Below are 72,089 nucleotides of genomic sequence, written 5' to 3'. Positions count from 1 at the left end.
ACCTTGTTTTCACATTAAACAGACTTCCACATGAGAAAGCAGCAAGGATGCAGTGGCGTTAATGTTTCCTGGTGTCAACCTGTATTATTTCAGTAGATATTGAAATGAGGATGCATCTTGCTGCCTTTCCAATGAAGCAAGTTTAATTTAGTAATAGGTGAAAAACCATCACTACAAATATGTTAATCAGATACTTGGCTTTGTGGACACTTTTCAGAGAACAAATTAGTTAGCATAAAAATAAAGCCAGAAAATGAAGAGCTGTTTAATCACTCAATTGGATTTTTCTGCCAGCATATTTCTTTTTCTCTGCAACCCACTGCTAAATTGTGCTTCCTAGCTGTTTTTATAAAATCACTGAATCAAATCTAACTCTGATTACATCAGAGAAGGCCAGGTACCCTACACCATAACAGGGGGTTTGAAATTTTGACTTGTCTACTTAAAGATCACCAAAATCTGATAACAAGGTCAATTAAGTCCCTGGGTGGGATTGAACCACCAACCTTTTGGTTAATAGCCTTACACACTAACTGATTGCGCCACAGCGACACTTTGCAAAACTATATACTGACAAAGGCTAATAAGCATTCATCTAGAACGATTCCTAGAAACATTTTAAAAAGTCAATAATGTGGAGAGTTTTTGTAAGATGTTTCTTCCATCAACCAATGAAGAAACACATTGGTACTTTCCCATGATGAGTGAGTGCTTCAGGATCTCTTGCACTTACATGTGCAGCAGAGTACTGTAATGGAAGCATGCTGGGTCCATAACCCAGAGGTAGGCAGATTGAAACTATCCTCTGCTATATGCATTTTTTTTGTTAATTAAAGTAATCCAAAACTGGGATTGATATTTTTGCTCTTTTATTTTTACTTAAAGTACAATAACTTTTACCATTTTAATTTGTTTTAATAGTATATTGACAGTATTGTTTTCTTTCAAAAATCCAATTAATTTTCTTTACCCGATTATTAAAATGGTAATTGACAAAAACAAACTACATTGTCACCAGAAGAGCAATACAAAATGTACAAGTGATATATTAAAATCATCTTTCCAGCTTGAATTTCAATGATGCATTGGGGCAACGATTTTGTGAGAAACATCTTCACCCTTAAATAAAGATTTTCTTAATTCCTTACCTGTGTGCTAATTAGATATCACCTTGTTTTCACATTAAACAGACTTCCACATGAGAAAACAGCAAAGATGCAGTGGCGTTAATGTTTCCTGGTGTCAACCTGTATTATTTCCGTAGATATTGAAATGAGGATGCATCTTGCTGCCTTTCCAATGAAGCAAGTTTAATTTAGTAATAGGTGAAAAACCATCCCTACAAAGATGTTAATCAGATACTTGGCTTTGTGGACACTTTTCAGAGAACAAATTTGTTATCATAAAATTAAAGCCAGAAAATGAAGAGCTGTTTAATCACTCAATTGGATTTTTCTGCCAGCATTTTTCTTTTTCTCTGCAACCCACTGCTAAATTGTGCTTCCTAGCTGATTTTTTATAAAATCACTTAAACAAATCTAACTCTGATTACATCAGAGAAGGCCAGGTACCCTACACCATAAGAGGGGGTTTGCAATTTTGACTTGTCTACTTAAATATCACCAAAATCTGATAACAAGGTCAATTACGTCCCTGGGTGGGATTGAACCACCAACCTTTTGACTAATAGCTGAACACACTAACCGATTGCGCCACAGAGACACTTTGCAAAAAGTCCATACTGACAAAGACTAATAAGCATTCATCTAGAACGTTTCCTAGAAAAACTTTAAAAAGTCAATAATCTGGAGAGTTTTTGTAAGATGTTTCTTCCAGCAACCAATGAAGAAACACATTGGTACTTTCCCATGATGAGTGAGTGCTTCAGGATCTCTTGCACTTACATGTGCAGCAGAGTACTGTAATGGAAGCATGCTGGGTCCATAACCCAGAGGTAGGCAGATTGAAACTATCCTCTGCTATATGCATTTTTTTTTTGTTAATTAAAGTAATCCAAAACTGGGATTGATATTTTTGCTCTTTTATTTTTACTTAAAGTACAATAACTTTTACCATTTTAATTTGTTTTAATAGTATATTGACAGTATTGTTTTCTTTCAAAAATCCAATTAATTTTCTTTACCCGATTATTAAAATGGTAATTGACAAAAACAAACTACATTGTCACCAGAAGAGCAATACAAAATGTACAAGTGATATATTAAAATCATCTTTCCAGCTTGAATTTCAATGATGCATTGGGGCAACGATTTTGTGAGAAACATCTTCACCCTTAAATAAAGATTTTCTTAATTCCTTACCTGTGTGCTAATTAGATATCACCTTGTTTTCACATTAAACAGACTTCCACATGAGAAAGCAGCAAGGATGCAGTGGCGTTAATGTTTCCTGGTGTCAACCTGTATTATTTCAGTAGATATTGAAATGAGGATGCATCTTGCTGCCTTTCCAATGAAGCAAGTTTAATTTAGTAATAGGTGAAAAACCATCCCTACAAAGATGTTAATCAGATACTTGGCTTTGTGGACACTTTTCAGAGAACAAATTTGTTAGCATAAAAATAAAGCCAGAAAATGAAGAGCTGTTTAATCAGTCAATTGGATTTTTTTGCCAGCATATTTCTTTTACTCTGCAACCCACTGCTAAATTGTGCTTCCTAGCTGTTTTTATAAAATCACTGAATCAAATCTAACTCTGATTACATCAGAGAAGGCCAGGTACCCTACACCATAACAGGGGTTTTCGAAATTTTGACTTGTCTACTTAAATATCACCAAAATCTGATCACAAGGTCAATTACGTCCCTGGGTGGGATTGAACCACCAACCTTTTGATTAATAGCTGAACACACTAACCGATTGCGCCACAGAGACACTTTGCAAAAAGTACATACTGACAAAGACTAATAAGCATTCATCTAGAACGTTTCCTAGAAAAACTTTAAAAAGTCAATAATCTGGAGAGTTTTTGTAAGATGTTTCTTCCAGCAACCAATGAAGAAACACATTGGTACTTTCGCATGATGAGTGAGTGCTTCAGGATCTCTTGCACTTACATGTGCAGCAGAGTACTGCACTGGAAGCATGCTGGGCCCATAACCCAGAGGTAGGCAGATTGAAACTATCCTTTGCTATATGCATTTTTTTTTTGTTCATTAAAGTAATCCAAAACTGGGATTGATATTTTAGCTTTTATTTTTACTTAAAGTACAATAACTTTTACCATTTTAATTTGTTTTAATAGTATATTGACAGTATTGTTTTCTTTCAAAAATCCAATTAATTTTCTTTACCCGATTATTAAAATGGTAATTGACAAAAACAAACTACATTGTCACCAGAAGAGCAATACAAAATGTACAAGTGATATATTAAAATCATCTTTCCAGCTTGAATTTCAATGATGCATTGGGGCAACGATTTTGTGAGAAACATCTTCACCCTTAAATAAAGATTTTCTTAATTCCTTACCTGTGTGCTAATTAGATATCACCTTGTTTTCACATTAAACAGACTTCCACATGAGAAAGCAGCAAGGATGCAGTGGCGTTAATGTTTCCTGGTGTCAACCTGTATTATTTCAGTAGATATTGAAATGAGGATGCATCTTGCTGCCTTTCCAATGAAGCAAGTTTAATTTAGTAATAGGTGAAAAACCATCACTACAAATATGTTAATCAGATACTTGGCTTTGTGGACACTTTTCAGAGAACAAATTAGTTAGCATAAAAATAAAGCCAGAAAATGAAGAGCTGTTTAATCACTCAATTGGATTTTTCTGCCAGCATATTTCTTTTTCTCTGCAACCCACTGCTAAATTGTGCTTCCTAGCTGTTTTTATAAAATCACTGAATCAAATCTAACTCTGATTACATCAGAGAAGGCCAGGTACCCTACACCATAACAGGGGGTTTGAAATTTTGACTTGTCTACTTAAATATCACCAAAATCTGATAACAAGGTCAATTAAGTCCCTGGGTAGGATTGAACCACCAACCTTTTGGTTAATAGCCTTACACACTAACTGATTGCGCCACAGCGACACTTTGCAAAAGTACATACTGACAAAGGCTAATAAGCATTCATCTAGAACGATTCCTAGAAACATTTTAAAAAGTCAATAATGTGGAGAGTTTTTGTATGATGTTTCTTCCATCAACCAATGAAGAAACACATTGGTACTTTCCCATGATGAGTGAGTGCTTCAGGATCTCTTGCACTTACATGTGCAGCAGAGTACTGTAATGGAAGCATGCTGGGTCCATAACCCAGAGGTAGGCAGATTGAAACTATCCTCTGCTATATGCATTTTTTTTTGTTAATTAAAGTAATCCAAAACTGGGATTGATATTTTTGCTCTTTTATTTTTACTTAAAGTACAATAACTTTTACCATTTTAATTTGTTTTAATAGTATATTGACAGTATTGTTTTCTTTCAAAAATCCAATTAATTTTCTTTACCCGATTATTAAAATGGTAATTGACAAAAGCAAACTACATTGTCACCAGAAGAGCAATACAAAATGTACAAGTGATATATTAAAATCATCTTTCCAGCTTGAATTTCAATGATGCATTGGGGCAACGATTTTGTGAGAAACATCTTCACCCTTAAATAAAGATTTTCTTAATTCCTTACCTGTGTGCTAATTAGATATCACCTTGTTTTCACATTAAACAGACTTCCACATGAGAAAGCAGCAAGGATGCAGTGGCGTTAATGTTTCCTGGTGTCAACCTGTATTATTTCAGTAGATATTGAAATGAGGATGCATCTTGCTGCCTTTCCAATGAAGCAAGTTTAATTTAGTAATAGGTGAAAAACCATCCCTACAAAGATGTTAATCAGATACTTGGCTTTGTGGACACTTTTCAGAGAACAAATTTGTTAGCATAAAAATAAAGCCAGAAAATGAAGAGCTGTTTAATCAGTCAATTGGATTTTTTTGCCAGCATATTTCTTTTTCTCTGCAACCCACTGCTAAATTGTGCTTCCTAGCTGTTTTTATAAAATCACTGAATCAAATCTAACTCTGATTACATCAGAGAAGGCCAGGTACCCTACACCATAACAGGGGTTTTCGAAATTTTGACTTGTCTACTTAAATATCACCAAAATCTGATCACAAGGTCAATTACGTCCCTGGGTGGGATTGAACCACCAACCTTTTGACTAATAGCTGAACACACTAACCGATTGCGCCACAGAGACACTTTGCAAAAAGTCCATACTGACAAAGACTAATAAGCATTCATCTAGAACGTTTCCTAGAAAAACTTTAAAAAGTCAATAATCTGGAGAGTTTTTGTAAGATGTTTCTTCCAGCAACCAATGAAGAAACACATTGGTACTTTCGCATGATGAGTGAGTGCTTCAGGATCTCTTGCACTTACATGTGCAGCAGAGTACTGCAATGGAAGCATGCTGGGCCCATAACCCAGAGGTAGGCAGATTGAAACTATCCTTTGCTATATGCATTTTTTTTTTGTTCATTAAAGTAATCCAAAACTGGGATTGATATTTTAGCTTTTATTTTTACTTAAAGTACAATAACTTTTACCATTTTAATTTGTTTTAATAGTATATTGACAGTATTGTTTTCTTTCAAAAATCCACTTAATTTTCTTTACCCTATTATTAAAATGGTAATTGACAAAAACAAACTACATTGTCACCAGAAGAGCAATACAAAATGTACAAGTGATATATTAAAATCATCTTTCCAGCTTGAATTTCAATGATGCATTGGGGCAACGATTTTGTGAGAAACATCTTCACCCTTAAATAAAGATTTTCTTAATTCCTTACCTGTGTGCTAATTAGATATCACCTTGTTTTCACATTAAACAGACTTCCACATGAGAAAGCAGCAAGGATGCAGTGGCGTTAATGTTTCCTGGTGTCAACCTGTATTATTTCAGTAGATATTGAAATGAGGATGCATCTTGCTGCCTTTCCAATGAAGCAAGTTTAATTTAGTAATAGGTGAAAAACCATCCCTACAAATATGTTAATCAGATACTTGGCTTTGTGGACACTTTTCAGAGAACAAATTAGTTAGCATAAAAATAAAGCCAGAAAATGAAGAGCTGTTTAATCACTCAATTGGATTTTTTTGCCAGCATATTTCTTTTTCTCTGCAACCCACTGCTAAATTGTGCTTCCTAGCTGTTTTTATAAAATCACTGAATCAAATCTAACTCTGATTACATCAGAGAAGGCCAGGTACCCTACACCATAACAGGGGGTTTGAAATTTTGACTTGTCTACTTAAAGATCACCAAAATCTGATAACAAGGTCAATTAAGTCCCTGGGTGGGATTGAACCACCAACCTTTTGGTTAATAGCCTTACACACTAACTGATTGCGCCACAGCGACACTTTGCAAAAGTACATACTGACAAAGGCTAATTAGCATTCATCTAGAACGATTCCTAGAAACATTTTAAAAAGTCAATAATGTGGAGAGTTTTTGTAAGATGTTTCTTCCATCAACCAATGAAGAAACACATTGGTACTTTCCCATGACGAGTGAGTGCTTCAGGATCTCTTGCACTTACATGTGCAGCAGAGTACTGTAATGGAAGCATGCTGGGTCCATAACCCAGAGGTAGGCAGATTGAAACTATCCTCTGCTATATGCATTTTGTTTTGTTAATTAAATTAATCCAAAACTGGGATTGATATTTTTGCTCTTTTATTTTTACTTAAAGTACAATAACTTTTACCATTTTAATTTGTTTTAATAGTATATTGACAGTATTGTTTTCTTTCAAAAATCCAATTAATTTTCTTTACCCGATTATTAAAATGGTAATTGACAAAAACAAACTACATTGTCACCAGAAGAGCAATACAAAATGTACAAGTGATATATTAAAATCATCTTTCCAGCTTGAATTTCAATGATGCATTGGGGCAACGATTTTGTGAGAAACATCTTCACCCTTAAATAAAGATTTTCTTAATTCCTTACCTGTGTGCTAATTAGATATCACCTTGTTTTCACATTAAACAGACTTCCACATGAGAAAACAGCAAAGATGCAGTGGCGTTAATGTTTCCTGGTGTCAACCTGTATTATTTCCGTAGATATTGAAATGAGGATGCATCTTGCTGCCTTTCCAATGAAGCAAGTTTAATTTAGTAATAGGTGAAAAAACATCCCTACAAAGATGTTAATCAGATACTTGGCTTTGTGGACACTTTTCAGAGAACAAATTTGTTATCATAAAAATAAACCCAGAAAATGAAGAGCTGTTTAATCACTCAATTGGATTTTTCTGCCAGCATTTTTCTTTTTCTCTGCAACCCACTGCTAAATTGTGCTTCCTAGCTGTTTTTTTTATAAAATCACTTAATCAAATCTAACTCTGATTACATCAGAGAAGGCCAGGTACCCTACACCATAAGAGGGGGTTTGCAATTTTGACTTGTCTACTTAAATATCACCAAAATCTGATTACAAGGTCAATTACGTCCCTGGGTGGGATTGAACCACCAACCTTTTGATTAATAGCTGAACACACTAACCGATTGCGCCACAGAGACACTTTGCAAAAAGTACATACTGACAAAGATTAATAAGCATTCATCTAGAACGTTTCCTAGAAAAACTTTAAAAAGTCAATAATCTGGAGAGTTTTTGTAAGATGTTTCTTCCAGCAACCAATGAAGAAACACATTGGTACTTTCGCATGATGAGTGAGTGCTTCAGGATCTCTTGCACTTACATGTGCAGCAGAGTACTGCAATGGAAGCATGCTGGGCCCATAACCCAGAGGTAGGCAGATTGAAACTATCCTTTGCTATATGCATTTTTTTTTTGTTCATTAAAGTAATCCAAAACTGGGATTGATATTTTAGCTTTTATTTTTACTTAAAGTACAATAACTTTTACCATTTTAATTTGTTTTAGTGCAAAAGGCATATCAGCAGTCAGCACTAACTGGTGACATGCCATTTGTACAAGTAAGCCATGTGTGACTAATATATAAACATACTTTATTAAATAACACCTCAAACTATCATACCCTGGATTCAAACCTATAACCTGTTGAATTCTAATCAAACACCCTACCCATGGAGCTACTTGATCCTGCATCTTTTCTAACCTCCAAAAACAGATTCAGTTGCATTTTCCAGCGTGTTTTGTTTGCGCCTTTGCAAATGTCTTACATCGACAAACTTATTTAGTACTATTTTGCAAATAGGGTTACATTGTCGCAACATTGTGTTCCCTAATTGCTTGATTTTTTAAATGCAACAATTGATAAAGACACCTGATAATTGCTCTGTGGAGTCTTATTTTGTGTTTTGTGTTTAGTCTTTAGATCTGAATTTGAATGTACTTGTGAACTAACTTAATTTCCTACTTCTAAATTCATTCCTAAATTCACTACTTACATGAATCCTGTAGTTGGGCATTTTGGGACTTCGATTGTGGGCATTGTTTTGTGTCCAGACCAGCAGCAGGTGGTGTGCATTTGCTGGAAAGGCATCGAAGACCTCCGATATGCTGCATCTCCTGATGTGTGTCTCCCTCAAGTGGCTGTCAGCAAATGCCTGCTAGACACCCCATTCCAAGCTGATTGTGACATCATGGAACATGCATCATAGAACAGGCATGCTAAAACATGGGTCTTCAACCTGCGACCCTCCAGCTGCTGTGGAACTACACATCCCAGCATGCCCTGCCTCAGTTTTAGCATACCTTAATAGCAAAACTGTGGCAGGGCATGCTGGGATGTGTAGTTTCACAGCAGCTGGAGGGCCACAGGACGAAGACCCATGTGCTAGAGCCAAGCCGCAGGTACATTGAATGCTAGCAAGCTGAATATTTAAATCCTTTTTGTTCCGCAGCATTCCAATGCGGAAGATTCCATGGAACCAGAGATCCTTCCATTGAGAAGGACATGCTGCCTGGATGACTACACTGTGCAAATTAAATCACGGAGCCAGTTGGCTTGTGGGTGGCTCTGGTGACTGGGTGGTTGGGTGGGTGGTGTGTCGGAAGTGGAGCGCATGCAAATGATTGTGTATCATCCAGCTAGTGAGAGAGAAAACTCATGCAGGAGTGTGCCTGCTTGTCAGTGGGTTATGCACCTTGCCAGACGTTAAATCTACATAGAGCAGCTGGAGGGGACAAGAGCAGGTTTGCAAAATATAGATAGAAGAGCATATATGCTGGCGCATTCTCCATGATTGTGTCAGCTTATGTTTTGGTGCACTGCACTTTCCTCCACTAAGTTTTAGCCATTTTTGTTAAGCTCAAGTGTAGTTGCTTCTCGGCCTTTTGGCTGTGATCTTGTATCGTGGTTGAAGGGTCTGCTGGAGGGAGGGATTGTTTTCTTCATTGGCGAAAGACCAAAGATATTCCAGGATGGAAGGCTTGGGAACACTATCTGTTTTTCAGTTGTGGAAGAGCACAGAGGTCGGATTGGACTACATTCTATAGTAAAGGATATCTTTCTATTTATTGACCCTCCCCTTATATGTGTCTGTGTTACAATAAAGCTTCGGTTTTGTGAATCCCTCACCCTCTTACACTCCACACCCATAGCCTTATTAACTGTTCTATTATTGTATAGTTTAAATGTATAGTGCAGTTCATGATTTATAGTGTAGGCTGGCCTGTGCTGTAGTTCTGGAACTGTACTATACCGTCAGCATTTGTATTGTGTTTTGGCTGTGCTGCAACACTGTACTTATGTGTGTAATGTTTATGTATGTTTTTTTAATGTCAATAAAAACTGCTTTTTCAAGCCAATATCTGAAAACAATCAATGTTTATCTTTGATGGCAATAAAAGTGGTATGATATTTGATGCTTTTGAAAGGCAATATCTGATATGTCCCCTATCTGGGAACCATATATTAAATGGCTTTTCAGAAAAGGGAGATGGGAGAAGAGCTTTCAGTACTTGTAGGACCGATGCACATAAAGAAGCAAAAAAACATACATAAACATTACACACATAAGTACCGCGTTGCGGCAATGCCAAAACACAATAGAAATGCTGACGGTATAGTACAGTTCAAGAACTACAGCACAGGCCAGCCTACACTATAAATCATGAACTGCACTATACATTTAAACTGTACAATAATACAACAGTTAATAAGGCTATGGGTGTGGAGTGTAAGAGGGTGAGGGAATCACAAGCCCGAAGCTTTATTGAAAGACTGACACATATAAGGGGAGGATTAATAAATAGAAAGACATCCTTTACTATAGAATGTAGTCCAATCCGGTCTTTCAACTCTTCCACAATTGAAAAAGGAATAGTGTTCCCAAGCCTTCCATCCTGGAATATCTTTGGTCTTTCGCCAATGAAGAAAGCAATCCCTCCCTCCAGCAGACCCTTCAACCACAATACAAGATCACAGCCAAAAGGCCGAGAAGCAACTACACTTGAGCTTAACAAAAATGGCTAAAACTTAGTGGAGGAAAGTGCAGTGCACCAAAACATAAGCTGACACAATCATGGAGAATGCGCCAGCATATATGCTCTTCTATCTATATTTTGCAAACCTGCTCTTGTCCCCTCCAGCTGCTCTATGTAGATTTAACGTCTGGCAAGGTGCATAACCCACTGACAAGCAGGCACACTCCTGCATGAGTTTTCACTCTCACTAGCTGGATGATACACAATCATTTGCATGTGCTCCACCTCCGACACACCACCCACCCAACCACCCAGTCACCAGAGCCACCCACAAACCAACTGGCTCCGTGATTTAATTTGCACAGTGTAGTCATCCAGGCAGCATGTCCTTCTCAATGGAAGGATCTCTGGTTCCATGGAATCTTCCGCATTGGAATGCTGCGGAACAAAAAGGATTTAAATATTCAGCTTGCTAGCATTCAATGTACCTGCGGCTTGGCTCTAGCACATGGGTCTTCATCCTGTGGCCCTCCAGCTGCTGTGAAACTACACATCCCAGCATGCCCTGCCACAGTTTTGCTATAAGGTATGCTAAAACTGAGGCAGGGCATGCTGGGATGTGTAGTTCCACAGCAGCTGGAGGGTCGCAGGTTGAAGACCCATGTTTTAGCATGCCTGTTCTATGATGCATGTTCCGTGATGTCACAATCAGCTTGGAATGGGGTGTCTAGCAGGCATTTGCTGACAGCCACTTGAGGGAGACACACATCAGGAGATGCAGCATATCGGAGGTCTTCGATGCCTTTCCAGCAAATGCACACCACCTGCTGCTGGTCTGGACACAAAACAATGCCCACAATCGAAGTCCCAAAATGCCCAACTACAGGATTCATGTAAGTAGTGAATTTAGGAATGAATTTAGAAGTAGGAAATTAAGTTAGTTCACAAGTACATTCAAATTCAGATCTAAAGTCTAGGTAGGCCTCACGTCCTGGCAGCCGCCAGCATTTAAAAATGCCTTGATTAGAGGTACGGAATTAAATGTAGATAAGAAGTAGACACAAAATAAGACTCCGCAGAGCAGTTATCAGGTGTTTTTATCAATTGTTGCATTTAAAAAATCAAGCAATTAGGGAACACAATGTTGCAACAATGTAACCCTATTTGCAAAATAGTACTAAATAAGTTTGTCGATGTAAGACATTTGCAAAGGCGCATCCAAAACACGCTGGAAAATGCAACTGAATCTGTTTTTGGAGGCTAGAATAGGAAATGTGCATCGGTCCTACAAGTACTGAAAGCTCTTCTCCCATCTCCCTTTTCTGAAAAGCCATTTAATATATGGTTACCAGATAGGGGACATATCAGATATTGCCTTTCAAAAGCAGCAAATATCATACCACTTCTATTGCCATCAAAGATAAACATTGATTGTTTTCAGATATTGGATTGAAAAAGCAGTCTTTATTGACATAAAGAAGCAAAAAAACATACATAAACATTACACACATAAGTACTGTGTTGCAGCACAGCCAAAACACAATACAAATGCTGTCGGTATAGTACAGTTCAAGAACTACAGCACAGGTCAGCCTACACTATAAATCATGAACTGCACTATACATTTAAACAATACAATAGTTAATAAGGCTATGGGTGTGGAGTGTAAGAGGGTGACGGAATCACAAGCCCAAAGCTTTATTGAAAGACAGACACATATAAAGGGAGGATTAATAAATACAAAGATACCCTTTACTATAGAATGTAGTCCAATCCGGTCTTTCAACTCTTCCACAACTGAAAAACGGATAGTGTTCCCAAGCCTTCCATCCTGGAATATCTTCAGTCTCTCGCCAATGAAGAAAACAATCCCTCCAGCAGACTCTTCAACCACAATACAATATCACAGCCAAAAGAGCGAGAAGCAACTACACTTGCGTTTAAACAAAATGGCTAAAACTTAGTGGAGGAAAGTGCAGTGCACCAAAACATAAGCTGACACAATCATGGAGAATGCGCCAGCATATATGCTCTTCTGTCTATATTTTCCAAACCTGCTCTTGTCCCCTCCAGTTGCTCCATGTAGATTTGACGTCTGGCAAGGTGCATAACTCACTGACAAGCAGGCACACTCCTACATGAGTTTTCTCTCTCACTAGCTGGATGATACACATTCATTTGCATGTGCTCCACCTCCGACACACCGCCCACCCAACCACCCAGTCACCAGAGCCACCCACAAGCCAACTGGCTCCGTGATTTAATTTGCACAGTGCAGTCATCCAGGCAGCATGTCCTTCTCAATGGAATAATCTCTGGTTCCATGGAATCTTCCGCATTGGAATGCTGCGGAACAAAAAGGATTTAAACATTCAGCTTGCTAGCATTCAATGTACCTGCGGTTTGGTTCTAGCACATGGGTCTTCATCCTGTGGCCCTCCAGCTGCTGTGAAACTACACATCCCAGCATGCCCTGCCACAGTTTTGCTTTTAAGGTATGCTAAAACTGAGGCAGGGCATGCTGGGATATGTAGTTCCACAGCAGCTGGAGGGTCGCAGGTTGAAGACCCATGTTCTAGCATGCCTGTTCTATGATGCATGTTCCGTGATGTCACAATCAGCTTGGAATGGGGTGTCTAGCATGCATTTGCTGACAGCCACTTGAGGCAGACACACATCAGGAGATGCAGCATATCGGAGGTCTTCGATGCCTTTCCAGCAAATGCACACCACCAGCTGCTGGTCTGGACACAAAACAATGCCCACAATTGAAGGCTCAAAATGCCCAACTACAGGATTAATGTAAGTAGTGAATTTAGGAATGAATTTAGAAGTAGGAAATTAAGTTAGTTCACAAGTACATTCAAATTCAGATCTAAAGACTAGGTAGGCCTCACGTCCTGGCAGCACCCAGCATTTAAAAATGCCTTGATTATAGGTAGGGAATTAAATGTAGATAAGAAGTAGACACAAAAGAAGACTCCACAGAGCAATTATCAGGTGTCTTTATCAATTTTTGCATTTAAAAAATCAAGCAATTAGGGAACACAATGTTGCGACAATGTAACCCTATTTGCAAAATAGTACTAAATAAGTTTGTCGATGTAAGACATTTGCAAAGGCGCAAACAAAACACGCTGGAAAATGCAACTGAATCTGTTTTTGGAGGTTAGAATAGATGCAGGATCAAGTAGCTCAATGGGTAGGGTGTTTGATTAGAATTTAACAGGTTTTAGGTTTGAATCCTGGGTATGATAGTTTGAGGTGTTATTTAATAAAGTATGTTTATATATTAGTCACACATGGCTTACTTGTACAAATGGCATGTCACCAGTTAGTGCTGACTGCTGATATGCCATTTACACAAACATGCCATGTGTGACTGTATATGCATTTAAGGAGGGCACCCCTGCAATACCACAAACCATTGAGTGTCAAGTATACTAGATATATCTTCATATCTCATGTGCTTTCTCTGAGACCAATCTTGTTATGCCCCTTCCCCACAAGGCATGCGCCTTTTGTCCATATTGCAAAAATGGGGGGGAGGGCATATAATTCTCTGTCACAGGGCACCAAAAAGTCTAGTTATGGCTCTGGTATGCATTATGTAATCTGGCAGACCATCTCTCCAACACTGGCTGGTTGGAATAGAAATCCGGTTATCTATGTGAGCAAATGACCATCAACGATTTACTCTCAAACACTAAAAAATGGACAAAAATGGTCCCCTAAACAAATTGGTTAAATTTTGGGTTTAACCAATTTGTGTAATGACCATTTTTGACCACTTTTCTAGTGTTTGGGAGCAAATGGTTAATTGACATTTGCTCCTATACATTACCAGATTTTCATTCCAACCATCCAGACTGGATAGATAGCCTGACAGATAATTGTGTAGTGTACGCCCAGGATAACTGTTAGTCATGCTTTATTTTATGGCGGCACATAAATGGGTGGACAGATCCAGGGCAAGCACTGCCCACTCATGCATAGTTGTCAACTGATGTGAAGTTCCAGGGGGCAATCTCAGTTATAAAGGGAAGTATCTGGAAATTGTCCCTAGTTAAAAAAAAAAAAAAAATTTGATCAACTCCATTTATTTAGTATGATATCCCAGGTGATAGGATGCCGGCAGTCAGAACAACATACTTTATTAAATAACACATCTCAAACTACCATACCCAGGATTCAAACCTATAACCTGTTGAATTCTAATCAAACACCCTACCTATTGAGCTATTTGATCCTGCATAAAAATTGTGAACATTATATGAAGCTATTGGTACTTTGCAAAAAAAAAGAATCAGCATTACAACGCAGCAGATCCATGCAGTTTGCAGCCACACACTACATGTATCTGCTCAGCCACAATGCTGATTATTTCTTCACAAAGTACAAGGTGAGCTCCAAACAGAATTCTCTAGCTTAGAATTATACCTTTCTTTGCCAAACCTAGAAGTCGGGCCCCCCACCCTGGGATCCCCCAGAGGGAGGCCTGCACCGTCATGCGGCAGGCTTGTCCGTTTTGGAAGCAGGCTGATGGGCAGCCCAGGATTGCTTCAGTCTGGGCTTGGCAGGTCTGGAAACATGAGCTTGCTTTGGGTATGCCTGACCTTGGGTACGCTTTACCTGGAGGATGAAAGGGCCAAGAAAAGTACTTTTAGCCTTCTGCGTGGTAGGAGTCATACTAGGTAGGCAAGCTGTTTTAGCAGTAGCCAGATCAGCTACAATCTTATTGAGGTCTTCTCCAAAAGGAGATTCAACTGAGGCAGCACAAGGGAACTCTCATCTGGGGACAACAACTGCAGGGAGAACACATATTTTCAGATGAACATGGTAGGGCAGAAGGCTGCCTAATACTGAAGCACCCCCAAACAACAAATCAAATGCAACTTACTTGACAGAGATGTGCCTGAGCAACGGCCCTCCCCAGCCCTATCCCAAATCATACTTATTTTGCATAGGAGATACCATGGTCATGAAGATTGTTCTCCCAGGGTTAGGTTCATTCATTGCATTCTGGGTATGCTGACCCCTGTGATTTCCCCAAATGTGGGAAACTCGACTGCATTATTTGTGGTAGTGGGGGACTGTATTTGTGCTTTCCTCTGGTCAGCTCTGGTAAAATTCAGATTTCTTTGTCTCAGATCTTCCTCTAGCCTTGTTCTTCTTTCGAGAGTTCCCTTGTGCTGCCTCAGTTGGATCTCCTTCACTTGACAGGGGGGTGCCCGAGCAGCGACCCTCCCCAGCTCTAGCCCAACTCCTACTTACCTGCCAGGTGAGATACTATGATCATGAAGTTGCTTCTCCCAGGGCAAGGCTCACCCATTGCACTCTGGGTGTGCTGCCCCTGCGATTTCCCCAAATGTGGGAAACTTGACTGCATAATTTGAGTTTTCCCTGGTCGGCTCTCATGTAATTCAGATCTCTTTGTCTCAGGTCTCTCTCCAGCCTAGTTTGCTGTCTGGTTCCACTTCTTTTTTCTTGAGCCCCTCCCTTCTATACCCTTGTGCACTATCCTGACTTCTCCTCCCGTCTGCTTACTTTGTGCCTCCCAATGCACAATGCAAACTACGGGTAGTGCTGCAGGGCCCACACCCTTTTACTTGCTTTACAGAGCAGCTCTGGAGCTGTTACAGTGCCCAGCTGCTGCAAGAAATCAGCTTGAATGCTTCAGGGGCTGGGGAATGGCCAACATGAGCCCCACACCGAAGGAGGGTGGGGGTGCTTAATGCGAACTAGGGGTCATCCAAGCACCACAAAAGGCCTCCATGCCCTGCACGCTCCTTTTCTCTTTTCATATGCAGACAAGGGTTGAAGCCAACTTTGACCCACTGCTTGGATGACATCACCATATTCAAATCCATCTGCTGCAGGCCATCCCCCAGGAATGCTTGCACTAGTTGTTGCATTTGGTTTGTTGTTTGGGGGTGCTTCAGTATTAGGCAGCCTTCTGCCACCCCATGTTCATCTGAAAATATGTGTTCTCCCTGCAGTTGTTGTCCCCAGATGAGAGTTCCCTTGTGCTGCCTCAGTTGAATCTCCTTTACTTGACAGAGATGTGCCTGAGCAGCGGCCCTCCCCAGCCCTATCCCAAATCATACTTATTTTGCATAGGAGATACTATTGTCATGAAGATTGTTTTCCCAGGGTGAGGTTCATTCATTGCATTCTGGGTATGCTGACCCCTGTGATTTCCCCAAATGTGGGAAACTCGACTGCATTATTTGTGGTAGTGGTGGACTGTGTTTGTGCTTTCCTCTGGTCAGCTCTGGTAAAGTCAGATTTCTTTGTCTCAGATCTTCCTCTAGCCTTGTTCTTCTTTTGAGAGTTCCCTTGTGCTGCCTCAGTTGGATCTCCTTCACTTGAAAGGTAGTGCCCGAGCAGCGACCCTCCCCAGCTCTAGCCCAACTCCTACTAACCTGCCAGGTGAGATACTACGATCATGAAGGTGCTTCTCCCAGGGCAAGGCTCACCCATTGCACTCTGGGTGTGCTGCCCCTTGCGATTTCCCCAAATGTGGGAAACTTGACTGCATAATTTGTGTTTCCCCTGGACGGCTCTCGTATAATTCAGATCTCTTTGTCTCAGGTCTCTCTCCAGCCTAGTATGCTGTCTGTTTCCACTTCTCTTTTCTTGAGCCCCTCCCTTCTATAACCTTGTGCACTATCCTGACTTCTCCTCCCGTCTGCTTACTTTGTGCCTTCCAATGCACAATGCAAACTACAGGTAGTGCTGCAGGGCCCACACCCTTTTACTTGCCTTACAGAGCAGCTCTGGAGCTGTTACAGTACCCAGCTGCTGCAAGAAATCAGCTTGAATGCTTCAGGGGCTGGGGCATGGCCAAAATGAGCCCCACACCGAAGGAGGGTGGGGGTGTTTAATGCGAACTAGGGGTCATCCAAGCGTCGCAAAAGGCCGCCATGCCCTGCATATCCCTTTTCTCTTTTCATAAGCAGACGAGGGTTGAAGCCAACTTTGACCCACTGCTTGGATGACATCACTTGCTGCCTTTCCAATGAAGCAAGTTTAATTTAGTAATAGGTGAAAAACCATCCCTACAAAGGTGTTAATCAGATACTTGGCTTTGTGGACACTTTTCAGAGAACAAATTAGTTAGCATAAAAATAAAGCCAGAAAATGAAGAGCTGTTTAATCACTCAATTGGATTTTTCTGCAAGCGTATTTCTTTTTCTCTGCAACCCACTGCTAAGTTGTGCTTCCTAGCTGTTCTTTTATAAAATCACTTAATCAAATCTAACTCTGATTACATCAGAGAAGGCCAGGTACCCTACACCATAAGAGGGGGTTTGAAATTTTGACTTGTCTACTTAAAGATCACCAAAATCTGATGACAAGGTCAATAACATCCCTGGGTGGGATTGAACCACCAACCCTTTGGTTAATAACCAAACACACTAACCGATTGCACCACCGAGACACTTTGCAAAAGTACATACTGACAAAGGTTAATAAGCATTCATCTAGAACGTTTCCTAGAAAACTTTAAAAAGTCAATAATCTGGAGAGTTTTTGTAAGATGTTTCTTCCATCAACCAATGAAGAAACGCATTGGTACTTTCCCATGATGAGTGAGTGCTTCAGGAACTCTTGCACTTACATGTGCAGCAGAGTACTGCAATGGAAGCATGCTGGGCCCCTTAACCCAGAGGTAGGCAGATTGAAACTATCCTCTGCTATATGCATTTTTTTTTGTTAATTAAAGTAATCCAAAACTGGGATTGATATTTTTGCTCTTTTATTTTTACTTAAAGTACAATAACTTTTACCATTTTAATTTGTTTTAATAGTATATTGACAGTATTGTTTTCTTTCAAAAATCCACTTAATTTTCTTTACCCTATTATTAAAATGGTAATTGACAAAAACAAACTACATTGTCACCAGAAGAGCAATACAAAATGTACAAGTGATATATTAAAATCATCTTTCCAGCTTGAATTTCAATGATGCATTGGGGCAACGATTTTGTGAGAAACATCTTCACCCTTAAATAAAGATTTTCTTAATTCCTTACCTGTGTGCTAATTAGATATCACCTTGTTTTCACATTAAACAGACTTCCACATGAGAAAGCAGCAAGGATGCAGTGGCGTTAATGTTTCCTGGTGTCAACCTGTATTATTTCAGTAGATATTGAAATGAGGATGCATCTTGCTGCCTTTCCAATGAAGCAAGTTTAATTTAGTAATAGGTGAAAAACCATCCCTACAAAGATGTTAATCAGATACTTGGCTTTGTGGACACTTTTCAGAGAACAAATTTGTTAGCATAAAAATAAAGCCAGAAAATGAAGAGCTGTTTAATCACTCAATTTGATTTTTTTGCCAGCATATTTCTTTTTCTCTGCAAACCACTGCTAAATTGTGCTTCCTAGCTGTTTTTATAAAATCACTGAATCAAATCTAACTCTGATTACATCAGAGAAGGCCAGGTACCCTACACCATAACAGGGGTTTTTGAAATTTTGACTTGTCTACTTAAAGATCACCAAAATCTGATAACAAGGTCAATTACATCCCTGGGTGGGATTGAACCACCAACCTTTTGGTTAATAGCTGTACACACTAACTGATTGCGCCACAGCGACACTTTGCAAAAGTACATACTGACAAAGGCTAATAAGCATTCATCTAGAACGTTTCCTAGAAAAACTTTAAATAGTCAATAATCTGGAGAGTTTTTGTAAGATGTTTCTTCCATCAACCAATGAAGAAACACATTGGTACTTTCCCATGATGAGTGAGTGCTTCAGGATCTCTTGCAATTACATGTGCAGCAGAGTACTGTAATGGAAGCATGCTGGGTCCATAGCCCAGAGGTAGGCAGATTGAAACTATCCTCTGCTATATGCGTTTTTTTTTTGTTAATTAAAGTAATCCAAAACTGGGATTGATATTTTTGCTCTTTTATTTTTACTTAAAGTACAATAACTTTTACCATTTTCATTTGTTTTAATAGTATATTGACAGTATTGTTTTCTTTCAAAAATCCACTTAATTTTCTTTACCCGATTATTAAAATGGTAATTGACAAAAACAAACTACATTGTCACCAGAAGAGCAATACAAAATGTACAAGTGATATATTAAAATCATCTTTCCAGCTTGAATTTCAATGATGCATTGGGGCAACGATTTTGTGAGAAACATCTTCACCCTTAAATAAATATTTTCTTAATTCCTTACCTGTGTGCTAATTAGATATCACCTTGTTTTCACATTAAACAGACTTCCACATGAGAAAGCACAAAGGATGCAGTGGCGTTAATGTTTCCTGGTGTCAACCTGTATTATTTCAGTAGATATTGAAATGAGGATGCATCTTGCTGCCTTTCCAATGAAGCAAGTTTAATTTAGTAATAGGTTAAAAACCATCCCTACAAATGTGTTAATCAGAAACTTGGCTTTGTGGACACTTTTCAGAGAACAAATTTGTTAGCATAAAAATAAAGCCAGAAAATGAAAAGCTGTTTAATCACTCAATTGGATTTTTTTGCCAGCATATTTCTTTTTCTCTGCAACCCACTGCTAAATTGTGCTTCCTAGCTGTTTTTATAAAATCACTGAATCAAATCTAACTCTGATTACATCAGAGAAGGCCAGGTACCCTACACCATAAGAGGGGGTTTGAAATTTTCACTTGTCTACATAAAGATCACCAAAATCTGATAACAAGGTCAATTACGTCCCTGGGTGGGATTGAACCACCAACCTTTTGGTTAATAGCCTTACACAGTAACTGATTGCGCCACAGCAACACTTTGTAAAAGTCTATACTGACAAAGGCTAATAAGCATTCATCTAGAACGATTCCTAGAAACATTTTAAAAAGTCAATAATGTGGAGAGTTTTTGTAAGATGTTTCTTCCATCAACCAATGAAGAAACACATTGGTACTTTCCCATGATGAGTGAGTGCTTCAGGATCTCTTGCACTTACATGTGCAGCAGAGTACTGTAATGGAAGCATGCTGGGTCCATAACCCAGAGGTAGGCAGATTGAAACTATCCTTTGCTATATGCATTTTTTTTTTGTTCATTAAAGTAATCCAAAACTGGGATTGATATTTTAGCTTTTATTTTTACTTAAAGTACAATAACTTTTACCATTTTAATTTGTTTTAGTGCAAATGGCATATCAGCAGTCAGCACTAACTGGTGACATGCCATTTGTACAAGTAAGCCATGTGTGACTAATATATAAACATGCTTTATTAAATAACACCTCAAACTATCATACCCAGGATTCAAACCTATAACCTGTTGAATTCTAATCAAACACCCTACCCATGGAGCTACTTGATCCTGCATCTTTTCTAACCTCCAAAAACAGATTCAGTTGCATTTTCCAGCGTGTTTTGTTTGCGCCTTTGCAAATGTCTTACATCGACAAACTTATTTAGTACTATTTTGCAAATAGGGTTACATTGTCGCAACATTGTGCTCCCTAATTGCTTGATTTTTTAAATGCAACAATTGATAAAGACACCTGATAATTGCTCTGTGGAGTCTTATTTTGTGTTTTGTGTTTAGTCTTTAGATCTGAATTTGAATGTACTTGTGAACTAACTTAATTTCCTACTTCTAAATTCATTCCTAAATTCACTACTTACATGAATCCTGTAGTTGGGCATTTTGGGACTTCGATTGTGGGCATTGTTTTGTGTCCAGACCAGCAGCAGGTGGTGTGCATTTGCTGGAAAGGCATCGAAGACCTCCGATATGCTGCATCTCCTGATGTGTGTCTCCCTCAAGTGGCTGTCAGCAAATGCCTGCTAGACACCCCATTCCAAGCTGATTGTGACATCATGGAACATGCATCATAGAACAGGCATGCTAAAACATGGGTCTTCAACCTGCGACCCTCCAGCTGCTGTGGAACTACACATCCCAGCATGCCCTGCCTCAGTTTTAGCATACCTTAATAGCAAAACTGTGGCAGGGCATGCTGGGATGTGTAGTTTCACAGCAGCTGGAGGGCCACAGGATGAAGACCCATGTGCTAGAGCCAAGCCGCAGGTACATTGAATGCTAGCAAGCTGAATATTTAAATCCTTTTTGTTCCGCAGCATTCCAATGCGGAAGATTCCATGGAACCAGAGATCCTTCCATTGAGAAGGACATGCTGCCTGGATGACTACACTGTGCAAATTAAATCACGGAGCCAGTTGGCTTGTGGGTGGCTCTGGTGACTGGGTGGTTGGGTGGGTGGTGTGTCGGAAGTGGAGCGCATGCAAATGATTGTGTATCATCCAGCTAGTGAGAGAGAAAACTCATGCAGGAGTGTTCCTGCTTGTCAGTGGGTTATGCACCTTGCCAGACGTTAAATCTACATAGAGCAGCTGGAGGGGACAAGAGCAGGTTTGCAAAATATAGATAGAAGAGCATATATGCTGGCGCATTCTCCATGATTGTGTCAGCTTATGTTTTGGTGCACTGCACTTTCCTCCACTAAGTTTTAGCCATTTTTGTTAAGCTCAAGTGTAGTTGCTTCTCGGCCTTTTGGCTGTGATCTTGTATCGTGGTTGAAGGGTCTGCTGGAGGGAGGGATTGTTTTCTTCATTGGCGAAAGACCAAAGATATTCCAGGATGGAAGGCTTGGGAACACTATCTGTTTTTCAGTTGTGGAAGAGCACAGAGGTCGGATTGGACTACATTCTATAGTAAAGGATATCTTTCTATTTATTGACCCTCCCCTTATATGTGTCTGTGTTACAATAAAGCTTCGGTTTTGTGAATCCCTCACCCTCTTACACTCCACACCCATAGCCTTATTAACTGTTGTATTATTGTATACTTTAAATGTATAGTGCAGTTCATGATTTATAGTGTAGACTGGCCTGTGCTGTAGTTCTTGAACTGTACTATACCGTCAGCATTTGTATTGTGTTTTGGCTGTGCTGCAACACTGTATTTATGTGTGCAATGTTTATGTATGTTTTTTTTTTATGTCAATAAAGACTGCTTTTTCAAGCCAATATCTGAAAACAATCAATGTTTATCTTTGATGGCAATAAAAGTGGTATGATATTTGATGCTTTTGAAATCCAATATCTGATATGTCCCCTATCTGGGAACCATATATTAAATGGCTTTTCAGAAAAGGGAGATGGGAGAAGAGCTTTCATTACTTGTAGGACCGATGCACATAAAGAAGCAAAAAAACATACATAAACATTACACACATAAGTACCGCGTTGCGGCACAGCCAAAACACAATAGAAATGCTGATGGTATAGTACAGTTCAAGAACTACAGCACAGGCCAGCCTACACTATAAATCATGAACTGCACTATACATTTAAACTGTACAATAATACAACAGTTAATAAGGCTATGGGTGTGGAGTGTAAGAGGGTGAGGGAATCACAAGCCCAAAGCTTTATTGAAAGACTGACACATATAAGGGGAGGTTTAATAAATAGAAAGACATCCTTTACTATAGAATGTAGTCCAATCCGACCTCTGTGCTCTTCCACAACTGAAAAACAGATAGTGTTCCCAAGCCTTCCATCCTGGAATATCTTTGGTCTTTCGCCAATGAAGAAAGCAATCCCTCCCTCCAGCAGACCCTTCAACCACAATACAAGATCACAGCCAAAAGGCCGAGAAGCAACTACACTTGAGCTTAACAAAAATGGCTAAAACTTAGTGGAGGAAAGTGCAGTGCACCAAAACATAAGCTGACACAATCATGGAGAATGCGCCAGCATATATGCTCTTCTATCTATATTTTGCAAACATGCTCTTGTCCCCTCCAGCTGCTCTATGTAGATTTAACGTCTGGCAAGGTGCATAACCCACTGACAAGCAGGCACACTCCTGCATGAGTTTTCACTCTCACTAGCTGGATGATACACAATCATTTGCATGTGCTCCACCTCCGACACACCACCCACCCAACCACCCAGTCACCAGAGCCACCCACAAACCAACTGGCTCCGTGATTTAATTTGCACAGTGTAGTCATCCAGGCAGCATGTCCTTCTCAATGGAAGGATCTCTGGTTCCATGGAATCTTCCGCATTGGAATGCTGCGGAACAAAAAGGATTTAAATATTCAGCTTGCTAGCATTCAATGTACCTGCGGCTTGGCTCTAGCACATGGGTCTTCATCCTGTGGCCCTCCAGCTGCTGTGAAACTACACATCCCAGCACGCCCTGCCACAGTTTTGCTATAAGGTATGCTAAAACTGAGGCAGGGCATGCTGGGATGTGTAGTTCCACAGCAGCTGGAGGGTCGCAGGTTGAAGACCCATGTTTTAGCATGCCTGTTCTATGATGCATGTTCCGTGATGTCACAATCAGCTTGGAATGGGGTGTCTAGCAGGCATTTGCTGACAGCCACTTGAGGGAGACACACATCAGGAGATGCAGCATATCGGAGGTCTTTGATGCCTTTCCAGCAAATGCACACCACCTGCTGCTGGTCTGGACACAAAACAATGCCCACAATCGAAGTCCCAAAATGCCCAACTACAGGATTCATGTAAGTAGTGAATTTAGGAATGAATTTAGAAGTAGGAAATTAAGTTAGTTCACAAGTACATTCAAATTCAGATCTAAAGTCTAGGTAGGCCTCACGTCCTGGCAGCCGCCAGCATTTAAAAATGCCTTGATTAGAGGTACGGAATTAAATGTAGATAAGAAGTAGACACAAAATAAGACTCCGCAGAGCAGTTATCAGGTGTTTTTATCAATTGTTGCATTTAAAAAATCAAGCAATTAGGGAACACAATGTTGCAACAATGTAACCCTATTTGCAAAATAGTACTAAATAAGTTTGTCGATGTAAGACATTTGCAAAGGCGCATCCAAAACACGCTGGAAAATGCAACTGAATCTGTTTTTGGAGGCTAGAATAGGAAATGTGCATCGGTCCTACAAGTACTGAAAGCTCTTCTCCCATCTCCCTTTTCTGAAAAGCCATTTAATATATGGTTCCCAGATAGGGGACATATCAGATATTGCCTTTCAAAAGCAGCAAATATCATACCACTTCTATTGCCATCAAAGATAAACATTGATTGTTTTCAGATATTGGATTGAAAAAGCAGTCTTTATTGACATAAAGAAGCAAAAAAACATACATAAACATTACACACATAAGTACTGTGTTGCAGCACAGCCAAAACACAATACAAATGCTGTCGGTATAGTACAGTTCAAGAACTACAGTACAGGTCAGCCTACACTATAAATCATGAACTGCACTATACATTTAAACAATACAATAGTTAATAAGGCTATGGGTGTGGAGTGTAAGAGGGTGACGGAATCACAAGCCCAAAGCTTTATTGAAAGACAGACACATATAAAGGGAGGATTAATAAATACAAAGATACCCTTTACTATAGAATGTAGTCCAATCCGGTCTTTCAACTCTTCCACAACTGAAAAACGGATAGTGTTCCCAAGCCTTCCATCCTGGAATATCTTCAGTCTCTCGCCAATGAAGAAAACAATCCCTCCAGCAGACTCTTCAACCACAATACAATATCACAGCCAAAAGAGCGAGAAGCAACTACACTTGCGTTTAAACAAAATGGCTAAAACTTAGTGGAGGAAAGTGCAGTGCACCAAAACATAAGCTGACACAATCATGGAGAATGCGCCAGCATATATGCTCTTCTGTGTATATTTTCCAAACCTGCTCTTGTCCCCTCCAGTTGCTCCATGTAGATTTGACGTCTGGCAAGGTGCATAACTCACTGACAAGCAGGCACACTCCTGCATGAGTTTTCTCTCTCACTAGCTGGATGATACACATTCATTTGCATGTGCTCCACCTCCGACACACCGCCCACCCAACCACCCAGTCACCAGAGCCACCCACAAGCCAACTGGCTCCGTGATTTAATTTGCACAGTGCAGTCATCCAGGCAGCATGTCCTTCTCAATGGAATAATCTCTGGTTCCATGGAATCTTCCGCATTGGAATGCTGCGGAACAAAAAGGATTTAAACATTCAGCTTGCTAGCATTCAATGTACCTGCGGTTTGGTTCTAGCACATGGGTCTTCATCCTGTGGCCCTCCAGCTGCTGTGAAACTACACATCCCAGCATGCCCTGCCACAGTTTTGCTATTAAGGTATGCTAAAACTGAGGCAGGGCATGCTGGGATATGTAGTTCCACAGCAGCTGGAGGGTCGCAGGTTGAAGACCCATGTTCTAGCATGCCTGTTCTATGATGCATGTTCCGTGATGTCACAATCAGCTTGGAATGGGGTGTCTAGCATGCATTTGCTGACAGCCACTTGAGGCAGACACACATCAGGAGATGCAGCATATCGGAGGTCTTCGATGCCTTTCCAGCAAATGCACACCACCAGCTGCTGGTCTGGACACAAAACAATGCCCACAATTGAAGGCTCAAAATGCCCAACTACAGGATTAATGTAAGTAGTGAATTTAGGAATGAGTTTAGAAGTAGGAAATTAAGTTAGTTCACAAGTACATTCAAATTCAGATCTAAAGACTAGGTAGGCCTCACGTCCTGGCAGCACCCAGCATTTAAAAATGCCTTGATTATAGGTAGGGAATTAAATGTAGATAAGAAGTAGACACAAAAGAAGACTCCACAGAGCAATTATCAGGTGTCTTTATCAATTTTTGCATTTAAAAAATCAAGCAATTAGGGAACACAATGTTGCGACAATGTAACCCTATTTGCAAAATAGTACTAAATAAGTTTGTCGATGTAAGACATTTGCAAAGGCGCAAACAAAACACGCTGGAAAATGCAACTGAATCTGTTTTTGGAGGTTAGAATAGATGCAGGATCAAGTAGCTCAATGGGTAGGGTGTTTGATTAGAATTTAACAGGTTATAGGTTTGAATCCTGGGTATGATAGTTTGAGGTGTTATTTAATAAAGTATGTTTTTATATTAGTCACACATGGCTTACTTGTACAAATGGCATGTCACCAGTTAGTGCTGACTGCTGATATGCCATTTACACAAACATGCCATGTGTGACTGTATATGCATTTAAGGAGGGCACCCCTGCAATACCACAAACCATTGAGTGTCAAGTATACTAGATATATCTTCATATCTCATGTGCTTTCTCTGAGACCAATCTTGTTATGCCCCTTCCCCACAAGGCATGCGCCTTTTGTCCATATTGCAAAAATGGGGGGGAGGGCATATAATTCTCTGTCACAGGGCACCAAAAAGTCTAGTTATGGCTCTGGTATGCATTATGTAATCTGGCAGACCATCTCTCCAACACTGGCTGGTTGGAATAGAAATCCGGTTATCTATGTGAGCAAATGACCATCAACGATTTACTCTCAAACACTAAAAAATGGACAAAAATGGTCCCCTAAACAAATTGGTTAAATTTTGGGTTTAACCAATTTGTGTAATGACCATTTTTGACCACTTTTCTAGTGTTTGGGAGCAAATGGTTAATTGACATTTGCTCCTATACATTACCAGATTTTCATTCCATCCATCCAGACTGGATAGATAGCCTGACAGATAATTGTGTAGTGTACGCCCAGGATAACTGTTAGTCATGCTTTATTTTATGGCGGCACATAAATGGGTGGACAGATCCAGGGCAAGCACTGCCCACTCATGCATAGTTGTCAACTGATGTGAAGTTCCAGGGGGCAATCTCAGTTATAAAGAGAAGTATCTGGAAATTGTCCCTAGTTAAAAAAAAAAAAAAAAAAATTTGATCAACTCCATTTATTTAGTATGATATCCCAGGTGATAGGATGCCGGCAGTCAGAACAACATACTTTATTAAATAACACATCTCAAACTACCATACCCAGGATTCAAACCTATAACCTGTTGAATTCTAATCAAACACCCTACCTATTGAGCTATTTGATCCTGCATAAAAATTGTGAACATTATATGAAGCTATTGGTACTTTGCAAAAAAAAAGAATCAGCATTACAACGCAGCAGATCCATGCAGTTTGCAGCCACACACTACATGTATCTGCTCAGCCACAATGCTGATTATTTCTTCACAAAGTACAAGGTGAGCTCCAAACAGAATTCTCTAGCTTAGAATTATACCTTTCTTTGCCAAACCTAGAAGTCGGGCCCCCCACCCTGGGATCCCCCAGAGGGAGGCCTGCACCGTCATGCGGCAGGCTTGTCCGTTTTGGAAGCAGGCTGATGGGCAGCCCAGGATTGCTTCAGTCTGGGCTTGGCAGGTCTGGAAACATGAGCTTGCTTTGGGTATGCCTGACCTTGGGTACGCTTTACCTGGAGGATGAAAGGGCCAAGAAAAGTACTTTTAGCCTTCTGCGTGGTAGGAGTCATACTAGGTAGGCAAGCTGTTTTAGCAGTAGCCAGATCAGCTACAATCTTATTGAGGTCTTCTCCAAAAGGAGATTCAACTGAGGCAGCACAAGGGAACTCTCATCTGGGGACAACAACTGCAGGGAGAACACATATTTTCAGATGAACATGGTAGGGCAGAAGGCTGCCTAATACTAAAGCACCCCCAAACAACAAATCAAATGCAACTTACTTGACAGAGATGTGCCTGAGCAACGGCCCTCCCCAGCCCTATCCCAAATCATACTTATTTTGCATAGGAGATACCATGGTCATGAAGATTGTTCTCCCAGGGTTAGGTTCATTCATTGCATTCTGGGTATGCTGACCCCTGTGATTTCCCCAAATGTGGGAAACTCGACTGCATTATTTGTGGTAGTGGGGGACTGTGTTTGTGCTTTCCTCTGGTCAGCTCTGGTAAAAGTCAGATTTCTTTGTCTCAGATCTTCCTCTAGCCTTTGTCTTCTTTCGAGAGTTCCCTTGTGCTGCCTCAGTTGGATCTCCTTCACTTGACAGGGGGGTGCCCGAGCAGCGACCCTCCCCAGCTCTAGCCCAACTCCTACTTACCTGCCAGGTGAGATACTATGATCATGAAGTTGCTTCTCCCAGGGCAAGGCTCACCCATTGCACTCTGGGTGTGCTGCCCCTGCGATTTCCCCAAATGTGGGAAACTTGACTGCATAATTTGAGTTTTCCCTGGTCGGCTCTCATGTAATTCAGATCTCTTTGTCTCAGGTCTCTCTCCAGCCTAGTTTGCTGTCTGGTTCCACTTCTTTTTTCTTGAGCCCCTCCCTTCTATACCCTTGTGCACTATCCTGACTTCTCCTCCCGTCTGCTTACTTTGTGCCTCCCAATGCACAATGCAAACTACGGGTAGTGCTGCAGGGCCCACACCCTTTTACTTGCTTTACAGAGCAGCTCTGGAGCTGTTACAGTGCCCAGCTGCTGCAAGAAATCAGCTTGAATGCTTCAGGGGCTGGGGAATGGCCAACATGAGCCCCACACCGAAGGAGGGTGGGGGTGCTTAATGCGAACTAGGGGTCATCCAAGCACCACAAAAGGCCTCCATGCCCTGCACGCTCCTTTTCTCTTTTCATATGCAGACGAGGGTTGAAGCCAACTTTGACCCACTGCTTGGAAGACATCACCATATTCAAATCCATCTGCTGCAGGCCATCCCCCAGGAATGCTTGCACTAGTTGTTGCATTTGGTTTGTTGTTTGGGGGTGCTTCAGTATTAGGCAGCCTTCTGCCACCCCATGTTCATCTGAAAATATGTGTTCTCCCTGCAGTTGTTGTCCCCAGATGAGAGTTCCCTTGTGCTGCCTCAGTTGAATCTCCTTTACTTGACAGAGATGTGCCTGAGCAACGGCCCTCCCCAGCCCTATCCCAAATCATACTTATTTTGCATAGGAGATACTATTGTCATGAAGATTGTTCTCCCAGGGTGAGGTTCATTCATTGCATTCTGGGTATGCTGACCCCTGTGATTTCCCCAAATGTGGGAAACTCGACTGCATTATTTGTGGTAGTGGTGGACTGTGTTTGTGCTTTCCTCTGGTCAGCTCTGGTAAAAGTCAGATTTCTTTGTCTCAGATCTTCCTCTAGCCTTGTTCTTCTTTTGAGAGTTCCCTTGTGCTGCCTCAGTTGGATCTCCTTCACTTGAAAGGTAGTGCCCGAGCAGCGACCCTCCCCAGCTCTAGCCCAACTCCTACTAACCTGCCAGGTGAGATACTATGATCATGAAGGTGCTTCTCCCAGGGCAAGGCTCACCCATTGCACTCTGGGTGTGCTGCCCCTTGCGATTTCCCCAAATGTGGGAAACTTGACTGCATAATTTGTGTTTCCCCTGGACGGCTCTCGTATAATTCAGATCTCTTTGTCTCAGGTCTCTCTCCAGCCTAGTATGCTGTCTGTTTCCACTTCTCTTTTCTTGAGCCCATCCCTTCTATAACCTTGTGCACTATCCTGACTTCTCCTCCCGTCTGCTTACTTTGTGCCTTCCAATGCACAATGCAAACTACAGGTAGTGCTGCAGGGCCCACACCCTTTTACTTGCCTTACAGAGCAGCTCTGGAGCTGTTACAGTACCCAGCTGCTGCAAGAAATCAGCTTGAATGCTTTAGGGGCTGGGGCATGGCCAACATGAGCCCCACACCGAAGGAGGGTGGGGGTGTTTAATGCGAACTAGGGGTCATCCAAGCGTCGCAAAAGGCCGCCATGCCCTGCATATCCCTTTTCTCTTTTCATAAGCAGACGAGGGATGAAGCCAACTTTGACCCACTGCTTGGATGACATCACTTGCTGCCTTTCCAATGAAGCAAGTTTAATTTAGTAATAAGTGAAAAACCATCCCTACAAAGGTGTTAATCAGATACTTGGCTTTGTGGACACTTTTCAGAGAACAAATTTGTTAGCATAAAAATAAAGCCAGAAAATGAAGAGCTGTTTAATCACTCAATTGGATTTTTCTGCAAGCGTATTTCTTTTTCTCTGCAACCCACTGCTAAGTTGTGCTTCCTAGCTGTTCTTTTATAAAATCACTTAATCAAATCTAACTCTGATTACATCAGAGAAGGCCAGGTACCCTACACCATAAGAGGGGGTTTGAAATTTTGACTTGTCTACTTAAAGATCACCAAAATCTGATAACAAGGAAAATTACGTCCCTGGGTAGGATTGAACCACCAACCTTTTGGTTAATAACCGAACACGCTAACTGATTGCGCCACAGAGACACATTGCAAAAGTATATACTGACAAAGGCTAATAAGCATTCATCTAGAACGTTTCCTAGAAAAACTTTAAAAAGTCAATAATCTGGAGAGTTTTTGTAAGATGTTTCTTCCATCAACCAATGAAGAAACACATTGGTACTTTCCCATGATGAGTGAGTGCTTCAGGATCTCTTGCACTTACATGTGCAGCAGAGTACTGCAATGGAAGCATGCTGGGCCCATAACCCAGAGGTAGGCAGATTGAAACTATCCTCTGCTATATGCATTTTTTTTTTGTTAATTAAAGTAATCCAAAACTGGGATTGATATTTTTGCTCTTTTATTTTTACTTAAAGTACAATAACTTTTATTATTTTAATTTGTTTTAATAGTATATTGACAGTATTGTTTTCTTTCAAAAATCCACTTAATTTTCTTTACCCTATTATTCAAATGGTAATTGACAAAAACAAACTACATTGTCACCAGAAGAGCAATACAAAATGTACAAGTGATATATTAAAATCATCTTTCCAGCTTGAATTTCAATGATGCATTGGGGCAACGATTTTGTGAGAAACCTCTTCACCCTTAAATAAAGATTTTCTTAATTCCTTACCTGTGTGCTAATTAGATATCACCTTGTTTTCACATTAAACAGACTTCCACATGAGAAAGCAGCAAGGATGCAGTGGCGTTAATGTTTCCTGGTGTCAACCTGTATTATTTCAGTAGATATTGAAATGAGGATGCATATTGCTGCCTTTCCAATGAAGCATGTTTAATTTAGTAATAGGTGAAAAACCATCCCTACAAAGGTGTTAATCAGATACTTGGCTTTGTGGACTCTTTTCAGAGAACAAATTTGTTAGCATAAAAATAAAGCCAGAAAATGAAGAGCTGTTTAATCACTCAATTGGATTTTTCTGCCAGCATATTTCTTTTTCTCTGCAACCCACTGCTAAATTGTGCTTCCTAGCTGTTTTTTTTCATAAAATCACTTAATCAAATCTAACTGATTACATCAGAGTAGGCCAGGTACCCTACACCATAAGAGAGGGTTTGAAATTTTGACTTGTCTACTTAAATATCACCAAAATCTGATCACAAGGTCAATTACGTCCCTGGGTGGGATTGAACCACCAACTTTTTGGTTAATAGCCGTACACACTAACTGATTGCGCTACAGCGACACTTTGTGAAAGTACATACTGACAAAGGCTAATAAGCATTCATCTAGAACGTTTCCTAGAAAAACTTTAAATAGTCAATAATCTGGAGAGTTTTTGTAAGATGTTTCTTCCATCAACCAATGAAGAAACACATTGGTACTTTCCCATGATGAGTGAGTGCTTCAGGATCTCTTGCACTTACATGTGCAGCAGAGTACTGTAATGGAAGCATGCTGGGTCCATAACCCAGAGGTAGGCAGATTGAAATTATCCTCTGCTATATGCATTTTTTTTGTTAATTAAAGTAATCCAAAACTGGGATTGATATTTTTGCTCTTTTTATTTTACTTAAAGTACAATAACTTTTACCTTTTTAATTTGTTTTAATAGTATATAGACAGTATTGTTTTCTTTCAAAAATCCACTTAATTTTCTTTACCCGATTATTAAAATGGTAATTGACAAAAACAAACTACATTGTCACCAGAAGAGCAATACAAAATGTACAAGTGATATATTAAAATCATCTTTCCAGCTTGAATTTCAATGATGCATTGGGGCAACGATTTTGTGAGAAACATCTTACCCTTAAATAAAGATTTTCTTAATTCCTTACCTGTGTGCTAATTAGATATCACCTTGTTTTCACATTAAACAGACTTCCACATGAGAAAGCAGCAAGGATGCAGTGGCGTTAATGTTTCCTGGTGTCAACCTGTATTATTTCAGTAGATATTGAAATGAGGATGCATCTTGCTGCCTTTCCAATGAAGCAAGTTTAATTTAGTAATAGGTGAAAAACCATCCCTACAAAGATGTTAATCCGATACTTGGCTTTGTGGACACTTTTCAGAGAACAAATTAGTTAGCATAAAAATAAAGCCAGAAAATGAAGAGCTGTTTAATCACTCAATTGGATTTTTCTGCCAGCATATTTCATTTTCTCTGCAAACCACTGCTAAATTGTGCTTCCTAGCTGTTTTTTGATAAAATCACTTAATCAAATCTAACTCTGATTACATCAGAGTAGGCCAGGTACCCTACACCATAAGAGGGGGTTTGAAATTTTGACTTGTCTACTTAAAGATCACCAAAATCTGATGACAAGGTCAATAACATCCCTGGGTGGGATTGAACCACCAACCCTTTGGTTAATAACCAAACACACTAACCGATTACACCACAGAGACACTTTGCAAAAGTACATACTGACAAAGGCTAATAAGCATTCATCTAGAACGTTTCCTAGAAAACTTTAAAAAGTCAATAATCTGGAGAGTTTTTGTAAGATGTTTCTTCCATCAACCAATGAAGAAACGCATTGGTACTTTCCCATGATGAGTGAGTGCTTCAGGATCTCTTGCACTTACATGTGCAGCAGAGTACTGCAATGGAAGCATGCTGGGCCCCTTAACCCAGAGGTAGGCAGATTGAAACTATCCTCTGCTATATGCATTTTTTTTTTGTTAATTAAAGTAATCCAAAACTGGGATTGATATTTTTGCTCTTTTATTTTTACTTAAAGTACAATAACTTTTACCATTTTAATTTGTTTTAATAGTATATTGACAGTATTGTTTTCTTTCAAAAATCCACTTAATTTTCTTTACCCTATTATTAAAATGGTAATTGACAAAAACAAACTACATTGTCACCAGAAGAGCAATACAAAATGTACAAGTGATATATTAAAATCATCTTTCCAGCTTGAATTTCAATGGTGCATTGGGGCAACGATTTTGTGAGAAACATCTTCACCCTTAAATAAAGATTTTCTTAATTCCTTACCTGTGTGCTAATTAGATATCACCTTGTTTTCACATTAAACAGACTTCCACATGAGAAAGCAGCAAGGATGCAGTGGCGTTAATGTTTCCTGGTGTCAACCTGTATTATTTCAGTAGATATTGAAATGAGGATGCATCTTGCTGCCTTTCCAATGAAGCAAGTTTAATTTAGTAATAGGTGAAAAACCATCCCTACAAAGATGTTAATCAGATACTTGGCTTTGTGGACACTTTTCAGAGAACAAATTTGTTAGCATAAAAATAAAGCCAGAAAATGAAGAGCTGTTTAATCACTCAATTGGATTTTTTTGCCAGCATATTTCTTTTTCTCTGCAAACCACTGCTAAATTGTGCTTCCTAGCTGTTTTTATAAAATCACTGAATCAAATCTAACTCTGATTACATCAGAGAAGGCCAGGTACCCTACACCATAACAGGGGTTTTTGAAATTTTGACTTGTCTACTTAAAGATCACCAAAATCTGATAACAAGGTCAATTACATCCCTGGGTGGGATTGAACCACCAACCTTTTGGTTAATAGCCGTACACACTAACTGATTGCGCCACAGCGACACTTTGCAAAAGTACATACTGACAAAGGCTAATAAGCATTCATCTAGAACGTTTCCTAGAAAAACTTTAAATAGTCAATAATCTGGAGAGTTTTTGTAAGATGTTTCTTCCATCAACCAATGAAGAAACACATTGGTACTTTCCCATGATGAGTGAGTACTTCAGGATCTCTTGCAATTACATGTGCAGCAGAGTACTGTAATGGAAGCATGCTGGGTCCATAGCCCAGAGGTAGGCAGATTGAAACTATCCTCTGCTATATGCGTTTTTTTTTGTTAATTAAAGTAATCCAAAACTGGGATTGATATTTTTGCTCTTTTATTTTTACTTAAAGTACAATAACTTTTACCATTTTCATTTGTTTTAATAGTATATTGACAGTATTGTTTTCTTTCAAAAATCCACTTAATTTTCTTTACCCGATTATTAAAATGGTAATTGACAAAAACAAACTACATTGTCACCAGAAGAGCAATACAAAATGTACAAGTGATATATTAAAATCATCTTTCCAGCTTGAATTTCAATGATGCATTGGGGCAACGATTTTGTGAGAAACATCTTCACCCTTAAATAAAGATTTTCTTAATTCCTTACCTGTGTGCTAATTAGATATCACCTTGTTTTCACATTAAACAGACTTCCACATGAGAAAGCAGCAAGGATGCAGTGGCGTTAATGTTTCCTGGTGTCAACCTGTATTATTTCAGTAGATATTCAAATGAGGATGCATCTTGCTGCCTTTCCAATGAAGCAAGTTTAATTTAGTAATAGGTGAAAAACCATCCCTACAAAGGTGTTAATCAGAAACTTGGCTTTGTGGACACTTTTCAGAGAACAAATTTGTTAGCATAAAAATAAAGCCAGAAAATGAAGAGCTGTTTAATCACTCAATTGGATTTTTTTGCCAGCATATTTCTTTTTCTATGCAACCCACTGCTAAATTGTGCTTCCTAGCTGTTTTTATAAAATCACTGAATCAAATCTAACTCTGATTACATCAGAGAAGGCCAGGTACCCTACACCATAAGAGGGGGTTTGAAATTTTGACTTGTCTACATAAAGATCACCAAAATCTGATAACAAGGTCAATTACGTCCCTGGGTGGGATTGAACCACCAACCTTTTGGTTAATAGCCTTACACAGTAACTGATTGCGCCACAGCAACACTTTGCAAAAGTCCTTACTGACAAAGGCTAATAAGCATTCATCTAGAACGATTCCTAGAAACATTTTAAAAAGTCAATAATGTGGAGAGATTTTGTAAGATGTTTCTTCCATCAACCAATGAAGAAACACATTGGTACTTTCCCATGATGAGTGAGTGCTTCAGGATCTCTTGCACTTACATGTGCAGCAGAGTACTGTAATGGAAGCATGCTGGGTCCATAACCCAGAGGTAGGCAGATTGAAACTATCCTCTGCTATATGCATTTTTTTTTGTTAATTAAAGTAATCCAAAACTGGGATTGATATTTTTGCTCTTTTATTTTTACTTAAAGTACAATAACTTTTACCATTTTAATTTGTTTTAATAGTATATTGACAGTATTGTTTTCTTTCAAAAATCCAATTAATTTTCTTTACCCGATTATTAAAATGGTAATTGACAAAAACAAACTACATTGTCACCAGAAGAGCAATACAAAATGTACAAATGATATATTAAAATCATCTTTCCAGCTTGAATTTCAATGATGCATTGGGGCAACGATTTTGTGAGAAACATCTTCACCCTTAAATAAAGATTTTCTTAATTCCTTACCTGTGTGCTAATTAGATATCACCTTGTTTTCACATTAAACAGACTTCCACATGAGAAAGCAGCAAGGATGCAGTGGCGTTAATGTTTCCTGGTGTCAACCTGTATTATTTCAGTAGATATTGAAATGAGGATGCATCTTGCTGCCTTTCCAATGAAGCAAGTTTAATTTAGTAATAGGTGAAAAACCATCCCTACAAAGATGTTAATCAGATACTTGGCTTTGTGGACACTTTTCAGAGAACAAATTTGTTAGCATAAAAATAAAGCCAGAAAATGAAGAGCTATTTAATCACTCAATTGGATTTTTTTGCCAGCATATTTCTTTTTCTCTGCAACCCACTGCTAAATTGTGCTTCCTAGCTGTTTTTATAAAATCACTGAATCAAATCTAACTCTGATTACATCAGAGAAGGCCAGGTACCCTACACCATAACAGGGGTTTTCGAAATTTTGACTTGTCTACATAAAGATCACCAAAATCGGATAACAAGGTCAATTACATCCCTGGGTGGGATTGAACCACCAACATTTTGGTTAATAGCCTTACACAGTAACTGATTGCGCCACAGCAACACTTTGCAAAAGTCCATACTGACAAAGGCTAATAAGCATTCATCTAGAACGATTCCTAGAAACATTTTAAAAAGTCAATAATGTGGAGAGTTTTTGTAAGATGTTTCTTCCATCAACCAATGAAGAAACACATTGGTACTTTCCCATGATGAGTGAGTGCTTCAGGATCTCTTGCACTTACATGTGCAGCAGAGGACTGTAATGGAAGCATGCTGGGTCCATAACCCAGAGGTAGGCAGATTGAAACTATCCTCTGCTATATGCATTTTTTTTTTGTTTATTAAAGTAATCCAAAACTGGTATTGATATTTTTGCTCTTTTATTTTTACTTAAAGTACAATAACTTTTACCATTTTAATTTGTTTTAATAGTATATTGACATTATTGTTTTCTTTCAAAAATCCACTTAATTTTCTTTACCCGATTATTAAAATGGTAATTGACAAAAACAAACTACATTGTCACCAGAAGAGCAATACAAAATGTACAAGTGATATATTAAAATCATCTTTCCAGCTTGAATTTCAATGATGCATTGGGGCAACGATTTTGTGAGAAACATCTTACCCTTAAATAAAGATTTTCTTAATTCCTTACCTGTGTGCTAATTAGATATCACCTTGTTTTCACATTAAACAGACTTCCACATGAGAAAGCAGCAAGGATGCAGTGGCGTTAATGTTTCCTGGTGTCAACCTGTATTATTTCAGTAGATATTGAAATGAGGATGCATCTTGCTGCCTTTCCAATGAAGCAAGTTTAATTTAGTAATAGGTGAAAAACCATCCCTACAAAGATGTTAATCAGATACTTGGCTTTGTGGACACTTTTCAGAGAACAAATTTGTTAGCATAAAAATAAAGCCAGAAAATGAAGAGCTGTTTTATCACTCAATTGGATTTTTTTGCCAGCATATTTCTTTTTCTCTGCAAACCACTGCTAAATTGTGCTTCCTAGCTGTTTTTATAAAATCACTGAATCAAATCTAACTCTGATTACATCAGAGAAGGCCAGGTACCCTACACCATAACAGGGGTTTTTGAAATTTTGACTTGTCTACTTAAAGATCACCAAAATCTGATAACAAGGTCAATTACATCCCTGGGTGGGATTGAACCACCAACCTTTTGGTTAATAGCCGTACACACTAACTGATTGCGCCACAGCGACACTTTGCAAAAGTACATACTGACAAAGGCTAATAAGCATTCATCTAGAACGTTTCCTAGAAAAACTTTAAATAGTCAATAATCTGGAGAGTTTTTGTAAGATGTTTCTTCCATCAACCAATGAAGAAACACATTGGTACTTTCCCATGATGAGTAAGTACTTCAGGATCTCTTGCAATTACATGTGCAGCAGAGTACTGTAATGGAAGCATGCTGGGTCCATAGCCCAGAGGTAGGCAGATTGAAACTATCCTCTGCTATATGCGTTTTTTTTTTTTAATTAAAGTAATCCAAAACTGGGATTGATATTTTTGCTCTTTTATTTTTACTTAAAGTACAATAACTTTTACCATTTTCATTTGTTTTAATAGTATATTGACAGTATTGTTTTCTTTCAAAAATCCACTTAATTTTCTTTACCCGATTATTAAAATGGTAATTGACAAAAACAAACTACATTGTCACCAGAAGAGCAATACAAAATGTACAAGTGTTATATTAAAATCATCTTTCCAGCTTGAATTTCAATGATGCATTGGGGCAACGATTTTGTGAGAAACATCTTCACCCTTAAATAAAGATTTTCTTAATTCCTTACCTGTGTGCTAATTAGATATCACCTTGTTTTCACATTAAACAGACTTCCACATGAGAAAGCAGCAAGGATGCAGTGGCGTTAATGTTTCCTGGTGTCAACCTGTATTATTTCAGTAGATATTCAAATGAGGATGCATCTTGCTGCCTTTCCAATGAAGCAAGTTTAATTTAGTAATAGGTGAAAAACCATCCCTACAAAGGTGTTAATCAGAAACTTGGCTTTGTGGACACTTTTCAGAGAACAAATTTGTTAGCATAAAAATAAAGCCAGAAAATGAAGAGCTGTTTAATCACTCAATTGGATTTTTCTGCCAGCATATTTCATTTTCTCTGCAAACCACTGCTAAATTGTGCTTCCTAGCTGTTTTTCGATAAAATCACTTAATCAAATCTAACTCTGATTACATCAGAGTAGGCCAGGTACCCTACACCATAAGAGGGGGTTTGAAATTTTGACTTGTCTACTTAAAGATCACCAAAATCTGATGACAAGGTCAATAACATCCCTGGGTGGGATTGAACCACCAACCCTTTGGTTAATAACCAAACACACTAACCGATTGCACCACAGAGACACTTTGCAAAAGTACATACTGACAAAGGCTAATAAGCATTCATCTAGAACGTTTCCTAGAAAACTTTAAAAAGTCAATAATCTGGAGAGTTTTTGTAAGATGTTTCTTCCATCAACCAATGAAGAAACGCATTGGTACTTTCCCATGATGAGTGAGTGCTTCAGGATCTCTTGCACTTACATGTGCAGCAGAGTACTGCAATGGAAGCATGCTGGGCCCCTTAACCCAGAGGTAGGCAGATTGAAACTATCCTCTGCTATATGCATTTTTTTTTTGTTAATTAAAGTAATCCAAAACTGGGATTGATATTTTTGCTCTTTTATTTTTACTTAAAGTACAATAACTTTTACCATTTTAATTTGTTTTAATAGTATATTGACAGTATTGTTTTCTTTCAAAAATCCACTTAATTTTCTTTACCCTATTATTAAAATGGTAATTGACAAAAACAAACTACATTGTCACCAGAAGAGCAATACAAAATGTACAAGTGATATATTAAAATCATCTTTCCAGCTTGAATTTCAATGATGCATTGGGGCAACGATTTTGTGAGAAACATCTTACCCTTAAATAAAGATTTTCTTAATTCCTTACCTGTGTGCTAATTAGATATCACCTTGTTTTCACATTAAACAGACTTCCACATGAGAAAGCAGCAAGGATGCAGTGGCGTTAATGTTTCCTGGTGTCAACCTGTATTATTTCAGTAGATATTGAAATGAGGATGCATCTTGCTGCCTTTCCAATGAAGCAAGTTTAATTTAGTAATAGGTGAAAAACCATCCCTACAAAGATGTTAATCAGATACTTGGCTTTGTGGACACTTTTCAGAGAACAAATTTGTTAGCATAAAAATAAAGCCAGAAAATGAAGAGCTGTTTAATCACTCAATTGGATTTTTTTGCCAGCATATTTCTTTTTCTCTGCAAACCACTGCTAAATTGTGCTTCCTAGCTGTTTTTATAAAATCACTGAATCAAATCTAACTCTGATTACATCAGAGAAGGCCAGGTACCCTACACCATAACAGGGTTTTTGAAATTTTGACTTGTCTACTTAAAGATCACCAAAATCTGATAACAAGGTCAATTACATCCCTGGGTGGGATTGAACCACCAACCTTTTGGTTAATAGCCTTACACAGTAACTGATTGCGCCACAGCAACACTTTGCAAAAGTCCATACTGACAAAGGCTAATAAGCATTCATCTAGAACGATTCCTAGAAACATTTTAAAAAGTCAATAATGTGGAGAGTTTTTGTAAGATGTTTCTTCCATCAACCAATGAAGAAACACATTGATACTTTCCCATGATGAGTGAGTGCTTCAGGATCTCTTGCACTTACATGTGCAGCAGAGTACTGTAATGGAAGCATGCTGGGTCCATAACCCAGAGGTAGGCAGATTGAAACTATCCTCTGCTATATGCATTTTTTTTTTGTTAATTAAAGTAATCCAAAACTGGGATTGATATTTTTGCTCTTTTATTTTTACTTAAAGTACAATAACTTTTACCATTTTAATTTGTTTTAATAGTATATTGACAGTATTGTTTTCTTTCAAAAATCCAATTAATTTTCTTTACCCGATTATTAAAATGGTAATTGACAAAAACAAACTACATTGTCACCAGAAGAGCAATACAAAATGTACAAATGATATATTAAAATCATCTTTCCAGCTTGAATTTCAATGATGCATTGGGGCAACGATTTTGTGAGAAACATCTTACCCTTAAATAAAGATTTTCTTAATTCCTTACCTGTGTGCTAATTAGATATCACCTTGTTTTCACATTAAACAGACTTCCACATGAGAAAGCAGCAAGGATGCAGTGGCGTTAATGTTTCCTGGTGTCAACCTGTATTATTTCAGTAGATATTGAAATGAGGATGCATCTTGCTGCCTTTCCAATGAAGCAAGTTTAATTTAGTAATAGGTGAAAAACCATCCCTACAAAGATGTTAATCCGATACTTGGCTTTGTGGACACTTTTCAGAGAACAAATTAGTTAGCATAAAAATAAAGCCAGAAAATGAAGAGCTGTTTAATCACTCAATTGGATTTTTCTGCCAGCATATTTCATTTTCTCTGCAAACCACTGCTAAATTGTGCTTCCTAGCTGTTTTTTGATAAAATCACTTAATCAAATCTAACTCTGATTACATCAGAGTAGGCCAGGTACCCTACACCATAAGAGGGGGTTTGAAATTTTGACTTGTCTACTTAAAGATCACCAAAATCTGATGACAAGGTCAATAACATCCCTGGGTGGGATTGAACCACCAACCCTTTGGTTAATAACCAAACACACTAATCGATTGCACCACAGAGACACTTTGCAAAAGTACATACTGACAAAGGCTAATAAGCATTCATCTAGAACGTTTCCTAGAAAACTTTAAAAAGTCAATAATCTGGAGAGTTTTTGTAAGATGTTTCTTCCATCAACCAATGAAGAAACGCATTGGTACTTTCCCATGATGAGTGAGTGCTTCAGGTTCTCTTGCACTTACATGTGCAGCAGAGTACTGCAATGGAAGCATGCTGGGCCCCTTAACCCAGAGGTAGGCAGATTGAAACTATCCTCTGCTATATGCATTTTTTTTTGTTAATTAAAGTAATCCAAAACTGGGATTGATATTTTTGCTCTTTTATTTTTACTTAAAGTACAATAACTTTTACCATTTTAATTTGTTTTAATAGTATATTGACAGTATTGTTTTCTTTCAAAAATCCACTTAATTTTCTTTACCCTATTATTAAAATGGTAATTGACAAAAACAAACTACATTGTCACCAGAAGAGCAATACAAAATGTACAAGTGATATATTAAAATCATCTTTCCAGCTTGAATTTCAATGATGCATTGGGGCAACGATTTTGTGAGAAACATCTTCACCCTTAAATAAAGATTTTCTTAATTCCTTACCTGTGTGCTAATTAGATATCACCTTGTTTTCACATTAAACAGACTTCCACATGAGAAAGCAGCAAGGATGCAGTGGCGTTAATGTTTCCTGGTGTCAACCTGTATTATTTCAGTAGATATTGAAATGAGGATGCATCTTGCTGCCTTTCCAATGAAGCAAGTTTAATTTAGTAATAGGTGAAAAACCATCCCTACAAAGATGTTAATCAGATACTTGGCTTTGTGGACACTTTTCAGAGAACAAATTTGTTAGCATAAAAATAAAGCCAGAAAATGAAGAGCTGTTTAATCACTCAATTGGATTTTTTTGCCAGCATATTTCTTTTTCTCTGCAAACCACTGCTAAATTGTGCTTCCTAGCTGTTTTTATAAAATCACTGAATCAAATCTAACTCTGATTACATCAGAGAAGGCCAGGTACCCTACACCATAACAGGGGTTTTTGAAATTTTGACTTGTCTACTTAAAGATCACCAAAATCTGATAACAAGGTCAATTACATCCCTGGGTGGGATTGAACCACCAACCTTTTGGTTAATAGCCGTACACACTAACTGATTGCGCCACAGCGACACTTTGCAAAAGTACATACTGACAAAGGCTAATAAGCATTCATCTAGAACGTTTCCTAGAAAAACTTTAAGTAGTCAATAATCTGGAGAGTTTTTGTAAGATGTTTCTTCCATCAACCAATGAAGAAACACATTGGTACTTTCCCATGATGAGTGAGTACTTCAGGATCTCTTGCAATTACATGTGCAGCAGAGTACTGTAATGGAAGCATGCTGGGTCCATAGCCCAGAGGTAGGCAGATTGAAACTATCCTCTGCTATATGCGTTTTTTTTTGTTAATTAAAGTAATCCAAAACTGGGATTGATATTTTTGCTCTTTTATTTTTACTTAAAGTACAATAACTTTTACCATTTTCATTTGTTTTAATAGTATATTGACAGTATTGTTTTCTTTCAAAAATCCACTTAATTTTCTTTACCCGATTATTAAAATGGTAATTGACAAAAACAAACTACATTGTCACCAGAAGAGCAATACAAAATGTACAAGTGATATATTAAAATCATCTTTCCAGCTTGAATTTCAATGACGCATTGGGGCAACGATTTTGTGAGAAACATCTTCACCCTTAAATAAAGATTTTCTTAATTCCTTACCTGTGTGCTAATTAGATATCACCTTGTTTTCACATTAAACAGACTTCCACATGAGAAAGCAGCAAGGATGCAGTGGCGTTAATGTTTCCTGGTGTCAACCTGTATTATTTCAGTAGATATTCAAATGAGGATGCATCTTGCTGCCTTTCCAATGAAGCAAGTTTAATTTAGTAATAGGTGAAAAACCATCCCTACAAAGGTGTTAATCAGAAACTTGGCTTTGTGGACACTTTTCAGAGAACAAATTTGTTAGCATAAAAATAAAGCCAGAAAATGAAGAGCTGTTTAATCACTCAATTGGATTTTTTTGCCAGCATATTTCTTTTTCTCTGCAACCCACTGCTAAATTGTGCTTCCTAGCTGTTTTTATAAAATCACTGAATCAAATCTAACTCTGATTACATCAGAGAAGGCCAGGTACCCTACACCATAAGAGGGGGTTTGAAATTTTGACTTGTCTACATAAAGATCACCAAAATCTGATAACAAGGTCAATTACGTCCCTGGGTGGGATTGAACCACCAACCTTTTGGTTAATAGCCTTACACAGTAACTGATTGCGCCACAGCAACACTTTGCAAAAGTCCATACTGACAAAGGCTAATAAGCATTCATCTAGAACGATTCCTAGAAACATTTTAAAAAGTCAATAATGTGGAGAGTTTTTGTAAGATGTTTCTTCCATCAACCAATGAAGAAACACATTGGTACTTTCCCATGATGAGTGAGTGCTTCAGGATCTCTTGCACTTACATGTGCAGCAGAGTACTGTAATGGAAGCATGCTGGGTCCATAACCCAGAGGTAGGCAGATTGAAACTATCCTCTGCTATATGCATTTTTTTTTGTTAATTAAAGTAATCCAAAACTGGGATTGATATTTTTGCTCTTTTATTTTTACTTAAAGTACAATAACTTTTACCATTTTAATTTGTTTTAATAGTATATTGACAGTATTGTTTTCTTTCAAAAATCCAATTAATTTTCTTTACCCGATTATTAAAATGGTAATTGACAAAAACAAACTACATTGTCACCAGAAGAGCAATACAAAATGTACAAATGATATATTAAAATCATCTTTCCAGCTTGAATTTCAATGATGCATTGGGGCAACGATTTTGTGAGAAACATCTTACCCTTAAATAAAGATTTTCTTAATTCCTTACCTGTGTGCTAATTAGATATCACCTTGTTTTCACATTAAACAGACTTCCACATGAGAAAGCAGCAAGGATGCAGTGGCGTTAATGTTTCCTGGTGTCAACCTGTATTATTTCAGTAGATATTGAAATGAGGATGCATCTTGCTGCCTTTCCAATGAAGCAAGTTTAATTTAGTAATAGGTGAAAAACCATCCCTACAAAGATGTTAATCCGATACTTGGCTTTGTGGACACTTTTCAGAGAACAAATTAGTTAGCATAAAAATAAAGCCAGAAAATGAAGAGCTGTTTAATCACTCAATTGGATTTTTCTGCCAGCATATTTCATTTTCTCTGCAAACCACTGCTAAATTGTGCTTCCTAGCTGTTTTTTGATAAAATCACTTAATCAAATCTAACTCTGATTACATCAGAGTAGGCCAGGTACCCTACACCATAAGAGGGGGTTTGAAATTTTGACTTGTCTACTTAAAGATCACCAAAATCTGATGACAAGGTCAATAACATCCCTGGGTGGGATTGAACCACCAACCCTTTGGTTAATAACCAAACACACTAATCGATTGCACCACAGAGACACTTTGCAAAAGTACATACTGACAAAGGCTAATAAGCATTCATCTAGAACGTTTCCTAGAAAACTTTAAAAAGTCAATAATCTGGAGAGTTTTTGTAAGATGTTTCTTCCATCAACCAATGAAGAAACGCATTGGTACTTTCCCATGATGAGTGAGTGCTTCAGGTTCTCTTGCACTTACATGTGCAGCAGAGTACTGCAATGGAAGCATGCTGGGCCCCTTAACCCAGAGGTAGGCAGATTGAAACTATCCTCTGCTATATGCATTTTTTTTTGTTAATTAAAGTAATCCAAAACTGGGATTGATATTTTTGCTCTTTTATTTTTACTTAAAGTACAATAACTTTTACCATTTTAATTTGTTTTAATAGTATATTGACAGTATTGTTTTCTTTCAAAAATCCACTTAATTTTCTTTACCCTATTATTAAAATGGTAATTGACAAAAACAAACTACATTGTCACCAGAAGAGCAATACAAAATGTACAAGTGATATATTAAAATCATCTTTCCAGCTTGAATTTCAATGATGCATTGGGGCAACGATTTTGTGAGAAACATCTTCACCCTTAAATAAAGATTTTCTTAATTCCTTACCTGTGTGCTAATTAGATATCACCTTGTTTTCACATTAAACAGACTTCCACATGAGAAAGCAGCAAGGATGCAGTGGCGTTAATGTTTCCTGGTGTCAACCTGTATTATTTCAGTAGATATTGAAATGAGGATGCATCTTGCTGCCTTTCCAATGAAGCAAGTTTAATTTAGTAATAGGTGAAAAACCATCCCTACAAAGATGTTAATCAGATACTTGGCTTTGTGGACACTTTTCAGAGAACAAATTTGTTAGCATAAAAATAAAGCCAGAAAATGAAGAGCTGTTTAATCACTCAATTGGATTTTTTTGCCAGCATATTTCTTTTTCTCTGCAAACCACTGCTAAATTGTGCTTCCTAGCTGTTTTTATAAAATCACTGAATCAAATCTAACTCTGATTACATCAGAGAAGGCCAGGTACCCTACACCATAACAGGGGTTTTTGAAATTTTGACTTGTCTACTTAAAGATCACCAAAATCTGATAACAAGGTCAATTACATCCCTGGGTGGGATTGAACCACCAACCTTTTGGTTAATAGCCGTACACAGTAACTGATTGTGCCACAGCGACACTTTGCAAAAGTACATACTGACAAAGGCTAATAAGCATTCATCTAGAACGTTTCCTAGAAAAACTTTAAGTAGTCAATAATCTGGAGAGTTTTTGTAAGATGTTTCTTCCATCAACCAATGAAGAAACACATTGGTACTTTCCCATGATGAGTGAGTACTTCAGGATCTCTTGCAATTACATGTGCAGCAGAGTACTGTAATGGAAGCATGCTGGGTCCATAGCCCAGAGGTAGGCAGATTGAAACTATCCTCTGCTATATGCGTTTTTTTTTGTTAATTAAAGTAATCCAAAACTGGGATTGATATTTTTGCTCTTTTATTTTTACTTAAAGTACAATAACTTTTACCATTTTCATTTGTTTTAATAGTATATTGACAGTATTGTTTTCTTTCAAAAATCCACTTAATTTTCTTTACCCGATTATTAAAATGGTAATTGACAAAAACAAACTACATTGTCACCAGAAGAGCAATACAAAATGTACAAGTGATATATTAAAATCATCTTTCCAGCTTGAATTTCAATGATGCATTGGGGCAACGATTTTGTGAGAAACATCTTCACCCTTAAATAAAGATTTTCTTAATTCCTTACCTGTGTGCTAATTAGATATCACCTTGTTTTCACATTAAACAGACTTCCACATGAGAAAGCAGCAAGGATGCAGTGGCGTTAATGTTTCCTGGTGTCAACCTGTATTATTTCAGTAGATATTCAAATGAGGATGCATCTTGCTGCCTTTCCAATGAAGCAAGTTTAATTTAGTAATAGGTGAAAAACCATCCCTACAAAGGTGTTAATCAGAAACTTGGCTTTGTGGACACTTTTCAGAGAACAAATTTGTTAGCATAAAAATAAAGCCAGAAAATGAAGAGCTGTTTAATCACTCAATTGGATTTTTTTGCCAGCATATTTCTTTTTCTCTGCAAACCACTGCTAAATTGTGCTTCCTAGCTGTTTTTATAAAATCACTGAATCAAATCTAACTCTGATTACATCAGAGAAGGCCAGGTACCCTACACCATAACAGGGGTTTTTGAAATTTTGACTTGTCTACTTAAAGATCACCAAAATCTGATAACAAGGTCAATTACATCCCTGGGTGGGATTGAACCACCAACCTTTTGGTTAATAGCCGTACACACTAACTGATTGCGCCACAGCGACACTTTGCAAAAGTACATACTGACAAAGGCTAATAAGCATTCATCTAGAACGTTTCCTAGAAAAACTTTAAGTAGTCAATAATCTGGAGAGTTTTTGTAAGATGTTTCTTCCATCAACCAATGAAGAAACACATTGGTACTTTCCCATGATGAGTGAGTACTTCAGGATCTCTTGCAATTACATGTGCAGCAGAGTACTGTAATGGAAGCATGCTGGGTCCATAGCCCAGAGGTAGGCAGATTGAAACTATCCTCTGCTATATGCGTTTTTTTTTGTTAATTAAAGTAATCCAAAACTGGGATTGATATTTTTGCTCTTTTATTTTTACTTAAAGTACAATAACTTTTACCATTTTCATTTGTTTTAATAGTATATTGACAGTATTGTTTTCTTTCAAAAATCCACTTAATTTTCTTTACCCGATTATTAAAATGGTAATTGACAAAAACAAACTACATTGTCACCAGAAGAGCAATACAAAATGTACAAGTGATATATTAAAATCATCTTTCCAGCTTGAATTTCAATGACGCATTGGGGCAACGATTTTGTGAGAAACATCTTCACCCTTAAATAAAGATTTTCTTAATTCCTTACCTGTGTGCTAATTAGATATCACCTTGTTTTCACATTAAACAGACTTCCACATGAGAAAGCAGCAAGGATGCAGTGGCGTTAATGTTTCCTGGTGTCAACCTGTATTATTTCAGTAGATATTCAAATGAGGATGCATCTTGCTGCCTTTCCAATGAAGCAAGTTTAATTTAGTAATAGGTGAAAAACCATCCCTACAAAGGTGTTAATCAGAAACTTGGCTTTGTGGACACTTTTCAGAGAACAAATTTGTTAGCATAAAAATAAAGCCAGAAAATGAAGAGCTGTTTAATCACTCAATTGGATTTTTTTGCCAGCATATTTCTTTTTCTCTGCAACCCACTGCTAAATTGTGCTTCCTAGCTGTTTTTATAAAATCACTGAATCAAATCTAACTCTGATTACATCAGAGAAGGCCAGGTACCCTACACCATAAGAGGGGGTTTGAAATTTTGACTTGTCTACATAAAGATCACCAAAATCTGATAACAAGGTCAATTACGTCCCTGGGTGGGATTGAACCACCAACCTTTTGGTTAATAGCCTTACACAGTAACTGATTGCGCCACAGCAACACTTTGCAAAAGTCCATACTGACAAAGGCTAATAAGCATTCATCTAGAACGATTCCTAGAAACATTTTAAAAAGTCAATAATGTGGAGAGTTTTTGTAAGATGTTTCTTCCATCAACCAATGAAGAAACACATTGGTACTTTCCCATGATGAGTGAGTGCTTCAGGATCTCTTGCACTTACATGTGCAGCAGAGTACTGTAATGGAAGCATGCTGGGTCCATAACCCAGAGGTAGGCAGATTGAAACTATCCTCTGCTATATGCATTTTTTTTTGTTAATTAAAGTAATCCAAAACTGGGATTGATATTTTTGCTCTTTTATTTTTACTTAAAGTACAATAACTTTTACCATTTTAATTTGTTTTAATAGTATATTGACAGTATTGTTTTCTTTCAAAAATCCAATTAATTTTCTTTACCCGATTATTAAAATGGTAATTGACAAAAACAAACTACATTGTCACCAGAAGAGCAATACAAAATGTACAAATGATATATTAAAATCATCTTTCCAGCTTGAATTTCAATGATGCATTGGGGCAACGATTTTGTGAGAAACATCTTACCCTTAAATAAAGATTTTCTTAATTCCTTACCTGTGTGCTAATTAGATATCACCTTGTTTTCACATTAAACAGACTTCCACATGAGAAAGCAGCAAGGATGCAGTGGCGTTAATGTTTCCTGGTGTCAACCTGTATTATTTCAGTAGATATTGAAATGAGGATGCATCTTGCTGCCTTTCCAATGAAGCAAGTTTAATTTAGTAATAGGTGAAAAACCATCCCTACAAAGATGTTAATCCGATACTTGGCTTTGTGGACACTTTTCAGAGAACAAATTAGTTAGCATAAAAATAAAGCCAGAAAATGAAGAGCTGTTTAATCACTCAATTGGATTTTTCTGCCAGCATATTTCATTTTCTCTGCAAACCACTGCTAAATTGTGCTTCCTAGCTGTTTTTTGATAAAATCACTTAATCAAATCTAACTCTGATTACATCAGAGTAGGCCAGGTACCCTACACCATAAGAGGGGGTTTGAAATTTTGACTTGTCTACTTAAAGATCACCAAAATCTGATGACAAGGTCAATAACATCCCTGGGTGGGATTGAACCACCAACCCTTTGGTTAATAACCAAACACACTAATCGATTGCACCACAGAGACACTTTGCAAAAGTACATACTGACAAAGGCTAATAAGCATTCATCTAGAACGTTTCCTAGAAAACTTTAAAAAGTCAATAATCTGGAGAGTTTTTGTAAGATGTTTCTTCCATCAACCAATGAAGAAACGCATTGGTACTTTCCCATGATGAGTGAGTGCTTCAGGTTCTCTTGCACTTACATGTGCAGCAGAGTACTGCAATGGAAGCATGCTGGGCCCCTTAACCCAGAGGTAGGCAGATTGAAACTATCCTCTGCTATATGCATTTTTTTTTGTTAATTAAAGTAATCCAAAACTGGGATTGATATTTTTGCTCTTTTATTTTTACTTAAAGTACAATAACTTTTACCATTTTAATTTGTTTTAATAGTATATTGACAGTATTGTTTTCTTTCAAAAATCCACTTAATTTTCTTTACCCTATTATTAAAATGGTAATTGACAAAAACAAACTACATTGTCACCAGAAGAGCAATACAAAATGTACAAGTGATATATTAAAATCATCTTTCCAGCTTGAATTTCAATGATGCATTGGGGCAACGATTTTGTGAGAAACATCTTCACCCTTAAATAAAGATTTTCTTAATTCCTTACCTGTGTGCTAATTAGATATCACCTTGTTTTCACATTAAACAGACTTCCACATGAGAAAGCAGCAAGGATGCAGTGGCGTTAATGTTTCCTGGTGTCAACCTGTATTATTTCAGTAGATATTGAAATGAGGATGCATCTTGCTGCCTTTCCAATGAAGCAAGTTTAATTTAGTAATAGGTGAAAAACCATCCCTACAAAGATGTTAATCAGATACTTGGCTTTGTGGACACTTTTCAGAGAACAAATTTGTTAGCATAAAAATAAAGCCAGAAAATGAAGAGCTGTTTAATCACTCAATTGGATTTTTTTGCCAGCATATTTCTTTTTCTCTGCAAACCACTGCTAAATTGTGCTTCCTAGCTGTTTTTATAAAATCACTGAATCAAATCTAACTCTGATTACATCAGAGAAGGCCAGGTACCCTACACCATAACAGGGGTTTTTGAAATTTTGACTTGTCTACTTAAAGATCACCAAAATCTGATAACAAGGTCAATTACATCCCTGGGTGGGATTGAACCACCAACCTTTTGGTTAATAGCCGTACACAGTAACTGATTGTGCCACAGCGACACTTTGCAAAAGTACATACTGACAAAGGCTAATAAGCATTCATCTAGAACGTTTCCTAGAAAAACTTTAAGTAGTCAATAATCTGGAGAGTTTTTGTAAGATGTTTCTTCCATCAACCAATGAAGAAACACATTGGTACTTTCCCATGATGAGTGAGTACTTCAGGATCTCTTGCAATTACATGTGCAGCAGAGTACTGTAATGGAAGCATGCTGGGTCCATAGCCCAGAGGTAGGCAGATTGAAACTATCCTCTGCTATATGCGTTTTTTTTTGTTAATTAAAGTAATCCAAAACTGGGATTGATATTTTTGCTCTTTTATTTTTACTTAAAGTACAATAACTTTTACCATTTTCATTTGTTTTAATAGTATATTGACAGTATTGTTTTCTTTCAAAAATCCACTTAATTTTCTTTACCCGATTATTAAAATGGTAATTGACAAAAACAAACTACATTGTCACCAGAAGAGCAATACAAAATGTACAAGTGATATATTAAAATCATCTTTCCAGCTTGAATTTCAATGATGCATTGGGGCAACGATTTTGTGAGAAACATCTTCACCCTTAAATAAAGATTTTCTTAATTCCTTACCTGTGTGCTAATTAGATATCACCTTGTTTTCACATTAAACAGACTTCCACATGAGAAAGCAGCAAGGATGCAGTGGCGTTAATGTTTCCTGGTGTCAACCTGTATTATTTCAGTAGATATTCAAATGAGGATGCATCTTGCTGCCTTTCCAATGAAGCAAGTTTAATTTAGTAATAGGTGAAAAACCATCCCTACAAAGGTGTTAATCAGAAACTTGGCTTTGTGGACACTTTTCAGAGAACAAATTTGTTAGCATAAAAATAAAGCCAGAAAATGAAGAGCTGTTTAATCACTCAATTGGATTTTTTTGCCAGCATATTTCTTTTTCTCTGCAACCCACTGCTAAATTGTGCTTCCTAGCTGTTTTTATAAAATCACTGAATCAAATCTAACTCTGATTACATCAGAGAAGGCCAGGTACCCTACACCATAAGAGGGGGTTTGAAATTTTGACTTGTCTACATAAAGATCACCAAAATCTGATAACAAGGTCAATTACGTCCCTGGGTGGGATTGAACCACCAACCTTTTGGTTAATAGCCTTACACAGTAACTGATTGCGCCACAGCAACACTTTGCAAAAGTCCATACTGACAAAGGCTAATAAGCATTCATCTAGAACGATTCCTAGAAACATTTTAAAAAGTCAATAATGTGGAGAGTTTTTGTAAGATGTTTCTTCCATCAACCAATGAAGAAACACATTGATACTTTCCCATGATGAGTGAGTGCTTCAGGATCTCTTGCACTTACATGTGCAGCAGAGTACTGTAATGGAAGCATGCTGGGTCCATAACCCAGAGGTAGGCAGATTGAAACTATCCTCTGCTATATGCATTTTTTTTTGTTAATTAAAGTAATCCAAAACTGGGATTGATATTTTTGCTCTTTTATTTTTACTTAAAGTACAATAACTTTTACCATTTTAATTTGTTTTAATAGTATATTGACAGTATTGTTTTCTTTCAAAAATCCAATTAATTTTCTTTACCCGATTATTAAAATGGTAATTGACAAAAACAAACTACATTGTCACCAGAAGAGCAATACAAAATGTACAAATGATATATTAAAATCATCTTTCCAGCTTGAATTTCAATGATGCATTGGGGCAACGATTTTGTGAGAAACATCTTACCCTTAAATAAAGATTTTCTTAATTCCTTACCTGTGTGCTAATTAGATATCACCTTGTTTTCACATTAAACAGACTTCCACATGAGAAAGCAGCAAGGATGCAGTGGCGTTAATGTTTCCTGGTGTCAACCTGTATTATTTCAGTAGATATTGAAATGAGGATGCATCTTGCTGCCTTTCCAATGAAGCAAGTTTAATTTAGTAATAGGTGAAAAACCATCCCTACAAAGATGTTAATCCGATACTTGGCTTTGTGGACACTTTTCAGAGAACAAATTAGTTAGCATAAAAATAAAGCCAGAAAATGAAGAGCTGTTTAATCACTCAATTGGATTTTTCTGCCAGCATATTTCATTTTCTCTGCAAACCACTGCTAAATTGTGCTTCCTAGCTGTTTTTTGATAAAATCACTTAATCAAATCTAACTCTGATTACATCAGAGTAGGCCAGGTACCCTACACCATAAGAGGGGGTTTGAAATTTTGACTTGTCTACTTAAAGATCACCAAAATCTGATGACAAGGTCAATAACAACCCTGGGTGGGATTGAACCACCAACCCTTTGGTTAATAACCAAACACACTAATCGATTGCACCACAGAGACACTTTGCAAAAGTACATACTGACAAAGGCTAATAAGCATTCATCTAGAACGTTTCCTAGAAAACTTTAAAAAGTCAATAATCTGGAGAGTTTTTGTAAGATGTTTCTTCCATCAACCAATGAAGAAACGCATTGGTACTTTCCCATGATGAGTGAGTGCTTCAGGTTCTCTTGCACTTACATGTGCAGCAGAGTACTGCAATGGAAGCATGCTGGGCCCCTTAACCCAGAGGTAGGCAGATTGAAACTATCCTCTGCTATATGCATTTTTTTTTGTTAATTAAAGTAATCCAAAACTGGGATTGATATTTTTGCTCTTTTATTTTTACTTAAAGTACAATAACTTTTACCATTTTAATTTGTTTTAATAGTATATTGACAGTATTGTTTTCTTTCAAAAATCCACTTAATTTTCTTTACCCTATTATTAAAATGGTAATTGACAAAAACAAACTACATTGTCACCAGAAGAGCAATACAAAATGTACAAGTGATATATTAAAATCATCTTTCCAGCTTGAATTTCAATGATGCATTGGGGCAACGATTTTGTGAGAAACATCTTCACCCTTAAATAAAGATTTTCTTAATTCCTTACCTGTGTGCTAATTAGATATCACCTTGTTTTCACATTAAACAGACTTCCACATGAGAAAGCAGCAAGGATGCAGTGGCGTTAATGTTTCCTGGTGTCAACCTGTATTATTTCAGTAGATATTGAAATGAGGATGCATCTTGCTGCCTTTCCAATGAAGCAAGTTTAATTTAGTAATAGGTGAAAAACCATCCCTACAAAGATGTTAATCAGATACTTGGCTTTGTGGACACTTTTCAGAGAACAAATTTGTTAGCATAAAAATAAAGCCAGAAAATGAAGAGCTGTTTAATCACTCAATTGGATTTTTTTGCCAGCATATTTCTTTTTCTCTGCAAACCACTGCTAAATTGTGCTTCCTAGCTGTTTTTATAAAATCACTGAATCAAATCTAACTCTGATTACATCAGAGAAGGCCAGGTACCCTACACCATAACAGGGGTTTTTGAAATTTTGACTTGTCTACTTAAAGATCACCAAAATCTGATAACAAGGTCAATTACATCCCTGGGTGGGATTGAACCACCAACCTTTTGGTTAATAGCCGTACACACTAACTGATTGCGCCACAGCGACACTTTGCAAAAGTACATACTGACAAAGGCTAATAAGCATTCATCTAGAACGTTTCCTAGAAAAACTTTAAGTAGTCAATAATCTGGAGAGTTTTTGTAAGATGTTTCTTCCATCAACCAATGAAGAAACACATTGGTACTTTCCCATGATGAGTGAGTACTTCAGGATCTCTTGCAATTACATGTGCAGCAGAGTACTGTAATGGAAGCATGCTGGGTCCATAGCCCAGAGGTAGGCAGATTGAAACTATCCTCTGCTATATGCGTTTTTTTTTGTTAATTAAAGTAATCCAAAACTGGGATTGATATTTTTGCTCTTTTATTTTTACTTAAAGTACAATAACTTTTACCATTTTCATTTGTTTTAATAGTATATTGACAGTATTGTTTTCTTTCAAAAATCCACTTAATTTTCTTTACCCGATTATTAAAATGGTAATTGACAAAAACAAACTACATTGTCACCAGAAGAGCAATACAAAATGTACAAGTGATATATTAAAATCATCTTTCCAGCTTGAATTTCAATGATGCATTGGGGCAACGATTTTGTGAGAAACATCTTCACCCTTAAATAAAGATTTTCTTAATTCCTTACCTGTGTGCTAATTAGATATCACCTTGTTTTCACATTAAACAGACTTCCACATGAGAAAGCAGCAAGGATGCAGTGGCGTTAATGTTTCCTGGTGTCAACCTGTATTATTTCAGTAGATATTCAAATGAGGATGCATCTTGCTGCCTTTCCAATGAAGCAAGTTTAATTTAGTAATAGGTGAAAAACCATCCCTACAAAGGTGTTAATCAGAAACTTGGCTTTGTGGACACTTTTCAGAGAACAAATTTGTTAGCATAAAAATAAAGCCAGAAAATGAAGAGCTGTTTAATCACTCAATTGGATTTTTTTGCCAGCATATTTCTTTTTCTCTGCAACCCACTGCTAAATTGTGCTTCCTAGCTGTTTTTATAAAATCACTGAATCAAATCTAACTCTGATTACATCAGAGAAGGCCAGGTACCCTACACCATAAGAGGGGGTTTGAAATTTTGACTTGTCTACATAAAGATCACCAAAATCTGATAACAAGGTCAATTACGTCCCTGGGTGGGATTGAACCACCAACCTTTTGGTTAATAGCCTTACACAGTAACTGATTGCGCCACAGCAACACTTTGCAAAAGTCCATACTGACAAAGGCTAATAAGCATTCATCTAGAACGATTCCTAGAAACATTTTAAAAAGTCAATAATGTGGAGAGTTTTTGTAAGATGTTTCTTCCATCAACCAATGAAGAAACACATTGGTACTTTCCCATGATGAGTGAGTGCTTCAGGATCTCTTGCACTTACATGTGCAGCAGAGTACTGTAATGGAAGCATGCTGGGTCCATAACCCAGAGGTAGGCAGATTGAAACTATCCTCTGCTATATGCATTTTTTTTTGTTAATTAAAGTAATCCAAAACTGGGATTGATATTTTTGCTCTTTTATTTTTACTTAAAGTACAATAACTTTTACCATTTTAATTTGTTTTAATAGTATATTGACAGTATTGTTTTCTTTCAAAAATCCAATTAATTTTCTTTACCCGATTATTAAAATGGTAATTGACAAAAACAAACTACATTGTCACCAGAAGAGCAATACAAAATGTACAAATGATATATTAAAATCATCTTTCCAGCTTGAATTTCAATGATGCATTGGGGCAACGATTTTGTGAGAAACATCTTACCCTTAAATAAAGATTTTCTTAATTCCTTACCTGTGTGCTAATTAGATATCACCTTGTTTTCACATTAAACAGACTTCCACATGAGAAAGCAGCAAGGATGCAGTGGCGTTAATGTTTCCTGGTGTCAACCTGTATTATTTCAGTAGATATTGAAATGAGGATGCATCTTGCTGCCTTTCCAATGAAGCAAGTTTAATTTAGTAATAGGTGAAAAACCATCCCTACAAAGATGTTAATCCGATACTTGGCTTTGTGGACACTTTTCAGAGAACAAATTAGTTAGCATAAAAATAAAGCCAGAAAATGAAGAGCTGTTTAATCACTCAATTGGATTTTTCTGCCAGCATATTTCATTTTCTCTGCAAACCACTGCTAAATTGTGCTTCCTAGCTGTTTTTTGATAAAATCACTTAATCAAATCTAACTCTGATTACATCAGAGTAGGCCAGGTACCCTACACCATAAGAGGGGGTTTGAAATTTTGACTTGTCTACTTAAAGATCACCAAAATCTGATGACAAGGTCAATAACATCCCTGGGTGGGATTGAACCACCAACCCTTTGGTTAATAACCAAACACACTAATCGATTGCACCACAGAGACACTTTGCAAAAGTACATACTGACAAAGGCTAATAAGCATTCATCTAGAACGTTTCCTAGAAAACTTTAAAAAGTCAATAATCTGGAGAGTTTTTGTAAGATGTTTCTTCCATCAACCAATGAAGAAACGCATTGGTACTTTCCCATGATGAGTGAGTGCTTCAGGTTCTCTTGCACTTACATGTGCAGCAGAGTACTGCAATGGAAGCATGCTGGGCCCCTTAACCCAGAGGTAGGCAGATTGAAACTATCCTCTGCTATATGCATTTTTTTTTGTTAATTAAAGTAATCCAAAACTGGGATTGATATTTTTGCTCTTTTATTTTTACTTAAAGTACAATAACTTTTACCATTTTAATTTGTTTTAATAGTATATTGACAGTATTGTTTTCTTTCAAAAATCCACTTAATTTTCTTTACCCTATTATTAAAATGGTAATTGACAAAAACAAACTACATTGTCACCAGAAGAGCAATACAAAATGTACAAGTGATATATTAAAATCATCTTTCCAGCTTGAATTTCAATGATGCATTGGGGCAACGATTTTGTGAGAAACATCTTCACCCTTAAATAAAGATTTTCTTAATTCCTTACCTGTGTGCTAATTAGATATCACCTTGTTTTCACATTAAACAGACTTCCACATGAGAAAGCAGCAAGGATGCAGTGGCGTTAATGTTTCCTGGTGTCAACCTGTATTATTTCAGTAGATATTGAAATGAGGATGCATCTTGCTGCCTTTCCAATGAAGCAAGTTTAATTTAGTAATAGGTGAAAAACCATCCCTACAAAGATGTTAATCAGATACTTGGCTTTGTGGACACTTTTCAGAGAACAAATTTGTTAGCATAAAAATAAAGCCAGAAAATGAAGAGCTGTTTAATCACTCAATTGGATTTTTTTGCCAGCATATTTCTTTTTCTCTGCAAACCACTGCTAAATTGTGCTTCCTAGCTGTTTTTATAAAATCACTGAATCAAATCTAACTCTGATTACATCAGAGAAGGCCAGGTACCCTACACCATAACAGGGGTTTTTGAAATTTTGACTTGTCTACTTAAAGATCACCAAAATCTGATAACAAGGTCAATTACATCCCTGGGTGGGATTGAACCACCAACCTTTTGGTTAATAGCCGTACACACTAACTGATTGCGCCACAGCGACACTTTGCAAAAGTACATACTGACAAAGGCTAATAAGCATTCATCTAGAACGTTTCCTAGAAAAACTTTAAGTAGTCAATAATCTGGAGAGTTTTTGTAAGATGTTTCTTCCATCAACCAATGAAGAAACACATTGGTACTTTCCCATGATGAGTGAGTACTTCAGGATCTCTTGCAATTACATGTGCAGCAGAGTACTGTAATGGAAGCATGCTGGGTCCATAGCCCAGAGGTAGGCAGATTGAAACTATCCTCTGCTATATGCGTTTTTTTTTGTTAATTAAAGTAATCCAAAACTGGGATTGATATTTTTGCTCTTTTATTTTTACTTAAAGTACAATAACTTTTACCATTTTCATTTGTTTTAATAGTATATTGACAGTATTGTTTTCTTTCAAAAATCCACTTAATTTTCTTTACCCGATTATTAAAATGGTAATTGACAAAAACAAACTACATTGTCACCAGAAGAGCAATACAAAATGTACAAGTGATATATTAAAATCATCTTTCCAGCTTGAATTTCAATGATGCATTGGGGCAACGATTTTGTGAGAAACATCTTCACCCTTAAATAAAGATTTTCTTAATTCCTTACCTGTGTGCTAATTAGATATCACCTTGTTTTCACATTAAACAGACTTCCACATGAGAAAGCAGCAAGGATGCAGTGGCGTTAATGTTTCCTGGTGTCAACCTGTATTATTTCAGTAGATATTGAAATGAGGATGCATCTTGCTGCCTTTCCAATGAAGCAAGTTTAATTTAGTAATAGGTGAAAAACCATCCCTACAAAGATGTTAATCAGATACTTGGCTTTGTGGACACTTTTCAGAGAACAAATTTGTTAGCATAAAAATAAAGCCAGAAAATGAAGAGCTGTTTAATCACTCAATTGGATTTTTTTGCCAGCATATTTCTTTTTCTCTGCAAACCACTGCTAAATTGTGCTTCCTAGCTGTTTTTATAAAATCACTGAATCAAATCTAACTCTGATTACATCAGAGAAGGCCAGGTACCCAACACCATAACAGGGGTTTTTGAAATTTTGACTTGTCTACTTAAAGATCACCAAAATCTGATAACAAGGTCAATTACGTCCCTGGGTGGGATTGAACCACCAACCTTTTGGTTAATAGCCGTACACACTAACTGATTGCGCCACAGCGACACTTTGCAAAAGTACATACTGACAAAGGCTAATAAGCATTCATCTAGAACGTTTCCTAGAAAAACTTTAAGTAGTCAATAATCTGGAGAGTTTTTGTAAGATGTTTCTTCCATCAACCAATGAAGAAACACATTGGTACTTTCCCATGATGAGTGAGTACTTCAGGATCTCTTGCAATTACATGTGCAGCAGAGTACTGTAATGGAAGCATGCTGGGTCCATAGCCCAGAGGTAGGCAGATTGAAACTATCCTCTGCTATATGCGTTTTTTTTTGTTAATTAAAGTAATCCAAAACTGGGATTGATATTTTTGCTCTTTTATTTTTACTTAAAGTACAATAACTTTTACCATTTTCATTTGTTTTAATAGTATATTGACAGTATTGTTTTCTTTCAAAAATCCACTTAATTTTCTTTACCCGATTATTAAAATGGTAATTGACAAAAACAAACTACATTGTCACCAGAAGAGCAATACAAAATGTACAAGTGATATATTAAAATAATCTTTCCAGCTTGAATTTCAATGATGCATTGGGGCAACGATTTTGTGAGAAACATCTTCACCCTTAAATAAAGATTTTCTTAATTCCTTACCTGTGTGCTAATTAGATATCACCTTGTTTTCACATTAAACAGACTTCCACATGAGAAAGCAGCAAGGATGCAGTGGCGTTAATGTTTCCTGGTGTCAACCTGTATTATTTCAGTAGATATTCAAATGAGGATGCATCTTGCAGCCTTTCCAATGAAGCAAGTTTAATTTAGTAATAGGTGAAAAACCATCCCTGCAAAGGTGTTAATCAGAAACTTGGCTTTGTGGACACTTTTCAGAGAACAAATTTGTTAGCATAAAAATAAAGCCAGAAAATGAAGAGCTGTTTAATCACTCAATTGGATTTTTTTGCCAGCATATTTCTTTTTCTCTGCAACCCACTGCTAAATTGTGCTTCCTAGCTGTTTTTATAAAATCACTGAATCAAATCTAACTCTGATTACATCAGAGAAGGCCAGGTACCCTACACCATAAGAGGGGGTTTGAAATTTTGACTTGTCTACATAAAGATCACCAAAATCTGATAACAAGGTCAATTACGTCCCTGGGTGGGATTGAACCACCAACCTTTTGGTTATTAGCCTTACACAGTAACTGATTGCGCCACAGCAACACTTTGCAAAAGTCCATACTGACAAAGGCTAATAAGCATTCATCTAGAACGATTCCTAGAAACATTTTAAAAAGTCAATAATGTGGAGAGTTTTTGTAAGATGTTTCTTCCATCAACCAATGAAGAAACACATTGGTACTTTCCCATGATGAGTGAGTGCTTCAGGTTCTCTTGCACTTACATGTGCAGCAGAGTACTGCAATGGAAGCATGCTGGGCCCCTTAACCCAGAGGTAGGCAGATTGAAACTATCCTCTGCTATATGCATTTTTTTTTGTTAATTAAAGTAATCCAAAACTAGGATTGATATTTTTGCTCTTTTATTTTTACTTAAAGTACAATAACTTTTACCATTTTAATTTGTTTTAATAGTATATTGACAGTATTGTTTTCTTTCAAAAATCCACTTAATTTTCTTTACCCTATTATTAAAATGGTAATTGACAAAAACAAACTACATTGTCACCAGAAGAGCAATACAAAATGTACAAGTGATATATTAAAATCATCTTTCCAGCTTGAATTTCAATGATGCATTGGGGCAACGATTTTGTGAGAAACATCTTCACCCTTAAATAAAGATTTTCTTAATTCCTTACCTGTGTGCTAATTAGATATCACCTTGTTTTCACATTAAACAGACTTCCACATGAGAAAGCAGCAAGGATGCAGTGGCGTTAATGTTTCCTGGTGTCAACCTGTATTATTTCAGTAGATATTGAAATGAGGATGCATCTTGCTGCCTTTCCAATGAAGCAAGTTTAATTTAGTAATAGGTGAAAAACCATCCCTACAAAGATGTTAATCCGATACTTGGCTTTGTGGACACTTTTCAGAGAACAAATTAGTTAGCATAAAAATAAAGCCAGAAAATGAAGAGCTGTTTAATCACTCAATTGGATTTTTCTGCCAGCATATTTCATTTTCTCTGCAAACCACTGCTAAATTGTGCTTCCTAGCTGTTTTTTTATAAAATCACTTAATCAAATCTAACTCTGATTACATCAGAGTAGGCCAGGTACCCTACACCATAAGAGGGGGTTTGAAATTTTGACTTGTCTACTTAAAGATCACCAAAATATGATGACAAGGTCAATAACATCCCTGGGTGGGATTGAACCACCAACCCTTTGGTTAATAACCAAACACACTAATCGATTGCACCACAGAGACACTTTGCAAAAGTACATACTGACAAAGGCTAATAAGCATTCATCTAGAACGTTTCCTAGAAAACTTTAAAAAGTCAATAATCTGGAGAGTTTTTGTAAGATGTTTCTTCCATCAACCAATGAAGAAACGCATTGGTACTTTCCCATGATGAGTGAGTGCTTCAGGTTCTCTTGCACTTACATGTGCAGCAGAGTACTGCAATGGAAGCATGCTGGGCCCCTTAACCCAGAGGTAGGCAGATTGAAACTATCCTCTGCTATATGCATTTTTTTTTGTTAATTAAAGTAATCCAAAACTGGGATTGATATTTTTGCTCTTTTATTTTTACTTAAAGTACAATAACTTTTACCATTTTAATTTGTTTTAATAGTATATTGACAGTATTGTTTTCTTTCAAAAATCCACTTAATTTTCTTTACCCTATTATTAAAATGGTAATTGACAAAAACAAACTACATTGTCACCAGAAGAGCAATACAAAATGTACAAGTGATATATTAAAATCATCTTTCCAGCTTGAATTTCAATGATGCATTGGGGCAACGATTTTGTGAGAAACATCTTCACCCTTAAATAAAGATTTTCTTAATTCCTTACCTGTGTGCTAATTAGATATCACCTTGTTTTCACATTAAACAGACTTCCACATGAGAAAGCAGCAAGGATGCAGTGGCGTTAATGTTTCCTGGTGTCAACCTGTATTATTTCAGTAGATATTGAAATGAGGATGCATCTTGCTGCCTTTCCAATGAAGCAAGTTTAATTTAGTAATAGGTGAAAAACCATCCCTACAAAGATGTTAATCAGATACTTGGCTTTGTGGACACTTTTCAGAGAACAAATTTGTTAGCATAAAAATAAAGCCAGAAAATGAAGAGCTGTTTAATCACTCAATTGGATTTTTTTGCCAGCATATTTCTTTTTCTCTGCAAACCACTGCTAAATTGTGCTTCCTAGCTGTTTTTATAAAATCACTGAATCAAATCTAACTCTGATTACATCAGAGAAGGCCAGGTACCCTACACCATAACAGGGGTTTTTGAAATTTTGACTTGTCTACTTAAAGATCACCAAAATCTGATAACAAGGTCAATTACATCCCTGGGTGGGATTGAACCACCAACCTTTTGGTTAATAGCCGTACACACTAACTGATTGCGCCACAGCGACACTTTGCAAAAGTACATACTGACAAAGGCTAATAAGCATTCATCTAGAACGTTTCCTAGAAAAACTTTAAGTAGTCAATAATCTGGAGAGTTTTTGTAAGATGTTTCTTCCATCAACCAATGAAGAAACACATTGGTACTTTCCCATGATGAGTGAGTACTTCAGGATCTCTTGCAATTACATGTGCAGCAGAGTACTGTAATGGAAGCATGCTGGGTCCATAGCCCAGAGGTAGGCAGATTGAAACTATCCTCTGCTATATGCGTTTTTTTTTTGTTAATTAAAGTAATCCAAAACTGGGATTGATATTTTTGCTCTTTTATTTTTACTTAAAGTACAATAACTTTTACCATTTTCATTTGTTTTAATAGTATATTGACAGTATTGTTTTCTTTCAAAAATCCACTTAATTTTCTTTACCCGATTATTAAAATGGTAATTGACAAAAACAAACTACATTGTCACCAGAAGAGCAATACAAAATGTACAAGTGATATATTAAAATCATCTTTCCAGCTTGAATTTCAATGATGCATTGGGGCAACGATTTTGTGAGAAACATCTTCACCCTTAAATAAAGATTTTCTTAATTCCTTACCTGTGTGCTAATTAGATATCACCTTGTTTTCACATTAAACAGACTTCCACATGAGAAAGCAGCAAGGATGCAGTGGCGTTAATGTTTCCTGGTGTCAACCTGTATTATTTCAGTAGATATTCAAATGAGGATGCATCTTGCTGCCTTTCCAATGAAGCAAGTTTAATTTAGTAATAGGTGAAAAACCATCCCTACAAAGGTGTTAATCAGAAACTTGGCTTTGTGGACACTTTTCAGAGAACAAATTTGTTAGCATAAAAATAAAGCCAGAAAATGAAGAGCTGTTTAATCACTCAATTGGATTTTTTTGCCAGCATATTTCTTTTTCTCTGCAACCCACTGCTAAATTGTGCTTCCTAGCTGTTTTTATAAAATCACTGAATCAAATCTAACTCTGATTACATCAGAGAAGGCCAGGTACCCTACACCATAAGAGGGGGTTTGAAATTTTGACTTGTCTACATAAAGATCACCAAAATCTGATAACAAGGTCAATTACGTCCCTGGGTGGGATTGAACCACCAACCTTTTGGTTAATAGCCTTACACAGTAACTGATTGCGCCACAGCAACACTTTGCAAAAGTCCATACTGACAAAGGCTAATAAGCATTCATCTAGAACGATTCCTAGAAACATTTTAAAAAGTCAATAATGTGGAGAGTTTTTGTAAGATGTTTCTTCCATCAACCAATGAAGAAACACATTGGTACTTTCCCATGATGAGTGAGTGCTTCAGGATCTCTTGCACTTACATGTGCAGCAGAGTACTGTAATGGAAGCATGCTGGGTCCATAACCCAGAGGTAGGCAGATTGAAACTATCCTCTGCTATATGCATTTTTTTTTGTTAATTAAAGTAATCCAAAACTGGGATTGATATTTTTGCTCTTTTATTTTTACTTAAAGTACAATAACTTTTACCATTTTAATTTGTTTTAATAGTATATTGACAGTATTGTTTTCTTTCAAAAATCCAATTAATTTTCTTTACCCGATTATTAAAATGGTAATTGACAAAAACAAACTACATTGTCACCAGAAGAGCAATACAAAATGTACAAATGATATATTAAAATCATCTTTCCAGCTTGAATTTCAATGATGCATTGGGGCAACGATTTTGTGAGAAACATCTTACCCTTAAATAAAGATTTTCTTAATTCCTTACCTGTGTGCTAATTAGATATCACCTTGTTTTCACATTAAACAGACTTCCACATGAGAAAGCAGCAAGGATGCAGTGGCGTTAATGTTTCCTGGTGTCAACCTGTATTATTTCAGTAGATATTGAAATGAGGATGCATCTTGCTGCCTTTCCAATGAAGCAAGTTTAATTTAGTAATAGGTGAAAAACCATCCCTACAAAGATGTTAATCCGATACTTGGCTTTGTGGACACTTTTCAGAGAACAAATTAGTTAGCATAAAAATAAAGCCAGAAAATGAAGAGCTGTTTAATCACTCAATTGGATTTTTCTGCCAGCATATTTCATTTTCTCTGCAAACCACTGCTAAATTGTGCTTCCTAGCTGTTTTTTGATAAAATCACTTAATCAAATCTAACTCTGATTACATCAGAGTAGGCCAGGTACCCTACACCATAAGAGGGGGTTTGAAATTTTGACTTGTCTACTTAAAGATCACCAAAATCTGATGACAAGGTCAATAACATCCCTGGGTGGGATTGAACCACCAACCCTTTGGTTAATAACCAAACACACTAACCGATTGCACTACAGAGACACTTTGCAAAAGTACATACTGACAAAGGCTAATAAGCATTCATCTAGAACGTTTCCTAGAAAACTTTAAAAAGTCAATAATCTGGAGAGTTTTTGTAAGATGTTTCTTCCATCAACCAATGAAGAAACGCATTGGTACTTTCCCATGATGAGTGAGTGCTTCAGGTTCTCTTGCACTTACATGTGCAGCAGAGTACTGCAATGGAAGCATGCTGGGCCCCTTAACCCAGAGGTAGGCAGATTGAAACTATCCTCTGCTATATGCATTTTTTTTTGTTAATTAAAGTAATCCAAAACTAGGATTGATATTTTTGCTCTTTTATTTTTACTTAAAGTACAATAACTTTTACCATTTTAATTTGTTTTAATAGTATATTGACAGTATTGTTTTCTTTCAAAAATCCACTTAATTTTCTTTACCCTATTATTAAAATGGTAATTGACAAAAACAAACTACATTGTCACCAGAAGAGCAATACAAAATGTACAAGTGATATATTAAAATCATCTTTCCAGCTTGAATTTCAATGATGCATTGGGGCAACGATTTTGTGAGAAACATCTTCACCCTTAAATAAAGATTTTCTTAATTCCTTACCTGTGTGCTAATTAGATATCACCTTGTTTTCACATTAAACAGACTTCCACATGAGAAAGCAGCAAGGATGCAGTGGCGTTAATGTTTCCTGGTGTCAACCTGTATTATTTCAGTAGATATTGAAATGAGGATGCATCTTGCTGCCTTTCCAATGAAGCAAGTTTAATTTAGTAATAGGTGAAAAACCATCCCTACAAAGATGTTAATCAGATACTTGGCTTTGTGGACACTTTTCAGAGAACAAATTTGTTAGCATAAAAATAAAGCCAGAAAATGAAGAGCTGTTTAATCACTCAATTGGATTTTTTTGCCAGCATATTTCTTTTTCTCTGCAAACCACTGCTAAATTGTGCTTCCTAGCTGTTTTTATAAAATCACTGAATCAAATCTAACTCTGATTACATCAGAGAAGGCCAGGTACCCAACACCATAACAGGGGTTTTTGAAATTTTGACTTGTCTACTTAAAGATCACCAAAATCTGATAACAAGGTCAATTACATCCCTGGGTGGGATTGAACCACCAACCTTTTGGTTAATAGCCGTACACACTAACTGATTGCGCCACAGCGACACTTTGCAAAAGTACATACTGACAAAGGCTAATAAGCATTCATCTAGAACGTTTCCTAGAAAAACTTTAAGTAGTCAATAATCTGGAGAGTTTTTGTAAGATGTTTCTTCCATCAACCAATGAAGAAACACATTGGTACTTTCCCATGATGAGTGAGTACTTCAGGATCTCTTGCAATTACATGTGCAGCAGAGTACTGTAATGGAAGCATGCTGGGTCCATAGCCCAGAGGTAGGCAGATTGAAACTATCCTCTGCTATATGCGTTTTTTTTTGTTAATTAAAGTAATCCAAAACTGGGATTGATATTTTTGCTCTTTTATTTTTACTTAAAGTACAATAACTTTTACCATTTTCATTTGTTTTAATAGTATATTGACAGTATTGTTTTCTTTCAAAAATCCACTTAATTTTCTTTACCCGATTATTAAAATGGTAATTGACAAAAACAAACTACATTGTCACCAGAAGAGCAATACAAAATGTACAAGTGATATATTAAAATAATCTTTCCAGCTTGAATTTCAATGATGCATTGGGGCAACGATTTTGTGAGAAACATCTTCACCCTTAAATAAAGATTTTCTTAATTCCTTACCTGTGTGCTAATTAGATATCACCTTGTTTTCACATTAAACAGACTTCCACATGAGAAAGCAGCAAGGATGCAGTGGCGTTAATGTTTCCTGGTGTCAACCTGTATTATTTCAGTAGATATTCAAATGAGGATGCATCTTGCAGCCTTTCCAATGAAGCAAGTTTAATTTAGTAATAGGTGAAAAACCATCCCTGCAAAGGTGTTAATCAGAAACTTGGCTTTGTGGACACTTTTCAGAGAACAAATTTGTTAGCATAAAAATAAAGCCAGAAAATGAAGAGCTGTTTAATCACTCAATTGGATTTTTTTGCCAGCATATTTCTTTTTCTCTGCAACCCACTGCTAAATTGTGCTTCCTAGCTGTTTTTATAAAATCACTGAATCAAATCTAACTCTGATTACATCAGAGAAGGCCAGGTACCCTACACCATAAGAGGGGGTTTGAAATTTTGACTTGTCTACATAAAGATCACCAAAATCTGATAACAAGGTCAATTACGTCCCTGGGTGGGATTGAACCACCAACCTTTTGGTTATTAGCCTTACACAGTAACTGATTGCGCCACAGCAACACTTTGCAAAAGTCCATACTGACAAAGGCTAATAAGCATTCATCTAGAACGATTCCTAGAAACATTTTAAAAAGTCAATAATGTGGAGAGTTTTTGTAAGATGTTTCTTCCATCAACCAATGAAGAAACACATTGGTACTTTCCCATGATGAGTGAGTGCTTCAGGTTCTCTTGCACTTACATGTGCAGCAGAGTACTGCAATGGAAGCATGCTGGGCCCCTTAACCCAGAGGTAGGCAGATTGAAACTATCCTCTGCTATATGCATTTTTTTTTGTTAATTAAAGTAATCCAAAACTAGGATTGATATTTTTGCTCTTTTATTTTTACTTAAAGTACAATAACTTTTACCATTTTAATTTGTTTTAATAGTATATTGACAGTATTGTTTTCTTTCAAAAATCCACTTAATTTTCTTTACCCTATTATTAAAATGGTAATTGACAAAAACAAACTACATTGTCACCAGAAGAGCAATACAAAATGTACAAGTGATATATTAAAATCATCTTTCCAGCTTGAATTTCAATGATGCATTGGGGCAACGATTTTGTGAGAAACATCTTCACCCTTAAATAAAGATTTTCTTAATTCCTTACCTGTGTGCTAATTAGATATCACCTTGTTTTCACATTAAACAGACTTCCACATGAGAAAGCAGCAAGGATGCAGTGGCGTTAATGTTTCCTGGTGTCAACCTGTATTATTTCAGTAGATATTGAAATGAGGATGCATCTTGCTGCCTTTCCAATGAAGCAAGTTTAATTTAGTAATAGGTGAAAAACCATCCCTACAAAGATGTTAATCCGATACTTGGCTTTGTGGACACTTTTCAGAGAACAAATTAGTTAGCATAAAAATAAAGCCAGAAAATGAAGAGCTGTTTAATCACTCAATTGGATTTTTCTGCCAGCATATTTCATTTTCTCTGCAAACCACTGCTAAATTGTGCTTCCTAGCTGTTTTTTTATAAAATCACTTAATCAAATCTAACTCTGATTACATCAGAGTAGGCCAGGTACCCTACACCATAAGAGGGGGTTTGAAATTTTGACTTGTCTACTTAAAGATCACCAAAATATGATGACAAGGTCAATAACATCCCTGGGTGGGATTGAACCACCAACCCTTTGGTTAATAACCAAACACACTAATCGATTGCACCACAGAGACACTTTGCAAAAGTACATACTGACAAAGGCTAATAAGCATTCATCTAGAACGTTTCCTAGAAAACTTTAAAAAGTCAATAATCTGGAGAGTTTTTGTAAGATGTTTCTTCCATCAACCAATGAAGAAACGCATTGGTACTTTCCCATGATGAGTGAGTGCTTCAGGTTCTCTTGCACTTACATGTGCAGCAGAGTACTGCAATGGAAGCATGCTGGGCCCCTTAACCCAGAGGTAGGCAGATTGAAACTATCCTCTGCTATATGCATTTTTTTTTGTTAATTAAAGTAATCCAAAACTGGGATTGATATTTTTGCTCTTTTATTTTTACTTAAAGTACAATAACTTTTACCATTTTAATTTGTTTTAATAGTATATTGACAGTATTGTTTTCTTTCAAAAATCCACTTAATTTTCTTTACCCTATTATTAAAATGGTAATTGACAAAAACAAACTACATTGTCACCAGAAGAGCAATACAAAATGTACAAGTGATATATTAAAATCATCTTTCCAGCTTGAATTTCAATGATGCATTGGGGCAACGATTTTGTGAGAAACATCTTCACCCTTAAATAAAGATTTTCTTAATTCCTTACCTGTGTGCTAATTAGATATCACCTTGTTTTCACATTAAACAGACTTCCACATGAGAAAGCAGCAAGGATGCAGTGGCGTTAATGTTTCCTGGTGTCAACCTGTATTATTTCAGTAGATATTGAAATGAGGATGCATCTTGCTGCCTTTCCAATGAAGCAAGTTTAATTTAGTAATAGGTGAAAAACCATCCCTACAAAGATGTTAATCAGATACTTGGCTTTGTGGACACTTTTCAGAGAACAAATTTGTTAGCATAAAAATAAAGCCAGAAAATGAAGAGCTGTTTAATCACTCAATTGGATTTTTTTGCCAGCATATTTCTTTTTCTCTGCAAACCACTGCTAAATTGTGCTTCCTAGCTGTTTTTATAAAATCACTGAATCAAATCTAACTCTGATTACATCAGAGAAGGCCAGGTACCCTACACCATAACAGGGGTTTTTGAAATTTTGACTTGTCTACTTAAAGATCACCAAAATCTGATAACAAGGTCAATTACATCCCTGGGTGGGATTGAACCACCAACCTTTTGGTTAATAGCCGTACACACTAACTGATTGCGCCACAGCGACACTTTGCAAAAGTACATACTGACAAAGGCTAATAAGCATTCATCTAGAACGTTTCCTAGAAAAACTTTAAGTAGTCAATAATCTGGAGAGTTTTTGTAAGATGTTTCTTCCATCAACCAATGAAGAAACACATTGGTACTTTCCCATGATGAGTGAGTACTTCAGGATCTCTTGCAATTACATGTGCAGCAGAGTACTGTAATGGAAGCATGCTGGGTCCATAGCCCAGAGGTAGGCAGATTGAAACTATCCTCTGCTATATGCGTTTTTTTTTTGTTAATTAAAGTAATCCAAAACTGGGATTGATATTTTTGCTCTTTTATTTTTACTTAAAGTACAATAACTTTTACCATTTTCATTTGTTTTAATAGTATATTGACAGTATTGTTTTCTTTCAAAAATCCACTTAATTTTCTTTACCCGATTATTAAAATGGTAATTGACAAAAACAAACTACATTGTCACCAGAAGAGCAATACAAAATGTACAAGTGATATATTAAAATCATCTTTCCAGCTTGAATTTCAATGATGCATTGGGGCAACGATTTTGTGAGAAACATCTTCACCCTTAAATAAAGATTTTCTTAATTCCTTACCTGTGTGCTAATTAGATATCACCTTGTTTTCACATTAAACAGACTTCCACATGAGAAAGCAGCAAGGATGCAGTGGCGTTAATGTTTCCTGGTGTCAACCTGTATTATTTCAGTAGATATTCAAATGAGGATGCATCTTGCTGCCTTTCCAATGAAGCAAGTTTAATTTAGTAATAGGTGAAAAACCATCCCTACAAAGGTGTTAATCAGAAACTTGGCTTTGTGGACACTTTTCAGAGAACAAATTTGTTAGCATAAAAATAAAGCCAGAAAATGAAGAGCTGTTTAATCACTCAATTGGATTTTTTTGCCAGCATATTTCTTTTTCTCTGCAACCCACTGCTAAATTGTGCTTCCTAGCTGTTTTTATAAAATCACTGAATCAAATCTAACTCTGATTACATCAGAGAAGGCCAGGTACCCTACACCATAAGAGGGGGTTTGAAATTTTGACTTGTCTACATAAAGATCACCAAAATCTGATAACAAGGTCAATTACGTCCCTGGGTGGGATTGAACCACCAACCTTTTGGTTAATAGCCTTACACAGTAACTGATTGCGCCACAGCAACACTTTGCAAAAGTCCATACTGACAAAGGCTAATAAGCATTCATCTAGAACGATTCCTAGAAACATTTTAAAAAGTCAATAATGTGGAGAGTTTTTGTAAGATGTTTCTTCCATCAACCAATGAAGAAACACATTGGTACTTTCCCATGATGAGTGAGTGCTTCAGGATCTCTTGCACTTACATGTGCAGCAGAGTACTGTAATGGAAGCATGCTGGGTCCATAACCCAGAGGTAGGCAGATTGAAACTATCCTCTGCTATATGCATTTTTTTTTGTTAATTAAAGTAATCCAAAACTGGGATTGATATTTTTGCTCTTTTATTTTTACTTAAAGTACAATAACTTTTACCATTTTAATTTGTTTTAATAGTATATTGACAGTATTGTTTTCTTTCAAAAATCCAATTAATTTTCTTTACCCGATTATTAAAATGGTAATTGACAAAAACAAACTACATTGTCACCAGAAGAGCAATACAAAATGTACAAATGATATATTAAAATCATCTTTCCAGCTTGAATTTCAATGATGCATTGGGGCAACGATTTTGTGAGAAACATCTTACCCTTAAATAAAGATTTTCTTAATTCCTTACCTGTGTGCTAATTAGATATCACCTTGTTTTCACATTAAACAGACTTCCACATGAGAAAGCAGCAAGGATGCAGTGGCGTTAATGTTTCCTGGTGTCAACCTGTATTATTTCAGTAGATATTGAAATGAGGATGCATCTTGCTGCCTTTCCAATGAAGCAAGTTTAATTTAGTAATAGGTGAAAAACCATCCCTACAAAGATGTTAATCCGATACTTGGCTTTGTGGACACTTTTCAGAGAACAAATTAGTTAGCATAAAAATAAAGCCAGAAAATGAAGAGCTGTTTAATCACTCAATTGGATTTTTCTGCCAGCATATTTCATTTTCTCTGCAAACCACTGCTAAATTGTGCTTCCTAGCTGTTTTTTGATAAAATCACTTAATCAAATCTAACTCTGATTACATCAGAGTAGGCCAGGTACCCTACACCATAAGAGGGGGTTTGAAATTTTGACTTGTCTACTTAAAGATCACCAAAATCTGATGACAAGGTCAATAACATCCCTGGGTGGGATTGAACCACCAACCCTTTGGTTAATAACCAAACACACTAACCGATTGCACTACAGAGACACTTTGCAAAAGTACATACTGACAAAGGCTAATAAGCATTCATCTAGAACGTTTCCTAGAAAACTTTAAAAAGTCAATAATCTGGAGAGTTTTTGTAAGATGTTTCTTCCATCAACCAATGAAGAAACGCATTGGTACTTTCCCATGATGAGTGAGTGCTTCAGGTTCTCTTGCACTTACATGTGCAGCAGAGTACTGCAATGGAAGCATGCTGGGCCCCTTAACCCAGAGGTAGGCAGATTGAAACTATCCTCTGCTATATGCATTTTTTTTTGTTAATTAAAGTAATCCAAAACTAGGATTGATATTTTTGCTCTTTTATTTTTACTTAAAGTACAATAACTTTTACCATTTTAATTTGTTTTAATAGTATATTGACAGTATTGTTTTCTTTCAAAAATCCACTTAATTTTCTTTACCCTATTATTAAAATGGTAATTGACAAAAACAAACTACATTGTCACCAGAAGAGCAATACAAAATGTACAAGTGATATATTAAAATCATCTTTCCAGCTTGAATTTCAATGATGCATTGGGGCAACGATTTTGTGAGAAACATCTTCACCCTTAAATAAAGATTTTCTTAATTCCTTACCTGTGTGCTAATTAGATATCACCTTGTTTTCACATTAAACAGACTTCCACATGAGAAAGCAGC

General features: G+C 37.1%; 8 non-coding genes across 8 annotated transcripts; all 8 read left to right on the top strand.

Annotated features, from left to right (window-relative positions):
- The first annotated feature begins 15,360 nt into the window (after nt 1–15,360).
- Nucleotides 15,361–15,524, top strand: LOC134996128 (U1 spliceosomal RNA). Its single transcript, XR_010198835.1, has one exon. It is a non-coding gene; the product is annotated as a U1 spliceosomal RNA (small nuclear RNA).
- Nucleotides 15,525–15,676: 152 nt separating this feature from the next.
- Nucleotides 15,677–15,839, top strand: LOC134996499 (U1 spliceosomal RNA). Its single transcript, XR_010199189.1, has one exon. It is a non-coding gene; the product is annotated as a U1 spliceosomal RNA (small nuclear RNA).
- Nucleotides 15,840–16,513: 674 nt separating this feature from the next.
- Nucleotides 16,514–16,677, top strand: LOC134996235 (U1 spliceosomal RNA). Its single transcript, XR_010198940.1, has one exon. It is a non-coding gene; the product is annotated as a U1 spliceosomal RNA (small nuclear RNA).
- A 150-nt stretch (nt 16,678–16,827) lies between these two features.
- On the top strand, nt 16,828–16,991 carry LOC134996361 (U1 spliceosomal RNA). The gene has a single exon (XR_010199061.1). It is a non-coding gene; the product is annotated as a U1 spliceosomal RNA (small nuclear RNA).
- A 10,993-nt stretch (nt 16,992–27,984) lies between these two features.
- On the top strand, nt 27,985–28,148 carry LOC134996166 (U1 spliceosomal RNA). Its single transcript, XR_010198873.1, has one exon. It is a non-coding gene; the product is annotated as a U1 spliceosomal RNA (small nuclear RNA).
- Nucleotides 28,149–28,300: 152 nt separating this feature from the next.
- On the top strand, nt 28,301–28,463 carry LOC134996498 (U1 spliceosomal RNA). The gene has a single exon (XR_010199188.1). It is a non-coding gene; the product is annotated as a U1 spliceosomal RNA (small nuclear RNA).
- Nucleotides 28,464–29,137: 674 nt separating this feature from the next.
- Nucleotides 29,138–29,301, top strand: LOC134996222 (U1 spliceosomal RNA). Its single transcript, XR_010198927.1, has one exon. It is a non-coding gene; the product is annotated as a U1 spliceosomal RNA (small nuclear RNA).
- A 151-nt stretch (nt 29,302–29,452) lies between these two features.
- On the top strand, nt 29,453–29,616 carry LOC134996365 (U1 spliceosomal RNA). The gene has a single exon (XR_010199065.1). It is a non-coding gene; the product is annotated as a U1 spliceosomal RNA (small nuclear RNA).
- The last annotated feature ends 42,473 nt before the right edge of the window (nt 29,617–72,089 follow it).

The sequence above is a fragment of the Pseudophryne corroboree genome, unplaced genomic scaffold, assembly GCF_028390025.1.
Source record: "Pseudophryne corroboree isolate aPseCor3 unplaced genomic scaffold, aPseCor3.hap2 scaffold_142, whole genome shotgun sequence".
Taxonomy (NCBI): domain Eukaryota; kingdom Metazoa; phylum Chordata; class Amphibia; order Anura; family Myobatrachidae; genus Pseudophryne; species Pseudophryne corroboree.
The sequence above is the reverse complement of the archived record's forward strand: the minus strand, read 5'-3'. Positions and strand labels throughout refer to the sequence as shown.